Source organism: Thermobia domestica, chromosome 7 (assembly GCF_964235325.1).
Source record: "Thermobia domestica chromosome 7, izTheDome1.hap1.1, whole genome shotgun sequence".
Taxonomy (NCBI): Eukaryota; Metazoa; Arthropoda; class Insecta; order Zygentoma; family Lepismatidae; genus Thermobia; species Thermobia domestica.
In genome coordinates this window covers 30,300,948-30,371,029 of record NC_137460.1, presented here as the reverse complement: position 1 = coordinate 30,371,029, position 70,082 = coordinate 30,300,948, and the positions used below count along the sequence as shown (strand labels likewise).

Here is a 70,082-nt window from a genome sequence, read left to right as displayed (position 1 = left end):
CGAATTCAAATGTACACAGCTACACAGATAGAATGATATTCCTTTCCCAAGCCGAAAAAGAACAGTTTTGGTATGGTTAAAATCTCTGAAACAGAGCAAGTTTGAAGCGGAAAACCTCAGCAAGATTCCGCATACTTCACGTGGTGTACAAGTGGCTCTACTATTAGTTTGTAAATGTGTTCTACGATTGCCATCGGAAAAGGCAATATTTTGTGAGGTTTCCTTATAGCCATATTTCTTGGGTTCAAACTCAGACGTGAATTCATCTATTCCATTCCAGATTTAAAAGAAAAAAATCCGGGTTAACTTTAGTTTTAAAAATCTGATTCTCAAAACTGAGAATTTCTCATGCTAGTTGCAATCGAAATTGATAAGGAATAAGGCGATAAAAATATTTTATAATAATAATAATAATAATAATAATAATAATAATAATAATAATAATAATAATAATAATAATAATAATAATAATATATCTCGCTTTACCATGCACTACATCACTAGCTCTGTTGAAACAGTAAGATTTCTTCTCCGAACCGATGGGTTTCTGTCAGTACAGGGAGACTGTCTCCTAAAAGTATTTTTCAAGCAATGCTCTATTTGGCTTAGTCCATTATGGTTTTCATAATGTATGTTTACAAATTTATTTATTTATTTATTTTATTTATTTACGAACATAATAAAATAAAATGAAATAGCCAACATACATTATGAAAATTATAATGCAGTAGGCCAAACAGAACATTGCTTGAAAAATACTTTTAGGAGACAGTATTCTTTTTCTTTCTTCAATACCTGCCTGCCTTTTCTCCTGCTTAGCACTATTTCTTTTTCCATTTCTTACTACGGTCATATTAATACAATATTCTATAGAAGCATTGTAGAATCTAAAGGCCAAACTTTACTCGATTACTGATTTACAAAGGTTTTGAGTTTATCGGCCCTTTTCACCACCAGTGATATACCAGACCTACACCTACAGTTTAAGGTGGAATCTTAATTATCGTAATGCGTTTAAAACTTCGCCCATCAGGATTCGAACCCGGTACCACGTGGACCAAAGGTGCACCAGGATAATAACAAGTGTTATATTTTGTTTAAAAAGTTACTTGTACTCTGTTAACTATTCATATAGATTCCGGCCAGGAAGAAAAAAGAAAAGTGCGAAAATGTTATATTCATTGCTTCAGCTTTTTTTTTTCTAACTGTAATGCACATTCATACCTTCCTTCGATGTGGACAGCAGTAACAGGTGCAAAAATGCTATTGCTTTGTGACAACAGACAGCATTTCCAAGAATTATTTTATCCCTCTGTGCTGTGTCTTCAACCGTAAATACCGCGAATTCTTGGTAAATACAAAGCATCACATGATCTGTTCATCTTTAGGGTTTTGCCCTCATGAGGGCCGCCCTCACCCTCACCTCACCCTCATTTTAGTAGTTGAGGGTGAGGGCGTTGGAGGGTGAGGGCGATAAAGTAATTGAGGGTGAGTGTGAGGGAGGGTGAGTGTGAGGGCGTCAATGGAGGGTGAGTGTGAGGGAGGGTGAGTGTAAGGGCGTCAATGGATGGTGAGTGTGAGGGAGGGTGAGTGGAGGGCGTCAATGGAGGGTGAGTGTGAGGGCGTCAATGGAGGGTGAGTGTGAGGGAGGGTGAGTGGAGGGCGTTAATGGAGGGTGAGTGTGAGGGAGGGTGCGGGGAGGACATCAATGGAGGGTGAGTGTGATGGAGGGTGAGGGGCGTCAATTGAGGGTGAGGGTGAGGGAGGGTTAGGAAAAATGACCATCTCTGTTCTAGACACTCTGTTATAGCCTTACTACGTATTCACCAGCCATAAATGTGGAAACATTTCTGGTTTATCTGTTGCATTGTCTTTAGATAGTAAGTCCCATACCGAGCGTAATTTATGTGGCCTGGTGCAAAAATGTAAGTTGACGAGTAAATATTAACATTATGTAAAGATGCTTCACCACACAATCAATCCGGACATTCGAAATTTCACTGTTTTCTGACTTGATTTGCAGTATTTCTTCAAGATCACTCATAGAAGCATCATTTGGATGTAAAGTGATCATATCTCGCAATAGTTCTTGAACAGCAAGCCTAATACCTTTCACATTTTGCCGAAACTTGCGTCCTGAACGCATTTTTGACACACCATAAAATGCACTCTGTAGGACTTCTGCTAGGCCACTTCCACTCATTAGAGTCCCAACACAACCAACAAAGGACATGAGCATGTGCATACCTCCTAACCGTAGTAAGACACTGTTTAACAATGGCCATTACATTGACCATCTTGTATAATTTTTGATCAACTGTGAAGACTGCCCACTTTTGCCAACATGTTTCCGTTACTCGCTTTGCTTCGTCAAGCAGTTTTCATAGTATCGGGTTCGGATAGTATCATATTAAGTAAGACCGCAAACGCGAATCGCGGTTTTTCTTCGGGATTATTCTCTCTTTCACGACAGTGTCTCATATTCCATTCACGATCTTCAATACCATTATGGAAAACATTCTTCAACAATTCGTAATCCAAACCTTTTGCTCTCAAAAGTCTACTTGCGATGGCAACTGAAGCTGTTAATTCTTGCAGATTCTTGCAGTCGTGGAACGCTGCCTTCCATCAGATCGTTTGCAATTTCATCTGGCATTTGGACTACTTTAGGACCTTAGAAGCTATGCACTACAACATCTGATAGCTCTATGTGTGGTATGTCTTCCCAGTTGAGGCAAGGTATTTTCTCCCATATATCTTTTATTTGGCACCTACTTTAGCTATTCTTTAGTGTAACTACCATTGCAAGTCCATGTGTTGACAGAAGATCGATCGTTCTGGCTGTCAATATTTTTGTCGAAATTATGAGCTACAACCTGAATAAGTCCTTCTTCTGCTGTTCCCACAATTCCCTTTCTCTGATAATTGTTATAGTTGCGACAGCAGCTAGTGCTCGAAAATATATCAATTCAGAATGCATGCCGTTTGTTACGTTTCGGTTAGATTGGTTTCTCTTTTATTGCACCATTCACCGGAAAATAATATTGTGTTATATTAGGGTGACCAGATTCTGCAATGCGAAAAGTAGGACAAATATAGTATACGATAGTTTACTTTTCGGCAATACACATATACTTATTTCATTTAACGTTACCCTTAAGTTAATTGTTTTTTTTTCTAAAAAAAAGATGTGAACAAAAATATTGAAGGAATACAACACAACTCCAAATACTTTCATGAATGACAAATTTAAGATTGATGAAACAATTCAAAATAATTCAATAGAGTAACATAAAGAAGTCACTTTAGTGAAAAAAGGGAACTTAACTACGTAGCAACACACTTTGACGGAACATAAAAATGTGGTTCATCGCTACGGTTGTTTATCAATTATGTTTCAAACATTTTTCAAAAAACGTTAAAAAATTATTTTCATCAATATATGACATCTGTTTACCAATTAAACATCAGTGGAGTGCTTGGTGGAATTTTTTGTTTGAATGTATTACGCTCTGTAACTTCCTCTTTTGCAAAATCATGTCACGGAATTCACTACACGCAAAATTATAGTAACATTTGTTTATTATTAGCCGTTTAAGAGTTTCAGCTTTTAACGGAATTTTTCTCATCAGTCACAAATTATTCATTATAGAAAATACCTTCTCAGTCGGAGCGTTTGTTGCAGGGAAGTACATACTGAACTCCACACAATATGATATAGAATAGGATTTTCTTCAAAATGCTTGGATAATCCATTCTCCTTCAAGCAGTATTCTATGTAATTTCTTTCAGAAATAGCATACTTTTTACATTTGCGATGTCATCAAACAGCTAGGAATCCGTTGCTTCTTTCCTATTTATTAATATACTTCAAGCTGATATGAATATTATCCCATTCAATTACTGAGCTAAGTCTCGTACTTGCCTTACTGATAGCTCAACAATACCTCAGTGAAAACAGTGCATTGCAAAACAATTATTTGTTCATTGTTTTCCTTTCCTAACAATAATCTCTTGATGAGTATTGTAAAACGCAGAGGCTCATCATTCAGAAAAACAGTGGTGGTGGTTCAAAATGTTGTGAATAAAAAATGAAACATTAAAATATTGCAAGTAAGTTAACGCAGGACATTTTAGAAAAAGGATATTTCTCGATTTTCCAAGCGTCTTCGCAACATGCGGGACAGTCCTTTCAAAAACAGTACTATACTTCGAAAATAAATAAGAGTGGCCACCATAGTTATATCACAAACACTCGTTATCTGGGAACGTGGTGGACCAGTGGCGAAGCGCTCACCTCTCTATTAGGTCCTACATATTACAATAAATAATGCATGGTTCTGGCGGGATATTATTTTTTCCCCTTGTAGCAATGGGAGGTACGCGAAAATCAGTTACTTAATCGTTGCAACTGTCTTAATTGAACTTTTAATTCTCTGAATATTGATAAATTAGCAAAACACATTACGTTTCCTAAAGCAGTTTAAACAATACATAACAATTAGTGTAACAAGCAAGGAAAACTGCAAGATGGTCAATCCGAACGAAGTGGTCCAAACTAGAGATGGCCGGATCCGGATCTAACCGGATCCGAAAATCCGGATCTGAGTGGGTCCGGATCTCAGATCTTGATTCTTATCCAAACCCATATCCCACCCAAATTGTGATAAACTTGAATATCTAAAATTCGCCGAAAGTAATTTCACGAAGTCCTGATAGTGAAGAAGAAAACAGAAAATTAAGACGAATATTGACAAGTCTATTTGTCTCCTTCATTCTACACTAAAGATCAAATGCTTGCCTTACTAAAAAAATCTGATTTGATCCAGATAAGAATTCGAATGTCGAATGTACGTCCACCAGGTTGCAGGACCGAGATGAAATACACACACACACACACACACACACACACACACACACATATATATATATATATATATATATATATATATATATATATATATATATATATATATATATATATATATATATATATTAACAACCTCCAACCGTCGTGCCTAAATTGCATGGGGATAAATCAATGAGTGACGGTTAAAGATCGCTACTACTCACCATCTGTAATGAGTAGGTACGAAGTGGAACAGAAGAAAACCACATAAATTAACTTTCATGCAGATATTTGTATTTTCTGAAATATCATGGTTAATGTTGTTAACGTAGACTGTGTATAACGCGTCAGATCACATATCTTAAGCATCTAAGAAGTCAATCACGAATAACTCGAACATAGCTGAGATACACATACCTTTTAGTAGATGACGCCTGGACTGATGTTGAAGTTCTCGATGATGAATATCTCGTGCTGCCAATAGTCTATGTTCGCTGACTATTGTTCAACCATACTCCAAATTAATGGTTGTACTGGATACAGTTAGATCTCCCTAGATCTACGCCTTTACTGGAATCACAGTTGAATGACTCCTGTGATAAGAGTACAAGTGGTTCTCTTCGTTGATACTCAACTTCTGATGGTCCACTTCTGATCCAAATCCTTTCGGACTATAGGTTTTTATACTCATTTTCCAGACATCCTGGAATTCACGTTGTTGACTTTTTGTATATCTCAGCTATTGGTAAAACATTGGTTTCACCCGAATTACATCGTGATCAAATTCTCAGACCAACAAATTTCTGCAAACCTGACAGTTATGCCACAGTCAAAGTGTGTCAATGTTACAGCATTACATCTTGATGACATTTCACTTCTTCAACAAAACATTACAAATCACAATTCACAATAACATACAAACTGACGACTTAGCGTCTATCCGTAACCAAAACATAACATTCAACGCATATACAAATTATTGACGTAAACACATAAACACAAACACGTGTTTACACTATATGTCAACATTTCATTATTATCCTTTGACATAACATTTAATAATTAAGATGCTCTATTCCCAAAATAATATGTTCCTAAACCGTATATATCCACATGCCCCTCCTTCAAAATGAGGGAACTGCGTTCTCGAATAAATTTCTTTCCAGAAATTGACAAAAATCGTTGGTATAAAATACAAAAATAATTGATTATATTTCTCCAACATCCTGTATATATATATTAATTTAACTATTTATCATGTTTTAAAAAAAAATCTGTCAAACATCGTTTATTTATTTACATTCATTCTTGTTTAAAGAAAAAAATCTTGTCGATAATTTTTACAAAAGTATCGGCTCCTGCCATCTATTGGATTATACACATAAATTCATGTAACTGTCTAGCACTTCCTGTGCTCTGAAACACATATACATATACTTTTTGTTCTCTCGTTCTCGAAAACTTTCCGTTGCTGTTAGTAGCAAAGTCCAAAACAGTGTTTGTTATCTCTGCACTTGTTTCACTAGTATCAGTGTCTACATCACTGATGTTTTTAATGAACATAACACACTTTATTATACACTATTTATGTCGTCATAATACACTAATACATTCAAAAAACAACGTCTCTTCTCGTTGCATGATTTTTACAACACAGTTAAAATTCGAAAAATATCAATCACTTCACTATTAGTATCTTCCCTATCCGTAGAGTTAGCAACTCTGCGTCACTTCCTTCCGTAGATTGATGGCTGAGCAAAGTTTTTGGCAATGACATTGAGAAAGTTCCACGTATCGTTCTATTTGCCGCATCACTTCGATAGTTACAGTTGACTATGAAAACGTGTCCGCACTTTTCGTTAAAATTTTGGAAACTTGTTCACAAAATCAAAATATCACACAGTCTTACATAAAGTTTTTCACTTCTCGAGTTCGTGGATAAATGTCTATCCGTGTTTTCCGTCTCGAAATTAGATAATTCCGTGATTTTTAGTGCATCTCTCTGAGTTTTGGTGCTGTGGAACATCTCGTGTGTACCAACTGTGTCTGAGTTATTTTGTGATACCTCTCTGTGCTTTTGATAGTGATCTGAATTATTTTCTGTGTTACTAGTGTGTTTTCTAGTGTGATTCGGTCTTAACACCCTACTATAATATGCAATAGGGGTCCATTCTCCATTTACTTGCTTTTGCATGAGCACAGCTCCTATTGACTTCGTCGACGCATCGGTATACACTCTCGTCTCCAGATTTTCTCGGAATGGTGCTAATAAAGGTGCATTCATCAATGCATCTTTTAATTTTTCAAAGCTATTTTGATGTTCCTCGGTCCATACGAATTTGTGGTTTTTCCTCAACAACTGTTGAAAACTAGCTGACATTTCTGCATAGTTTTTACAAAACTTTCGTACGTAGTTCGTCAACCCAAGAAAAGACTTAAGTTCTTTTGCGCTTGTGGGTGGCTTACAAGCTTTTATTGCCTGAATCACTTTTGGGCTTATTCCATATCCGGCCTCGCTCACAATGTGACCTAATGCCATTACTTTTTCCTCCATAAAGTGACACTTTTCTACCGACAATTTTAAGCCATACTTTCTTAGTCTTTGAAAAACTGAATGTAATACCGACACCATCTTTTCTTGATTGTTCACATGAAGGAATACGTCATCCATGTAATATGACACCGCTTCCGGATGAACGTTAGCTAATGTCATAGCCATGATTTTCGTATATATGGCGGGCAGTTGGATGTATCCCATCGGTAATTTGGAATATTGGTAAGCACCGACGCCAGGAATGTTAAACGCCGTGTACTTTCTTGATTCCTTAGAAATCGATACAGTGTGGTAAGCACTTTTAATGTCAAGCACGCTAAAGAATTTATGACCCCCCATACATGTTAGAATCTGATGTATGGGCGGCAACGCCACAGAATGGAATTTTACGTGTTTATTGAGCATCCGACAGTCGAGACACGCACTGATCGCTCCATTAGGCTTTTTGACGAGTAGCATGGGTGAATTGTAAGAGCTATTACTCTCCTCGATGATGTTCTGTTCGAGCAGGATGTTTATTTGCTCTTTAACCTTGTCTCTCATCGCAATTGGTATTGGATACTGTTGCCTTCTAAAAGGAACTTCCGTTTCCAATCCTATTTTATGTTCTACGCCTTTAACTCTACCTAACTCATTTTCTCTCCACGCAAAAACATCTGCATAATCATAACATAGCTTTTCCAATTTCTTTTTAATTTCCGGTTGAGTTTTCTCGCCAAATTTTAACCTTGTTTTGTCATAATTTTTCCTTGCATCTAACACCTCTTCAATTTCATCATCTGTTAATCCTTCCTGTCTCAATTCCGACTCACTAACACATCCTTCTGCATCACCAACTTTCAAATTCCTTGTTAACATTATTGTCTTATTCGATGGATTAATTATTTCTAGACTCCGATTTTCTTTTGACAATATCGCTCTAGGTATGAATACATTGTACTGTGTTTCTAACAACTTATCAGGCTCTAATAGATATTCGTTGTTTGCCCAAGAGTTGACTAGGTTGACTTCAACAGTCGTCCTAGTTCTTGGTAACAATTTCACTCTATGTCCTAGGACCCATTTAGGTTTCAAACTTGTCTTTATACTTATCGCGATATTATCGGAAACTGCTCTTGTTTCCTGATTATTTCTACAATTTCTAGTCGGTCTCCCGAACCTTTGAACTATGATTTTACTATTTCCGTAGTCTATTTGACAATTCTGTGTTCGCAAGAAATCGTTCCCAATTAACATTTGGTATGGACTATCCTTTATTATTCTAAACTCTTGATGAAATGTTTGATTCGATATTTTAAATTTAATTACTGCTAATTTATTAATTACAAGTGTATTTTGCGTAATACCCTTAATCATTGTTTGTCGTGGAATAATTCGCGCACTTGGTGGCACTAATTTCTCATTAATAATAGAAATTTGTGACCCACTGTCAAGAAGTGCTTTAATTTGTCTATTTTCTATCTCTAATGGTAAATATACCATATTATTTTCCAAATTTACTGAGGCAATTACTTCTCGTGTTCTTACGTTTCTGTTCCCTGTAAATGCGCCTAGCCCATTTACAGATGTATTCAGTTTAAATGACTAGTACCTGCGGTTTGGTAGTATGTTGTACCATTTACATGTGCTGGTACAACTTGCACACATCTTTGCTGATTATGATTATCAGAATAATGGGATTGTTGACAACAAGAATTCTGACAACTGCCTTGACAGTTTCCCTGTTGACCACGTCCACGATTATTTCTCCAAAATCCACCTCGATTACCACGTTTGTTGTGAAAACCATTATTATCTCTATTACTGTTTTGACCTCTATTATTATTATTTGACCAATACTTGTTTCCATTTCCGCGATAATTATTCCGATTATTACCTCTATATTGCCGATTGTTTCTAAAATTTTGATTCTTTCCTTGTTTTCTACTATTATTATCGTGTTTCTCTTCTTCTTGCGTTTTCGCTGACAATGCGAGTTGCAATTTATCGATCTTTTTCTCTAATTCCGCGATCTGCGTTAGACTTTGCGGTTCTTGTTTAATTTTGTGTTCTTCCTCACTTTTCCTTACAACCACGTGATCCGAATCAGACTCACTTCCTTCATCTTCGACTTGTTCCCTAATCTTTTTGACTAGGTCTTTAATCGTAACTTTTCCAGTTTCTCTTTTCACGCGCTTCGCGATCTTACATTTATTCTTTTCGATCTTTTGTAGATCGTCAACGAACTTATCTAAACTAGAGTAGGCTATCGTCCCTACTTTCTCCATATAGTATGGATGTAATCCTCCAACTATTATTCCAATTTTCTTTACGTCCGTCATGTTTGAGTCTAACCGTTCACAAAGAACGAGCATGTCATAGACATAGTTTATGACAGCCTCGTCTTCGTGTTGCAAACGTTCCTTAATTCTGTCTTCGATATCGAGCGTCACATTCGATTTGGTAAATTCTTCAACGATTTCTGACTGTAACTCCTTGTATTGTATTTCCGCTATATTTTTACGTTTCAGGAACAATTTTATCCATTGTCTCCCTACTCCTTTAAAAATGTTAGGAATCAACTCCTTTCTTTTTGTTTTCGGCGATACCTGCCATCTGACAAGCATCGTCGAACTCATCAAAGAAAGAAACGATGTCATTATCGTTCTTCAAATCGAACTTTGGTAGCTTATTGATGTCCGCATAAAAAGTAATATTAGAAGCCATCTTAACGTCCTTATTGTTACTATTTATTAAATTTTGATCTAAATTTATAATTGATGGAAAATCTTCTGACCCGGATTTAGTTACCGGACTACTAGGGAAATTGAACACCGGTTCCTTACTTAAAATAATTTTGGGACTCGCGACTTTGTCCTGACTACTAGAATTATTTCGTCGTTCAGGTGTCCTTACACCAAATAAATTATGTACTTCAATACTAATTCCCTTATTTGCTTTCTGCGCCCTCGTCAACACAGTATTTTCATTCATTTATCAGTATATACTTAATACAACTTATATCTTTGACTACGAAGTGAGGGAGGGTGGTGAGGGTTAACCTGATTACTTAATCTACTAGAGTGAATGCCTAAGTCTTTCGAGATCCGAACCAAATCTCGTATTCAATTGGTGAACGTTAACACTACAAACTTTTACCATACTAAATTACTTAATCTATAAATATTTTAAACCGGTACTTGAACCATAACCATAGTGAGACGTACTCTTAAAACTATTCAGGACGTGAACCATAGCTATTTCCACCATAACACGGTTAGAGCTACACTAGAACCGTTACAAAACCAGCAAATCTCCACCATAACAACCTCCAACCGTCGTGCCTAAATTGCATGGGGATAAATCAATGAGTGACGGTTGAAGATCGCTACTACTCACCATCTGTAATGAGTAGGTACGAAGTGGAACAGAAGAAAACCACATAAATTAACTTTCATGCAGATATTTGTATTTTCTGAAATATCATGGTTAATGTTGTTAACGTAGACTGTGTATAACGCGTCCGATCACATATCTTAAGCATCTAAGAAGTCAATCACGAATAACTCGAACATAGCTGAGATACACATACCTTTTAGTAGATGACGCCTGGACTGATGTTGAAGTTCTCGATGATGAATATCTCGTGCTGCCAATAGTCTATGTTCGCTGACTATTGTTCAACCATACTCCAAATTAATGGTTGTACTGGATACAGTTAGATCTCCCTAGATCTACGCCTTTACTGGAATCACAGTTGAATGACTCCTCTGATAAGAGTACAAGTGGTTCTCTTCGTTGATACTCAACTTCTGATGGTCCACTTCTGATCCAAATCCTTTCGGATCATAGGTTTTTATACTCATTTTCCAGACATCCTGGAATTCACGTTGTTGACTTTTTGTATATCTCAGCTATTGGTAAAACATTGGTTTCACCCGAATTACATCGTGATCAAATTCTCAGACCAACAAATTTCTGCAAACCTGACAGTTATGCCACAGTCAAAGTGTGTCAATGTTACAGCATTACATCTTGATGACATTTCACTTCTTCAACAAAACATTACAAATCACAATTCACAATAACATACAAACTGACGACTTAGCGTCTATCCGTAACCAAAACATAACATTCAACGCATATACAAATTATTGACGTAAACACATAAACACAAACACGTGTTTACACTATATGTCAACATTTAATTACTATCCTTTGACATAACATTTAATAATTAAGATGCTCTATTCCCAAAATAATGTTCCTAAACCGTATATATCCACAATATATATATATATATATATATATATATATATATATATATATATATATATATATATATATATATATATATATTTGAAACCGGAATACAAAACTCGAATATTTAAAATTCCTCAATACAGGTATTTCATTGACAGTTAAGAAAACATAAACAGTGAAGACAAATATTGACTAGGTTTTACGTATATTTATCTTGCTCAATCTGCTCAAAATGTCAAATGTGTACCTTACAATTAGATTTAATAATTATTTAGTAAATCACAATATGAGCACCGAGAATAAACTATGAATTTTGGTGCCTCTTATCTAGATTTGAAATTTCGGATTCATACATAGAATCAGGATGAAAGATAAATATTTGAGATCTGAAAACCGAAACAAGTGCTAGTACCAAGATCGTAGCCGTTTGTACCTAGGTAATGCGAGCGGAAGGCACTTGCACTAATTCCGCATGTACTTTGGGGAACACGAGATACTAAAAACAGATAAATATTCTTTTTCAGGGGCAAGTCGCGCTTTAACATGACTTTTCATGAGTGTTGTGTTCAAATGCGAAAACTGTAATGGCGACTTGTTTGAAATAAACGCCTTTTCTTTTTTAGCAATAAAGTTAGGTACTTTCACATTGAGGAAAAATTAGCAAAGCACATTCCATTGATTAGAGTGCTGGTTCTTATGGAAGCTTTCACACTGAACCGAAGATTTCCTCATGTGGGTATCGGATTGCCAGAATTCACCTTGCTGAAAGACGTGGTTTATCAGGAGGTCGGCCGAGATTTAGCCTGTAGACTGCTTCTGGTCTCAATTATTCGCATATAACAAGACTAATCATATATAAAGTTGGTTCAAAATGATTTAAAATATCACTAATTGACCTTAAGGGGATAATCGTGATTTAAATATTCGTAAATCAGAAGAGATGTAAAAGTTAAGCGTTAAAATAAATCCGATAATTCCTAATGCAACCTAATGATAACAATACAACTCCTTATGTAACATTTTCAAAGCTAAGATTAACAGTTATGTTCTTGAAGAGGGTTTATGGCAACATAGAATATTATAAATCCAATTATCATAAGTAGGGCTAGTACCTCTGACATCCCCGCATTTCACATCACCATCGCCCTTCATCCTGACAAGTGGGCAATTCACTTACCCACAATGACTTTTCAGGCGTTCCAGTGAATTCAATATCTGAGTTTGGGTTTGGGATCATGCTTCGGTGAACCTTGACTATCACCATCAGCAGCTATTAGAGAATCAGAACTTATTTCTGTATTAGATAATGTGGGTAACTATAGCTTTTCGTCTATATAAGACGGAGAGTGTATGGTATTATCGCAAGAAATATTTGATACTTAAGACTAGATTGTCAGTATTTAGGAGCAACTTTTAAAATAATCAGTTACTTTAAATGCTACGGATTAGCCGAGAAAACCCGACAGCCATAGTCGAATGGACTGCGGCATTAGGCTGTGGATCGTTTGTTGTGAATGTCTTGGATTCAAATCCCGCTTCGAGCATAGGTGTTTTTAACTGTCCTCGTTTACTTCTATGTCTGTGTGCGGGGTATCATAATGGTTACAGTGTAATCCGTGCAAAGCGTTCAACAGGTTAAATAATCTGATAAAAAGCTGTTACCTTTTTATATATAGAAAACAGTAGTTAGCGAGTGCCTTCGGTGCCCGTCGTCATGGGTTCAATTTCCGGAGAGGCACTCAACAATTTCGATGTTGACCCACCATCGTGAGGACAATTGGGGAGTTATCTTAAGTAAGAGGTAGCGGACTCCAGTCTAGAAAGCCGGCATTAGGGACGTCGGGTGTCGATGCGTGGACTACACATCCCCACTTTGAACGTAAGCCCGCTGGTAGGAACCAAAGGACTGTCGTGCCAAGAATTTAGTTTCTTTTAATTATCATAAATGCCTTCTTTGTTATTAATTTTTTTTCCATATTTTCTTTTCAGCTAGTTTGCGAAACTCAGAGGTAGCTACTTGTTTTCTTTTTAATTCGTGTTCATAGTTAGCACAACTAATCACTAAGGAAAAGCAATCTTTTCAATAAAATTCGCCTCGCGTCTTTTGTAGCTCTAAGTTCAGTTATTTTTAGCTTTTTTTTAAAAAGTTGAAGGGCGGTTTATCATTTTCGCCTCGCTTTCCCTATTTTTTTTTGAGTTTTTCCTATGTTTCTTTACACGGAAATTGCGCCTATTCGCACATGTTTAGTGTATTCGTTTACAAAAGCATGTCATTTTCCTGCCATATAGAAAGTAAGAGTGCATTGTATCAGAGAAATAATAATTGGCGTATGTAAGTAAATTTATCTGTGATGAAGTCATAATTACTCAGTTTTTGCATCGTACATAGTTTCCTCATCCTCATTAATCTCTTCACCCCCGCTTCCTGAATTCCAGTTCTAGTATTCTTTCTTGATGGGGGACTGATGTCTCATGTAGGCTTATTAACTATAACATCAGCAATATAGAAAGTACTGTTTAACTTGAACTAATTTTAAAACATTACGTTAATTGAATAATAATAATAATAATACGGAGCAAGCTCAGGCTACTTGTTAGGATTCTTGCTTCGCAATTGGATAATACCGGGTTCGAATTCGGAGACCAGCCATCCTGACTGAGGATTTTCCAGGGTGGTTCCTCAGTTATACTGAGCAAATGCTAGGTTAGTACCTTGATCTAAGGCTCTGGAGACCTTCCTTCTATTCCTTTTCCAATGTTTTCATCTGTTGATTACTACAGTGTAAAGTGGCCTCTGAGGATGTATCTGGTAGCTTATAGTAAATAAACAATAACGACGTAATATATCTTCACGAAACATGTGGAATAATTTAACTACAGCCTTAGAGTCGCAATAGATAGCATTTCCTGACTTTTAAATACTATTTTATATTGTTTCAGCTTTCAATTTTCTCATGTATGTTCGCACCGAGAATTGAACCTGAGATCGCATGAACAAATGCGAATATGTTAAATATTTTTGAACACTTTAATATACAAAACACAAAACGCTTCAATGATATGATGGATATGTTTTGGTTACGTCCTGCAATGTATGATTAAAGAAACCTGGAGGGTGAAGAAAAAATAACAGAAATCTCTTTTATATTTACTCCTTCAACAAACTCCCGGCCTCAGAAGGGCAAGCCATAAGTTAGGTAATAAAGTCGTACAATTCGCGGCAAAAAACCTGCAACATGAGGATATAAGTTTATAGTGAAACTACACCTAACAGCACAGGGAATGAACATAACGTCTAAGTGGAACGAATCACGCCAAGATAAACCTCGGCCTCCTCGCGTGCAAACTTATTTTGGAGCAAAAGACTTCGTCATTTCACAATAAACTTATATGCTCATGTTGCAGGTTTTTTGCCGAGGATTGAACGAACACAACCATATCGCTCTCCTGAAATTTTCGTGTGTATATTTGAAAATCTACTGTTGTTCCACGCCAACCAGTCTATATTTTTTGTTGTATATACGTTCGAAGTGAAAGATATTCATTTTTTGTTGATGGTTCGACTCTAGTGAGTCAGAAACTACTATTCATAAAGAGTTTGTTTTGTCTAGTATTCCTGCGATTAGAAGGGCCTTATCTAAAAGATATTTCATTTGTATATTAGAAAAAAAGAAATTTTATTTATTTTCTAAGAATAAAATAAATATTTTCAATGTGAAGCTAACATTAAGTTTCGAAGAGGAGCTAAACAGAAAAATATGCTGCCATTAGATCAGTTTTCAGACAATTCAGTATACTCTAAAATGGGAAGAAGTCAAACTTGGAAACATTTTACTAAAGAGACTTCGACAAAAAGTGCAACATGTAAATATTGCAAGGTTAAAATAAAATAAAGAACAAAGGCAGCATGAACGTGTTGGGGAAACATTTAAAAGCACAGCAACCTACTATATTAGTGAATCAAAAAAATTTTTTGACGAATTTTAGATATTCAATTTTATCATCACAATTTCAGATGTAGGTTTGGATACGAATCAAGATCTGAGATTCAAATTTCGGATCCGAATCCAGATCCGAGATCCGGATCCGGATCCGGATCTGAGGTTCGGATCCGAGATTCGGATCTAGGTCCGGATCCGGCAAGATCCGGATACGGATCTCACTGGATCCGGGATATCCGGATCCGAAAATTTTTGGCCATCCCTAGTCCAAACATGGCGAAAATGGTTGCTTAACCATCTATGAAAATTATAAAACTGCGCGGCCTATGGACAGAAGACTGGATTCTGATTTTTTCGTAGGAAAAGAAGTTTAATACTGTTGGAAACAGTGTTTCTTCCATACATGTTTTTTTTTCGGGGGCACTGCTCCCCCGGAGTTCTGAAAGTGCCCCTCGGAGGAAACCAAAATAATAGGTCTATAATATAATAATAAGCAGAATAGTACCAGCAGTGCCCCCCAGAATATAAAGAGTGCCCCCCGGGAACAAACTTTTCTGAAAGAACGACTGTTGGAAACGATGCTGGAGTGAAACTTTGTATGCTCACGGGAGAAAAATTAAATGATATTTGTATATTTGAGACACAGAATTTCTCGGCTGTGTTATGTTGTGGGGTTGCTTCACCTCAAAAGAAATTGAAAGAAATGAAATTTGTACTGGCTTTATTGACAGCGAAAAGTGCATAGAAATTGTTGATCATAAATTAATTCTAACAGCTAGGAATTATTTTTCAGGGGCACATCTGAACAAATTCTACTTTCAGGAAGACAATGCCTCCTTCCCAGGTCCGGATTAAGGGGGATTAGGGGACATTAGCTCCTGGCCTCCAGGTGGACAGGGGCCTCCACTGTGCTCAAAATCTCAACTGGCTATCTAAAAAGAATCATGAAGATATAATCATCATCAAATAAAATATGAAATCTAATCCTTTAATTTTATTACTGTAATTTCACAGAAATGTATTAGATGAAATCAGCAGCGGCCAAAGATTTTTTCTAGCCTCGGGCCTCAAGGTGGGTGAGTCAAGCCCTGCTCCTACTAAGGATCTCGTTTTGTCAATGATTGGACGTGCCTGAAGTTTGCCCCCCCCCACATCTCCCAAATTAAACGAAACGTTGCACATCATTAGTGCATCGTTAGTGCACGTTAGTGCATTTAGAACAAACGTTAGTGCTGTCAGCGTTTACGAGATATTGAAGATTTTTGGTGGGGGAGGGCAACTTCATATGAAGTTAGCCCCCCACCCATCTTTATGCAGGCAGATTTTCACAAAACTTAGCGCATCATTAGTGCATCGTTAGTGCACTTAAACACACTAAGCACTACGGTTAGTGCTACCATATTTTGGGATTTATTCAAGATTTTCGGTGGGGGCCAACTTCAGAAATTTCAAATTCTATACAAATAGAGGTAGAAACATGGGGTAGCATCAACATATATTTCCATTTTTATTTTTATCTCCGCTCCTCGCAACGTCGTCTGCTTTCACGCAAAACAAGCTTTCGCTTTCACGTAGCGCTCAATTTCTCTGCAGACGACTCTCAATTCGCACGAATTCGGATGAACATTCCCAGCATGTTGGGATCGTTCGCATTCGCATCTTTTCGTCGGTTTTCGCAATTCGCAGGCCGGAACTAGTAGTGGCACTCCAAGTTATTTACACGTCTGGGAAATTCGCAATCGCATTCGGAAACAATGGAGGCGCGGCCTTATGAAGAGTCGTTTTCACGTGTGATTAGTGGTACACTAAACAGTTCGACCAACATATGTTTCCTGCAGTAATCCGTCCTCAGTGTTGGGTAAGTTACTTGTAAAAATGTAACGCGTTACAAGTTACTTTACTTTTTCTTAAAATGTAATGCGTTACTTGCCCCCAAAGAATAACTGTTACTTTACTTCGAACGAAACTTTAAAAATGTGAAAAAAAATGGCTTCAATTTTCCGTACTACTATTACTACCGCTATTATTATTATTATTATTATTATTATTATTATTATTATTATTATTATTATTATTATTATTATTATTATTATTATTATTATTATTATTATTCTGGCACTTTCTGAATCGCTTTATGTAAATGCAAGGACAAATTTTTACTTGATATATGAACGTTTTCATATAATGTAACATTGATAAAATGCCATACTGCGTTACTGTTCGTTGGGATGGACACGAGCGAGTTTTCTTTGACACTCGATTCGACTAGAAAGAGACATCTTTGAGCTGGACTCGAAAAATTTCCTCCAACTCGACTCGAATTGGAGCCGAGTTTCGAGTCGACTAGAGCCAAATCCGGTGTGTAGTTTCGAGGACATTCTTCAAGTATATTACATAAACAGTATAAATATTATCAATGACACTACTACAACTTATTATTATTATTATTATTATTATTATTATTATTATTATTATTATTATTATTATTATTATTATTATTATTATTATTATTATTATTAATTATAACAACACTGTATATAAAAAGAAAGATAGGCAGTTTGTATCTGAATACTAAAAAGCTAGTTGATTGCCAACCTCGGTAGTCGTGAAGTCTAGGAGTCAAGGACATTGTTCACGAGCTTCTGAATTTGGGTTGAGGGTGTAGGTTGAGTATTCGGGGTCGAGCCGAACACTGTTAAAAGTTATAGGGCACTGGCCAAATATCTTCAAAATTGCTCGGCCCGGGTTTAGAATTGTCAACGACTCGAGCAGCTCGGCTCACAGTTCATTCACTATCGACCAGAACCGAGAAGTGAGCCGAACCGAGCAAATGGCTCATCTCTACCAAGCCAGCTCGAGCCAATGGTTCACCCCAAGTAAGCCAGCTCGAGCCATCTTCTCAGTTGAGCCGAGCCGAGCTGAGCTTGTTATAAAAAATCTCTTGTGGTCTCGCTATCGAGACGAGACGAGATGAAAGCAATGTCCCATCTCGTGAGCAACACTAAAAGTATTCCATATTACTGTTTAGCTTACATTTCTCATGGTTTTCTTTTCCCAGTGTCATCAGGCCATGATTTCAAGACGACTTGAAACGTATGAGCCATTTATCAAACTTGACTGGACTCGAAACTCGACGCGAAAAACTGAGTCGGCTCGGAACTCGACTCGAGGATATTACCCTTGACTTGACACGAAACTCGACTTGAATTTGAGTCGCGTCGAATTTTAGCTTGACTCGTGCTCATCCCTATGCGTTAGAAAAATTGTTGCTTATAATTATTCTGCTAAACTAATTATATAATAATAACAATGTTGTTATGTGAAATTAAAAATAAAGAATATAGAGAAACATTACACTACTCTATAATCAACGGGACTCTAGTATAAGCAAACTGATCTGAAAGAACTCCAATATTACATACCATCAGCAAACTATTGTCTAGTAATAAAGTAGGCCTGCTCATCAAAACCAGTTTTTATTCATATTAACCCCTTACTGTAAATCGTTAATTATGGCACCCTAGTTGTTGATAAATATTTTCCGCCGGGCACTTCAGACACTTTACTTTTAAATACTGTCCACCATCATCCTCAGCTCTAAAGAAAAAAGTATTCTTTCAAATGTTCGAACAGTAAAATATTTTCGTTCTCTATCTTTATAAAAACAACACCAATCAAAGTAAAATAGACTACCGGTATCATTGCACTCCTAGTTCATTCACTGAATGTATTGATTTGGAGCTGTCAAAATCTACGACAAAATCTTCTAGGTGCTTGCAATCAGTACACATGATTTCCCCAAGGCTGTCCTCATCTTCAAAAAACAGCAAGTGGCACTACGAACTTATCTGTTTCTCTGTGTGTCTGTGAATGTCGGTCACTGACATACGTAATTCATGCGCTTGTTTCATTCTGAGAAATTCACTTATAGGAAAGAAACATTTGTTTCCGAAATATATATATATATATATATATATATATATATATATATATATATACATAAATTGTAGTTACTCATCCGAAATGTGACGCAAAAGAGTAACGCAAACTAGGTACGTTACTTAAAAATTTGAAACGCGTTACCGTTACAGTTACTTTGGAAAAAATGTAACGCGTTACTAGGAAGCGTTACTTAAAAAGTAACGCGTTACTTGCGTTACGTTACTTCCCAACACTGTCCGTCCTTTAGTATGATGCACTAACGGCAATCGTTAGCGCATATAAAAGCACTAACGTTAATGCTAGTGCTACCATATTTATTCAAGATTTTTGGTGGGGGGGCTAATCATACATCAAAAGACTATGTAAGTGGAGTGACCATAGAATTTTCAGCTGAAAACGAGACAGGTTCCAGCTTTTTAAAAATCATAAGAAATGAGATACAGGCAAGTACGTAAATTAGTTCCTGTTTACTAAAGCAATACCTAATAGCCTATATTTGATTTTTTTAAAATCGCGTTTAAATATCCTCAGCCTACATACAATTTACTTATAATGACTATATTTTTAGAGACGGAAGAATGAATATGAAAATTGGCTATACAATGGTTTGATGTGCAAAGAATTGATACGGAATAAAAGTCTAGGATTACTACAGGTGCCGAGTTAGCAATTCTGTTTTTAGGCCTACCTTTGTTCCAGTCCCGTAGCCAAGGAGGGTTAAGAGGTGGCACTGGCCCCCAAAATTAGTTTTGCTCTACTAAAAAAAATGCTAAAGAGAATTTTAAACTGACTCAAAACCAATGAAATTCTTCCAATTATAGTTAGCAAATTAAATTTAACTTTGTGAATTCGATTCATTTATGTATAAAATTCTTGCCAGATGTACCGAACATTTCCGTTGCCTTTGGTAACGAATTTCAAACCGTATCCTCTTATTGCAACCACGACAAGCATCCAAGGATACCAGGTGAACTTCCAAACAATAGTATCATAGTCCACAACGTTAGTTGTGAATATTAATAAACTGTAACGTCTCGCTTACTTTGGAAAGTAGAAAATTGAGTTTAAACGTTAATGAAGATATACTTCCATTTTGAATTGATATAATCTAATTGCTGTAATATAATTTTGTTCTAATGTTTAAGATATAGCTCTTCAATTTTAAATATTAATATCTTTGAAACAAAGTACCTCGCAAAGAAGCACACATTTTTTTTTTAAATACGATTTCTAAAATTCAAAAATAAAATACAGATACTGTAAATAATTAATAAATATAGTAGGGAGTCGAAAATCCGAACTAATTGGGATCATACGTAGCTCGGACTTTCGGATTTTCGAAAATGACAAAGAACATGCCATTTAGGATTAAACATACTGCACGGTATGCTCTTTTATCGATACAGTGGTTATACAAGTAGTAATTGCGTTACTTTACCGCACTCTTAATAATCCAATTTTGGGTCCCCATGGACCATAGTGAATGAATCAGGGATGCTTTGGCCCGGGATTGCGTCACCTATTGAAATTTTGCTTATGCTTATTCAGGGGCCACACGTTGGTGTAAATGAATCAGAGGTACTTTGGCCAGGCTATGACGTCATTGAATTGGGAGTATTGGATCAGAGGTCATGATGATTCTTTAAAATTACTAAAAATATGGTCTTGATGATTCATTACGTTATGAAATAGTACAGGTTTACGAATGCTTTCGTTCCCTTTTATGGCATAAAATTTGGAGATTGTTATATCTTTGATGAGATGGACTAACACGGGTGCAAATGAAATCTTTAGTTTTACGTCCCACGATTATGCAGTTTAGGCTAAAGGAGACGGTGACGATAAGAAAGGAATGAAAGTGTGGGAGAAAATTGGAGCATAATGTTGCCCACCACAAAACTATTTTCGAGGTGTTTTAAATCAGGGACCACATACAGCAGAGGTAAACGCTCTACCACTGAGCCACCGCACCTCTACTGGTATGAATGAATTAGAGGTAGTTGGTTCGAGCTAATATGTTCGTTTGACGTCACTGAACTGGGATTTTTAGCTTGGAATTTATGATGGCTTGTTTCGTTCCCTTTTATGGGTATAAAATTACCAAAACAAGGTTTCATCTCTTTCTTGATGACTTATTACATTATGAATTAGTAGACCCCAGTAATAGTATAAATTAGTATTAGTATTAATATGAAACTCGAAAACTTTGGAGTTCCTTTGTGGCTAACCGGTTAGCGTATGCGCCTTTAATGTGGGAGACCAGAGTTCGATTCCCGGAAGGAGCTCATGCGGTTCGGATTTCACGTTAATTAGTAGGTTCTATTTTTGCTGCTGAACTTTGGGAGGAATACTTGATTTTTGGTTGTTATCCCTTTGATGAGATGAACTAACACTGGTGCAAATGAAATCTTTAGTTTTACGTCCCACGATTAGGCTAAAGCAGACGGTGACGATGAAAAATGAATGAAAGTATGGGAGATAATTGGAGCATAATGTTGCCCACCACAAAATTACTTTGAACCAGGGACCCCATACAGCAGAGGTGAACGCTCTACCACTGAGCCACCACGTCCCTTATTGGTTCGAATGAAGTAGAGGTATTTGGTTTGAGCTAATGTGTTTGTTTGACGTCGGGCTGACCCTATTTCACTTTTGAGACCCCACATGGACCATAGTGAATGAGTTAGAGATGCTTTGGTTTGGGATTGCATTACCTATTGTAATTTTGCTTATGTTTACTCAGGGGCAGGGATCACTCAGGACACATAAGATCACCTTAATTTACATCAGGAGTTGGGGGGGAGGGGAGTATCGGACCTCGTTCCCTTTGATGATTATCGATTTTGGAGCCTTATTACGTTATATGGAGGCGTATTTAAAATTATTTCCTTAAATTTGATAAGTACTTTGTGATCCACTTTGTTCCGTTTCAGGGGTGAACATGGATACCTTGCAATCGTACCGAGTTCGATTCTTGGTGCTAGTTTAAAGAAATTTTGAATTTAACGTCCCCAGCGAAAACGATGGTGATGAGAAATGATAGGACGAAAACAGGAGAAAACATGTTCCCTTTTAGAGGTACAGAAATTGCCAAAATATAAACGTAAGCAATACGTTGTACCACGTGTTTGGTCTTTTGGCCCAATTTATCCTCTTGGATGAGGCCCTATTACCTTATATAGTTATATGGACGTATACAGGGGTTCATTACCTTTCATAAGATATGGGTATATTTGTGCACCCCTTTAAAATTTGGGTGGAGTACTTTGGTCCACCCCCTTCAATTTTGGAAATTGCCCAATTTAAACATTTGGTATAATAGTATAGGACCCTAATATATATTATTATATCCCTTTTAGGGGCACAAAATTACCAAATTTTACTACAACCACGTATTTGGTTCATTTTATCACCTTGGATGAGGTCCTATTACCTTATATAGTTATATGGACGTATACAGATGTCCATTTCCTATTATAAGACATAGGTACATTTGTGCACCCGGGAGGAGTACCATGGCCAATCTTTTAAATTTTGGAAATTTTCCAGTTTAAGCATATACTACTGGACTCTAATATGTATCATGATAAATTTGGGTGGTTCACTTCATTCCCTTTTAGGGTACAAAATTGCCAAAATATAAACATAAGCAATATGTTGTACCACGTGTTTGTTTTTTTTTATCCAATTTATCCTCTTGGATGAGGACCTATTACCTTATATGGTTATATGGTCATGTATAGGGGTCTATTCCCTATCATAAGACATAGGTACATTTGTGCACCCCTTGAAATTTTTGGGAATGGTACCTTGGCCCACCCCTTAAGTTTTAGAAATTGCCCACTTTAAACATTTGGTATAATAGTACTGGACCCTAATATATAAATTTGGGTGGTCCACCTCGTTCCCTTTTAGGGGTCATTTTGTTCCGCTTTAGGGGTGAACATGGATACCGTACATGCGTTGCAATCGTCCCGAGTTCGATTCTTGGTGCTAGTTTCAGGAAATGTTGAATTTAACGTCTCCGCAAAACGATGATGATGAGAAGTGATAGGACGAAACATGAGAAAAACATAAACTTACTTGATTGAGGATTGAAGCAGGGACCTCACACATTAGTGACAAACGCGGATGGGACAAACCTGTCGTAAGGTAGAAGTACTGTTGAGACAAAGGTATAGAATGTTTTATGCAGTTCAATAGTATTTTATAGTAGTTTCTTGCGGAGAGAATTAAAAAATCAGCATTAAACAAACAAACAAAAAAATCTTTATTGAAAGTACTTGTAATGAAACATTTTAAAATTTTATATTTGATACATATATCAACATTATTTGCAAACAAAATTTTGTTAAATCAGTTGTCAAGTGACATCATTGTAATTATTCTTACATTATAATTTAGAAGTTATTGTACGCAGTAACGAATAAAACATATGTACAAATGCACCGATTTCTCCGTAAATTTGGAGGGGCCCCTTCAGATAATAAGGTATATAAGAGGATGTTAAGACAAATTGTATTCTAATTATGCCAAATATTGTATATTTATAAATACAATGAGGGACCCACAAGAGATGGGGGGGTCCGGGCACTCTAGGATTAGCGCCCTTGAATATATATCCCTTTTCTTTCATTTCTTCTATTTTTAAAAGAAGGAAATGTTTTACAATTACAACTGATGTTACACAATGTTAATAAAGAACATTACAATAAAAAAATATAAGCATTGACCGTGACTTTTACTTCAATAATACTAATTCAATTAAGACTGAAATTCTTTTTTTAAATTATAAAATTTAGTGAAGCACAAAATCAGAGTTTTCCATTTAGAATTTAGGCCTATTATTAATTTGTGAAATATTTTGCAGTTTTGTTAACAGCATATATAATGTAGCGTAAAATAGCGGAATTTCAGGAATTTTGACAGCACAGTAGCGACTTTTCGAGTTGGGGACCTGGCAACGTTGCTTCAGATGTAACTAAATAATATGTGATATAGCCTATCTGATTTGGGTTCTATTATTGTCCGTTCACTGTAGCTTGGCGCTGTGTTTTGACACAAAACCTGGCCAGCGAATCTTAGCAGTCCTTCCCCTACTTTCCCCTTATAGCAGTTGTAACAGTGGAACTAACTCATCAATTTTAGCACTAGTAGGGTTTGGTATTTGCAAGTTGCGTAAATTTCGAAAGAGTTTACTTCTTCTCTAATCAGGACCGTAACTTGTGTGGGACAGGGGAGGGGCAACTTCCCCCCAGGGATGTTCCCCGCTGTTCGAAGGGGCCCATTTGGAGACGAAATTTTCTTAATCCATATACAATACGAACATGAAATTATAAATGAAGCATTAAACAGTTTCACTACATTACATAAAGCAGCGCACAAAAGGTAAATAAAACAAAAGTGAGCCTTGTGCCCACTTCAGTAAGAAACGTCTATTATTAGGGGCCCTAGAAATAACATTTATTCGTATGGCTTTGAGATTTGTCAATGTTGTCCCCTTAATTAATGTCATGTATGGAATGGGCCCAAGGGCGTAAGTAGCGGCCCCGCAGACCTTGCCGTGAGGGAGGGCCGACAGGCTCCGGGGGGCATAAATAGTAAGAAAAAGTTAGAAAGAGGGGGGGGGCAAGAATGAGAAAAACTTTTTCTAGGAGGCCCAAATACACATATTAATGCTTGCCCCCCAGAAAAAAAAATATAAGTTACGGCGCTGTCTCTAATGTGAATTTATTGGTACACTTCTGCTAATAGTTAACTATATCAGGTTGGTCTCTTTAAACCGGTTGGGCCGTGGAGAGAAACAATATTACAGGAGGATAGTATTCATATTTTAAGAAGGTGGGGAAAGGAGAGCAAGGATGAGAAAGATGAGAAGAAAGAAAGAAAGAGAATGAAAGAAACAATTCTACATTTACTTCATAATGAATTTAAACACACATAAACGAAAAAGGGATGTCGGAACCCACCACCATAATATTTGTGGAAGTGTTGACAACATAATATTCTGAAGTAATATATTTCCCGCCAATTCTGGGGCCTCGGTGTTTGGCCCAATTCTGGCCTTGCAGCAGTGGCGGATCCAGGGGGGCGATCATGGCGATTGCCCCCAGGAAAGGAACCTTTCTCATTTTATATACTTAAATAAAACCCAATCCCAGAGTTTGGAGCTCTTAAAAATAGCTCTAAGTAGCAGTATTAAAACTCACCGCCCTCAAGAAGTCTGTCCTGGATCCGCCCCTGCCTTACAGAAGCTACTATCTAGTCATTCACCTCGTGGGACTGAGGAAAACCTTAATAAGGAATACAGGCCAGAGCCGCGTTCATGCCCACGCTCGATCTACCTATTTTAATGCCTTTTTTCGTGTTGCACAGTGTCTGTTAAGGGCACCCAAACAGGGCAAATGTGTACAGCTTTAAAATGTTTAAATGTTAAAATTCGCTTTATATTGTACTTTGAACACTTAATTCAATGTGTATTATATTCTTCTTACTGCAGCATGGTTTATTTCCTAATACTTTAAGTCTATGGTTGTTAGTATTTATAATTATTGCATCATACTAATCCTTCTCAAAGCTCGTTTAATTAGTATGAAATTCTACACTTAGCAGTTTGCAACATTGCAAACCTTCACCAACAGGCAATATGTGGGAAGAATATTTCCACCTATACTCGCATCGAAATTCCCAGCCCTTGTTTACAATCAGTACAATATGTTTCTGTCGCCTTATCATGAAAACAACGCTGTCCAGCGAACCTAACGGTCTTCGCTACCTCTGTTTATTGTTTACAACACAAACTGCCATATTCCAATATTGCCAGGCGTACAAGGTTTTCGCACACTTTCGAACAAGAACACTTGTACAAAATTGAGTGTGCATTATATGTAAAATTGTATTACATAATAACTAACTCAATTTTTCATAACATTAATATCTCAGTCATCTCAAAAGCAGCAATTTATGTAGTAATAGCACTTGGTCCATGGCTGTGCAGAAGTAGGTACATTCGGTTCGGAGATTCATGTGCCTGGCAACCATGAATTAACCATGTAGGGGTGAGAAGCAAGGTTTTGACGCTCGCACTACAATAGTTGTTTGTAAACAATCTTCCATCCTAGAGTGAACAGACAATACTTCCGAGTGTTCATCAGAAGTAAAAAGTAAATACATACGACAATAATCGGGAAGGGAATATAGTAGTGGTTGTCACGCGACAATACCCAAGATATGTAGTTTAAAATAAAATATATCACTTGAAGTAATCGTCGAATAGTTGAAATATTTTTACCATCCATCTTTTTATCACTTTACAAAAGCGTGAAAGCTTACAACTACCGGTATTGTTTAAAAAATAAATAAATAATAAAGTTCCACTTTTCGTGTTTCAAATGATTGTTTAGAATTTTCTATTGTTGATTGCGTGACATGTACTTCAATAATTGTGCTGGTGGTTTACTTCTTGCGCACCACTAGAAATATGTTTAACAAAATCAAAATCTATCGCTAAATTTCTTCATGTTGTCTTCTTAAAAAGTTTCCGCTGGACAACAGTAAATATATCTCATTTCGGGTAGGTAAAATTCAAGGCTACTACCAGAAGTACTTTAACATCTACAAATCTTTTACGATTTACATATAAATACGGCTTCCGGATTGTATGCCATATTAGTTCCAAGAACAAATCGACCTGCACTAGGTGGCCACTATAAAGCACAAGTGCTATCTAACCGAGTCAGTGCAGTTCGTAGCTGGTGGGTTAAACCAGTGGTGTGGTCTAAGGAAGCTGGCGCCTTAGCGATGGTGAGTATGGGAATAAGTGAGGGTAGTTTAAAAAAGTGGGTGTTGACAGTGATACGAATTTCAATAGCACTTGTCATGATTGATAAAGTAACGCTCCAATTGTAAACATGTAATGCATTTTCTGTACACTGTGCAGAAATATACTGACGGTGGAAAATAAGATATCATAATAGAGTCGTCTTTGATATGCAGTTATTTATTTAATCATTTGCTAAGCACTTGTAATCATTTTAGATTAGTAACTCTACAAATGTAAACTTAAAATATAACGGTCACGCGAAGTGATGTACCATGGAAAAGTTTTAATAGATAACATACCAATGCCTTAAGGTTGCCAACTGTTCTGGTACTTAGAGAATTATCCAAGGTTTGAACATTTAGCCCTGGAAGATTTTTTTTTTTTTTTTTTTAACAGTGATGATTAAAATTGCGATATTGGCTGTATTTCGTTAATAGTAAATGTTTGGTATGTTGCTTACAAGATGAAGAAATAAAATCGTAGGAGTACAAGTTTGCGACAATCTCAATGTTTATCACTACCCCAGGATATTTTTCCCTTTAACTCCTGTCTAGTGATGGGTACATTCCCGGGAAGATATTTTTCGGGAAGTTTTCCAAAAATGGGAATTTCCCGAAAATTTATTTACAATCAAATAAAATTGCATTCTATTACTATATTATGATTTCAAAGTTAAATTCGTTTTTATATCACAATATATTATTACTGTTATCCCCAGAGGAGTCTTAAAATGTATATTCAATGTTATGTTATTTTATTAATATTTTGTTATATTTAGAGAGTACGCTTAAATGGTTATTTATTTACAATATGTTCTATGAAAGTAAATATATTTCAAAAATGGTACAGTAAGTCCACATACTTTTAAACCGCTAAAAAGTTTAACATGCAACTTTATCCATCACGACTTTGGAACTCACTAAAGAAGTAATAAACACTTCTGACCAGAGTATATACACTTGTATATTAAAAACTAAATTATAGTGTAGCGGTTTCGACAATTTAACGCTGTCTTCGTCATACACTAAATCAGACTCTAAAACTGATTTAGTGTCTGACGAAGACAACGTTAAATTGTCGAAACCGCTACACTGTAATTTAGTTTTTAATAAACAAGTGTACATACTTTGGTCAGAAGTGTTTATTATTTCTTTAAAATGTTTATATTTACATGTAAGCGAATTTTCTAAACTTCACTCTACTACTGATAAAAGCATATTAAATTTTGAAATGTTATATACAAATTAGGTTGGGTAACTCCCAGAAGGCACATGTCTCACCATTTTGTCAATATTCGCGCATAAATATGTATATTCACAATATTTGCAAGATACTTCCTTATCTTTATATTTTTACATGTAATATTGCCTCACACGACCTTTCCTGCCCATTTCTCGAAATTTCATGCTTTAATTCACATATAAGAGAAGTCCGAGTACCTCTTCAGGAATTCGAGTCAGAGACAGGAGACAGACCGACGTCTATCTCTAACGGTTGTTCAGGTTTTATTTATAGTACTTTTGTGTTTCTACGTAATTCTACATTACTTTACAAAATGGTTCCTTTTTATCATTTGTAAATTAGTACTTTGCTACTTTTGGCTATTGTTTAGCTTTGGTGGGCCAGCTTTTTCACCTACTTTTTCTGCGATATTCTGTTTCTATGCGGTTATTTTACGCTTTCATACGTTAAATTACGTAACCAACATTAAATTTAGACAGCATTGCCGAGCGAACCTGAGCGAGTGAAGGCGGGGAAGAGTCCCGCAGGGCACATTGTTTTCTATCTTTGTTACCAACAATTGACTTTCTTTTCTCACATAAATCATTTCCGCTTACCTTTACGGTTTGTACAAATCTCTAAAGAAATTGTGTTCAATACTTTCTTGACAACTTTGAATACCACTACAAACTCATTTGTTCCGTAAATCGTCCTACTTTTTGCTAGTTTTATGTCCCCAATACTAAACAATTAACTTATTTTTTAGTGCAAATGGAAATAAAACTTAAAAACTCATATTATTAGTTATATTAAGTACAGTCAAAGAATTTTAAATTTTTTAAGCTCCAAATTCTTTAAAACCTAGAAGTAAATCATAATATATTTAATAATGTAATTAGTCATATGGTTCTTATAATTTGGAAGATAAAAAAAATGTAAATTCCTTCCCGGGAATTTATAGGCCAGGGAAAAACCCGAGATTATTCCCATTTTTTTTTTTAAATTCGTTCCACCGAAAATATTTTCATTGCCCATCACTATTCCTATCACCTTTCGAACATGACAATAATGGTATGTGAATATGACTCGATTAGGTATTTATCGGGACCGAATTTTTATCATTTCATTTATTGGATCAAGTTCTATACTGAATTTTTTAAAGGTGGGATATGTTGTAACTAAAAGTCTTTTTCTTTTTTATGTTGCTATGAAGATAATGATAGTTCTGCGAAATACGAATGTCCTTGAAGTACTGGTATAATTCTCATACAATTGTATTCCGTGTAGCTTAAAATCACAAGCTCACGTATACACAATATATATCAATGGCTATGAAACTAATTATGTGGTGTTTACAAATCTACATTTAAGTCTTGTTTATTATTTATTTATTCTCTCTTGTGATATTTACGTTTTTATGTTGCATCCATATAAATTAAGACACATAGGTCGATCGTTAAATAAATCATAAAGGTAGCTTAACATAGCAGATTAGATTAGTAAGATAGGATAAATTAAGATAACTGACTGTACTACGTGATTCATTTATAGATACAATGTGGAAATAATAATATCTATTTTTGTTTATTTAGTACATTTAAACGTTGTTATGAGGAGCGTAATATTCTTCGTTTCGCATACATTTAAGGACGTCTTAATGGTTATGAGCATAAATACGGCGTGCGGATATACGCCACAAACACGACAGTGCAGAATACCCCAAAGAAATTCAGCTAAGTGGCCAGTAAAAGTAAGAATTGCATTTATCCCGAGTAAGAGCGAAGAGCATGATTTCTCAGTGGTAGAATGCTTATCTTTATTACGTCTTGACCCTGGTTCGATCCCGGATGTGGTGGACAACACAGCATCCGTGAGTTTTCGCGGAGTGTTCCCGTTTTCTCCTACTTCCTCATTCCACCAATTCTTTCATCATTCACTTGCCTTAATTATCGTCTCCCTACCCTAAAGTTCGCAAACATAGGTTGTTAGACTGAAGTATTTCATTTTCGTTTCCGTGAGAAGTTAAACTGAAAGACTTTCTGTGGAAATGAAAAGAATAAATTGATTATCGATGTGCGATCGTCATCTGTTCGGGAGTAGTTCAGAGGACAAATGCAGAGTTACGAGAGAGCCAAAATTTGTGATACTTCTTGTGTTCCATATAAAATTTTCTAGTAGTTTTCTTCCATTTCATTTCATTTTATTTATCCTCCATTCTGAAAAAACTTGGAAATAATTCTCCGATAGTACATGAGATTCGTCATGGTTAATTGAAGCAGTACATATATTAGAGGCATTTGTTAAACATAATTTATACATTATAGTAAATTGAAATATCATTATACTAGTACTACAGCATATCTTATACATAAATGGACCTATCTTGTTACTTTGTTATTACTATTTCATTGTGATTATTTAATTGTATTCATCTAATGTGTAGAAGCAATGTGACAATAGGTATTCTTTTAACTTTCTTTTGAATGCAATATTATACTTGATTACCTTTAATTGTTTGGTAGCTTATTGTACAGCATAATACCAGCATACTTTACTCCCTTTTCGTACATTGCTGTTCCATGGTTTGGTGGATGAAAATTAGTCTTTCTTCTTGTGTCATAACCATGCATGTCACCGTTTGTTGTGTATTCATTTATATTGGATCTTACAAATTCTACTAAGCAATATATATATGCACAAACATGATAAATGTAGTATAGCTAGTTTTTTAAAATATTTTCTACAGGACTCTCGGGATCCTACACCAGCTAGAATTCGTACAGTTCTTTTCTGAAGAACAAAAGTTTCTCTACTTTTTACAGTATTTTCCCAAAATATTATTCCATATCTTAATATAGATTCAAATGAGCAGTAATATAATATTTTTGCTGTATTTCGGTTTATATTGTTTTTAATAGTTTGTACTCCAAAACACATTTTTCTTAACTTATTCGCAATTTTTCCTGTATGATAATCCTATTTTAAATTTGCGATATATGTACACGTAAAACATTTACGGAACTAACTATTTTTCTCCTATTTTTATATTTCCTTTATCTGGATTGTTGTTTGGTTATTTAAAGATTATTGACAAGTTCTTTTTCTTAATTTACTATTAATTTATTATGATAAAAATCATTTCGTTAGTTGTTTTACAGTATTTTCTATGTTAGTATTTAATTGTTGATGGTTTTCGCCTGTTATTGCGACACTTGTGTGATCCGCGAATAATGTGGCTTTGCAAAGTTCAAATTATCCGGTAGATCGTTTATATACATCAAAAACAGTAGTGGCCCAAGAATTGATCCCTGTGGTACGCTGCATTTAATTTTATTCATTGTAGATGTGAATGTAATTACTTCTGAATTTCTCTCATCTACTTTGGTTATTTCCACCTCCTGCATTCTATCTGTCAAATATGAATGAAAATAGTTTCCTATTACTCCTCTTATTCCACATTTCTCTATTTTATATAAAAGTTCTCTCTGAGACACTAACGAGGAAGGTCCATAAACCGTGAGAGTTGAATTTTGATGAAAATTTGTGACAAGATTCAGTTCGAGTTGCTAAGTAACGTAGTAATAGTCACTCGATGCTCAAATGCTTCGTTGAGCTGCTACACCGACGCCATCTTGAAATCCAGTAGGTAATGTCCAAGAATACCATTTTGGCACAAAAATGAAAAAAGGATTTCATAGATCTGACTTCAGTATTGTAAACCAAGGTAGAGGATCCATATGTCGGGCTGCTTCCAGTGCATGAGCGTCATTTTGAAAGGCGCCATATTGAATCGCCGTCAAGTATGATAAATGACAAGGGGGTTATGTGGTGTATCAAATAGCACTGGAATTTACTCCTGAATCCATTTCCGTAATCCAAGTTTACATATCTGTTTTCACTTCAGAGTTAAAAGCTCTGTCGCTATAAATAACTATGGAGCATTACGTAAATCTGCCTCATTTCCACTTCCAATATGGCGAATCGATTCGATGTACTACGCGAGTTTAATGCCATTAAAGATCTCGCATTAAGGCACTTCTACGTCTTTATATTGCCTCGATGTTCGTCTTAAGTGGATATAAATAATTCCGTATATTTTACAAATTTATCGGCAAATAGTAAACTTGCAGCAGTTACGTTATTTGAGTTGCATAGTTTAGGCTAGTTATTGTATGTTGCATTCACCTGAAGCTCAATATGTTTTGTAGTGATACGAGTTCCTAATTAGGCACTGGTTTCACACTGGTAACTACGTAAACACAAAATATAACTACACCCTCCATTCCGAAAGAAACCGAACGTTTGAAAACAAATAGTACCACTAGTGCCAATTGTTGTAATATTTTACCGGTAGATGGCGTAGTCCCTCATTGACAACTGGTATAAATGTCATGACATTTGGATGCACGGCAACAAAGTTATCGCGTTTCAACTGTCAGTGTGTTGTGTACATCGGTCGGAAAATGAGTTTCAAACAACGAGCTGCAATTGAGTTTTGTGTTAAACTGGGTAAAACTTTTAGTGAAACGCACCAAATGCTACAAAATGCATATGGTGATGAGTGTCTATCCCGTACGCAAGTTTACGAGTGGTTCAGACGATTCAAATCAGGTAGAGAGACGCTGGATGATGACGAAAGATCAGGCCGTCCCAGAACCGGATTATCGGAAGAAAACATCGAAAAAGTGCGTGAATTCATCAAACATAACAAAAAATCGTCGGTGAAAGTTATTGGAATTATGCATTCCTCAAACAATCGCATACCGCATTTTGACCGAAATTTTGGGCCTTAAGAAGGTTAATTCGCGGTTTGTACCACACAAACTCACCGAAGACCAAAAAGTTGATCGAATTGCGCATTGCAAAGACATCGTTAAAAGTGCTCAGCAGGATCGAAACTTCTTGAAATCGATTGTAACTGGTTACGAGACGTGGTGTTTTGAATATGAGCCCGAAACAAAGCGGCAAAGTGCTGAATGGAGAGCGCCGGATGAAGAAACACCCAAAAAAAGTCGCTTGGTGAAGTCAAAAGTTAAGGTGATGCTGATTTGTTTTTACGATTGAAAAGGAATTATCCACAAAGAATTTGTTCCGCCCGGCCAGACAGTCACTGGAGAGTTTTACTTGGGCGTCATGAAGCGTTTGCTGGCAAGAATTCGTCGTATTCGGCCCGAATATCGGGAAATCGGCAGTTGGACTCTTTTGGATGATAATGCACCATCACATCGTTCGCGACTTGTAACAGAATTTTTGGTCAAAAATCACATTATTCGGTTGCATCATCCGCCCTATTCACCAGATCTCGCTCCGTGCGATTTCTATCTGTTCCCGAAACTGCATTTGGCGATGAAAGGAAAGTGGCACGCATCGATTGATGCCATTGAAAAGGCGACGACCGCCGTCCTAAAGACCATTCCAATAAAGGACATGGAGAAGTCGTTTGACAACTTGTTGGAGCGTGCAAACATGTGTATCGATGCAGAAGGGGAATACATTGATTAATAAAAATGATTTGTTCCAAAATGTACATTGCTTTTTTGTTTTTTTAAAACGTTCGGTTTCTTTTGGAATGGAGGGTGTATTACCGTAGTCCGGAAATATTTACCACATGCAAGTATCTTTTATATGCACTCTATCATTTTAGCCGTACTCACTACTGTAAACCAACACAAATAAAATACATGTATCAACAAGATATTACGCACATACCAGCGGAAATTTAGGGTGTTTCCTAGAAAACAACATGAACAAGGATAAAACTAATTTCGCTAATTTCTTATTAAATGTTTTACGGTATTAATAGTGTTGAACACAGTCTAGATATTCTATTTTGTTCACCATCGTTATAAACGTTTCGCTCCAATTTATGAGGACTTTATACTAACTTAGTGTCGATAATTACGAAGAATGAGGTTTAAATTTTATTTCTTATTACGACCATCTTTTCTGAGCAATCCTCACGAATAATTTCCGCTTGTTAGTATTATTATTAATAATAATAATTTTGTCGCTAAAATCAGATCAGAAACCTCATTTCATAATGTTCTGACTCAAGAAATTGCAAAATTTGTGTTTTTCTTTTACTCTAACCAGCATAACATTTATTATTAGTTATTGCACTGGTTGCGTTGCAGACTTTCAAATTTTGAAAAGTTCGTTAAAATATATAGTGTCATTAAGCTTCACTCATGTCGTTGCAGGATCTATCTAAGTGGAGAATGACCAAGGGACTTTCTTGATGTTACAATAAATCATAGAAGGAAGCATTAATGGAAATAGGAGATTTCAAGATTGAAGAACAGATTATTTCCAAGGTCAGTATGCAGAAAATATGGTTACTATAGCTGGAACTGAAGGACTACAGGAGATCGTAAACAGAGTAGTTGACAAGGAATGGAAATAAACGTCAAAAAATTCGAAGTCATGATAATATCCTGTTTAAACTTCCCGAAATACTTGGAGAAAGATGCTTACTGCACCAAAGAGAGCAAGCTTTACGTAGCCAAATAGGCATTCAAAAAACAATGTCACTTATGACTAGCAGACTTAATCTTGAACTAGGAAAAAAATGGCCAAGTGCTATATGTGGGTTACTACATTTCGTGATTCAGACACTTGGACATTAGGAACGTTAGAGCAGAAATATTTAGAATCTCCTCGAAATTTGATGTTGAGGAAGATGAAGTAAAATGGATGGAAAAAGTCACAAACGAAGGTGTTTTAGAACGAGTAGAAGAGAAGTAGTAGGGGGGTGCTTCAGCCATCATCATTTTTGTAAAGGCCTTTTGGATTTGTCACATTTAACGAATAAATTGTCTTTATCATTTTGCTATAGTGATAGATGAAGGAAAACTAGAGAAAAGAGAATTAAACTGATAGATAAAAGAAGAGGAAAAACTGGTTTAATCTTTATCCAAGGCAAGCACACTAAAATGAATATTTTGCAATTTGTCGTAGGAGGAGATCGCATACTTCAGAGTTGAGTGCACGCAGTCAGAATAAACTTAATGATTCGTGTATGTGTAGCAAATACTTAGGTTGTCCGTAGACTTATGTCTGTATTTTATGATTATGTTTTGTATTTACATGATGATCTCTTCCAGTAAACGTATTTATTTATGTTTATCGTCTTAATAACATTCAAATAATTGTTGATTGCGCGTAAACAAATTTGAAATTTTAATTTTTTTAACATTATGGTCAAAGCTATTTGCGTGTGTGAAATAACAAGGTTTTATATCAGATTCATATAGTAGATAATTGGAATAGAAGATGACATTTATTCAAATTGTAATATACTAATGAACACAAACTAGTCCTTCACCCAATTACTTCTCGAATTACTTGTACATGTACATATTATAATGATCAACATTAAACCGTTAGTACTGTTTAAACAATAATAATTATCTTTATCTTTTGCAGGTTTATAAATCTGACATATGAACGTCGCATCTGCAATCAAACTTGTCATAAACATGAACTGAATTAGTATATCCCTAGGAAGCATATATTCTGCAGAGAATATTTGTTAATGCAGTTTTCATATAAAGTACTTTTTTCTCATTAAGAACTCATTTTTAAGAAAAAAATACTATGTTTCTCACTAAAAAAGCTTTTGTTGTATGTGAGAGGCTTCCTCCTGAATTAAGTATTCCGGGAGCTAACGTAAAATTGAAAAGTTTTGATCACTGTGAGTTAAAATATGAATTGGAAAATACAGAGCGGACATTTTCTGTTCATGACCAAACTAAGAGCAATAACTTTCTATCGGGTGACAACGAATCAAAACTTAGAGAGAGGAAAACACAAACTTTCAAATGTTTATTTCCTAAGGTTGATGTTCCATTCTTAACTAATCCCAACGAGAAAAAGTGTGCTAATGATAGATCTTATTACTTCAGTGGAAAGCTGCGAATGGGACACCATATATCGTCAGATAAACATGCATCCCTGTTAAACAAATATCCTGGAACATTCAGTTGCAATAATTCCTCGATCGAGAGAGACTCGCTACACTTGCAACCTTCTCAAAATTCAGTGACTGAATATAAATCTATGGGTGTCGTGAGAACCGCTGAGCAGGAATTTAATACCAAGGATGATGATGGTGTAGATTTTACGGATTCTTCTGCACAAAGGTATGGATTTACAGCGTCAATATTTATTGTAAATAATTAGGTCCTCAGCTCAATTACCAATTTTAAAAAAGCATTATATATATATGTATATATATTGATCTCCAAATTTTAATTGCGTTCATAGAAAGGTGGAGGTTTCTCCGTTATTTTTTAAGGAGTAAAGGTAAACCATAATCTTCCTATCTCGAGCAATATCAGAAAGAGGAGATTAAATTTATTAAAAATGATAAGAAAGTGCTTGCAATCAAACTTTTTCGTGATTTTCGGTATAAAAGAATGTTTAATATATTAAAGTTTGAATTGGTGCCGCGTCTTGGCAGATGTCATCGAATAATTTAAAACATGATGTTTGCGTGCTAGGGAAAGAAAATTTAGAATATGTCTTAATTCTTTTGTATAACTTGTACAGATAAAATACATAATACTTTTCTTACATGCAAACATTTGAATAAAGACAAGAACAGAAACTTCATTTTTTTTTCACTTTTATTTGTATTGAGCATCTGGCACAAACGGGTATAACAGAATTTGTTTAAATGTTTTCTAGAAAAAAATGGTTTTGTGAATTTATTTAGGTATAAAAAAATACGGATATAAATTTTAAATATACTATGTGACTCTTGATTAATTGCTCCAGTAATGTCTAAGAAAAGAAGCATATTTTCACTTGTAATGAAAAAGAAAATAAAAAAAAAAACTAAATTTAGCAAAGTGGATGATAATGTTTTTCCTATTTTAGTTTAACTGTATGTTCAGTTAGCACTTTGATTGGATTGTTTTTAGGTGGCCTTATCTTTGATATAAATCCAGTTCGAATACTCCTATAAACAGGGAAATAAGAGAAGCAAATTTTTGGGACGTCTTCACGAATTTGTCCGTTTTATTATTTTCTTCGATTATGACTTGAATAATTTTTAATATGTGTTAGAAATCTAATAGTTGTGTGTAGAACAGTGTGAAAGTTACATTTTGATTGTTAATAAAAAAAAATACTTCCAGCAGCTAGTGTCTCTTTCCCGCGCAATTTTCATGCAAATAGGGCATGTTGTATTTTATTTTAGGCTAGCAGCACTGTATTTATAAGCTACCAACACTGAACTTATAGTGAATATCTTTTGCATAAATTATGTGCTCTTATAACTATTTCATGTGTTGGTGACGTGGCTGTCAAGTAATATACGAAGGAATTTTATAGTGGGATTTTAAGGAACTTTACAAAATATCCCTCTATTACCTCCTTCTAGTACGTAGTGTCCACGAATAACACTTATTAAATAAACATAATTAATAAAGGTGAAACATTTTATAGATTGTACTGAAAGTCAGTTGAAATCTGTATGAATAAACATTATCTTCCCATGCGCTTTTTCCAATTTTCTAATTTTCGTTAGAAATAAGAATACAGGAACGTTCTCCCAAGTACAATTGGAACAATGAACACAACATGCACACAGTTTCTTTGAGGTGTTACGACGTATACTTCTACTTTTTTTTTTTATTTCTTTCGGTGATAGTGTTCCGATGTTACAAGCGAAAAAAAATCAGATAACGCATTTTTGATGGAGAATTTTCCGAACTTTCCTCTATTATTTTCGTGCTTTTAAGTACTCATACAGAAGGATAGGCTGCTTAATTGCAATACAAATGTAGTACGACTAAATTTCTTAGTTGGAATTACATTAGTCTAAGTAAATGCTTACCAGTTTGCTAAAAAGAGTAAAGCCTTATAAATTGGAGCTGTTTCTTCTTGTCAAACAAGTTTTATTTGAGTTACGAAAATCGGGATGCGTATTTAATTTTATACTCTCAATAAAATCAAAGAAAGAGAGTTTTTTGCTTTCCTTCGAGCATGTGTTGTTACTTTATATCAACAAAAGTTTGCCGCTAACATAAAATAAAAATGTCGATATTTGTTCTAATTCTCTATCATATACTGGGTATAAAGAGGAAGAATTATTTTTCCTTTTATAACTAAATATGCGTCTGTCTAAATGCTAAGTCATTTTCACAGATATATCTACTTAAATATTTTCAAACTTTATAGCTAATGATAATCAGTTAATATTTCAAATTCTGAAGTTTACCATTAAGGAATATAAGTATATCGCTACAATAATGTGCAATACATTTCTGTTCACACTTAGTTGATTTGCTGGTGAAACTTATCAATTATAAAATATTATGAAAATATTTTCCCCAGAATCAGTAGCTAGCTAGCTACTTTTGTTTTTGATATTACATACAGTTTAATTGCATATATTGTAGTGTTTCTTTTTAACATAGGATATTAAGCATTGTAGTAATCCAGTTTTAAATTGCCACCAATGAAATACGTACTGTGTTCCGTCTCACACGGGATTGACATGCTTGTTTAATACATAAACGCAAAAATTTCCTCAATGTTGGGATTTCTATCAGTGATACAAAATGAAAATACTGGCATCAAATTACCTTGAGCTTATAAAAAAATTAGGTCATTAAACAATTATATGGAAGAATGTAGTACTAATTACTTAATATGCCACTTTTGGCAACACTTGATCAATAGGATGAACATACAAACTTGTCAACGATTTCAAGAACTGAAAGTATTGATATATAGTAATTTTCTTCCGTCTTTTAACTGTTAGAAATCGCATATTAGAGTGTGGACTTACTAAAGAAATTTTTGGTCAGGTTAATGATACATAATTGAGAAATTATAAATTCATCAGGAACCGTGAGCCAAGTTTGAAGTAGTTTTATTATGTTTCTATTAAAATACAAGGAACGAAATGCCATTTGTCAAAAAGAAAATACCTCCCATCTTAAAGTTGGTATCTTTTACACAAATTATGTTACAATAAGTTCTGATTGTTTTGATTTGCTTCTAGTTTCAAAGCAAGCTTTGCTGCTATATGAGGCCTATTGCTTAAAGTTTCTGATTTGGATACACTGTATTAATAAATTATCGGTATTAGTATGAAACATTGAATACTGTTCATGTAGCTACTTGCTTAAAAAGAAGTTATTTATCTGCGTAATACATCGAACTTAGATTAAATTAGCTACTGCCTCCCGCGATAAAAATTTTAAGTATTAATTTCTTTAAGTGTATTTCAAGCAATGTGTGATATAATGATGTAGATTGATAATTGTCCATTCACATAGATGTTTAATATTGCAAGAAGGATTATCCGGTTTTTTTTTTTTTTTTTTTTTTTACAGTAATTATACTTTTAGAGTAAAATAATATATTATGAAATACGGAAGGTTTTGTTGTAGATAAAACACTATTTCCGACCACAAAAATCGTTAATCAAACAAGCAAGGAATCAAGAAGTTTACTAGCTATCTGTACGATTCAAGAAAATCTTTGTTTCTGTAGCCATGTGTGTTGCTTCTTTCTTGTGGGTATTGAGTAATTCTGAATCTGGCTCAAATCTCTCTGGGTGATTTTAATTAATTATGTTTTGCAGCTTTCAGATATTCGTGTCATACATTTTTATAGTATCTGTATTACACGGAGTCATGGACAACATTCGAACCTTTCCACAAATAAGAAACCACACAGGCGTAAAACCTTTCCTATATACCACAATGTGAGTTCTTTGTGTAAATGACTTCTTATATCAGTCCGCAAGATTTTCGTAAACCTATAAATAAATCAGCGTTTTAATGTTCAAAAAATTACTGTCACACATAACAATGCTAACATCACTAATAAGATTTAATTCATTACTATTATTACGCTAACAAACAGAAGAAGGTTTTGACGGTACTAAATTTGGTAAGACAACGTTTCATTTTTTCACAGTTTGTTCTTACACCTCTGGAATTGTTGTTGTTTCTGTACATGAAGTCGATTTTAGACAGCTTTCAACAGCGAGCTCACATTTTATTGTTTTCCACTTATAATTATTGTAATTCTTAATGGTGTACTCCAGTTATATATCACCGATTGCTACAGAGTCAGATAATCAGATAAAAATGCGCTCAAAATTTAATTAAAAAAAAAAAAAAACTGCCCATGAACTTTACACTGAACACATGACCATTTTGGGAGTGGAGATGTGTTTTCTCGCACTTTCAAAGTGGTTTTGTCGTACATTAAATGTGATCGATGTAAATCGTTTCCTTAATTTAGAATTTAGTAAAACTGGCTTGTATCTTTTTATAAAGATAAATGATGTGCTCATTTCCTGTAGAAAAGTTTCTCCGGGGAGAAATCAAAATGAGTTAGAGTCACATTTGGACACTGCTTGATATATCTGAACTCGGCGCAACTAAGTTACAATTCCAAAGAAAAAGGGAAAGAAGTAATTCTGGAAAGAATACTGAACTAACTGATGATTGTGTTCCTGTGATTTAGGAACCTGTATCGCCGATATATTTGACATGCTCTGCCTTAGACTTGTCCGTCCAGCACATCATTAAAGGAACGAAATACCAGAAGTGTTCATTCAGCAATATCATATCATGGATAATATCAATGTTTTCTGGGTCACTGTTGTTGAAAGTTAAATGAAACTAAGTTCATCATAAATGAACGTATGGCACTTTTGAAAATGCACCACACAACTTCTTATAGGAGCAATAAAAGTTGTACGGTTCCTCAAGATTGACATATATCAAAATGAATTTTGTTTCGTCATACCTTTGTTGTTGATGTACTCAATAACAGCGCTATTTTTTTTGGCCCCTGTTCCCGTTTAGCCTTTTACAGGGCTACTCCCTTCATTTGTGGATCTTGTGGCAAAAGTAAATGATGTAGGTGAGAATTCATATCATTCATTCCATAATATTCCAATATAATACTTGGCATATGTTAAACAGCATTATATCTTTTTACATTGCAACAGATTAATCCGAATTGAAATGGATACATGGACTCAGTATCATAACTGGGGCCACGATGGCTCAGTGGTCAAGCGTTCACCTCTGGTGCATGGGGTCGCGGGTTCAAACTCTGCTCCTCCCAAATGAACGTTAAGGTTGACAAACACCGAGTGCGTGGGTTTCCTTGAGGTTCTTCCGTTTCCTCCCACTTTCTTCATTTCTCATTATCACCATCTCCTTTAGCCTAGCCGACGTAACCGTGGGACGTAAACCTTAAAAAATTCAATTCGTGTTTTTTAGTTTCATAGCAAAATGTTCCTTTTCCAACTTTATTTTTATTGAAAATACTAGTAGTTTTAGAACTCTATGTATACCTTCTGGTTTCAGTTCTGATTTCCCTGAATCAAAAGCTGTATAGATAAAAAAGTTCTTTCGTAGGAGTTCTTTGTGTGTGCGAACAATTTCCATCTTCTACCTTTTCCCCCTATTGGAAACGAAAACCAGTTATACCGTATAGTTTCGAAATTTGCCTCTATTTGACATTACACAACCGAACTCAATTGTTCATTTAGCTAGAAAAATTAATTTAACCATAATTTAAATGTCAGTTAAAAGTACTAATAGGACTCTAAAATATGTAATTTTAAATGTATAACAGCCTTCTAAAAAAAAAAAAAAAAAACGATTAATTCCTTTACCACTATTACTACCTTTATAGTTTCATTGTATTGTTTGTTTGATCCACGATAGCTTAATCTTAAAAGAAAAAACCTCTCATCGTAGGCAGCCTTTCCTTTTAAAGTAAATTCTGCATCAATTCATATTTGTGTATTTCTTTATTTTCCTTTGAATTTAAATCAGTCAGGCCATTCAACCATTGTTTTTTTTTATTTTTTTAGATTATTATTATTATTAGCCCAAAAGACTGAGTTCCCCAGCAGCACCTGTACAGCATAAATGGTGACCAAAATATGACAGGCCAATGTTATATTTTAATAGGATAGGAATTATAAAAGAGCAGTTACCAACGTTGTAGTATTGAGTGCTAAAAGGGTTGGACTGGTCGTTCCAGTGTTGATGTAACACAATAAGTTAGTGGAGAATTCAGTTATAGGAACTCTCTTAAACACAATGTTTCATTTTATTGAAAATAGATCAACTCCGATTTAAAGTTCAAAAATCCAAAAATTGTTTTCTACTACACAAGAAACTTTTAACTAACTTTCGCATTGTTAAAGTTTAAATTCAATATGTATCACAGTTGTCTTTGACGTTACTTATCTTAATTTTATGAGTATTTTTATTACATTTTTTACAGAATGAATTAGAAAGGTGTAAATTTTATCAGTTTTTAAGCAGTGTATCTCCATGTCGTCTGACTCATATAGCGCAGGATCTGATGCAAGTGCCCCTCTAGATCCACCCATGGGACGACGTTGTCTAGCCAAATTATAATCTTTCAGGACCTGCAAACTACTATCTATAGATGCGGCTAATTCAATATTTGATACCTGCTCTTCGAAAGATCACTCAAAGACCGCACACGATTTTGAAATTGAATCTTTCTGTAAGGTCCTTGTATTAAGAATAACGGCGTCCTTTTTAAATATGCCAAGATTTTACCACTGCCCGATAGTCGGAACAGGTTTACCTAGTCTGTGGTATGGGTTGGTATAATTTAAATTTTAAAAATAAGCGAGCAATAGTTAAAATAACGATTTTTTTCTTTAAGAAATATTAATTACAATTACATCATTAAGTAATTCTCAGTGTCAATTTAAACTTGTAAAGAAGCTCCAGGGAATACGATAATTTCACGAACCACTGACGCAAACTGAATTAGAGTACCAACAATAAACGTGTGACTGAAATGTGAGAAAAGAACGAGAAAGATGAGAACTCACTTGCATTTCAACTATTGAGCATAACGTCTTAGTAGTTAAAATTAAGGAAGAATCAGTGTAAGAATTAAACATTTTCCTCAGCGGGTATGAATTCATCGTATACGCCCAACCATCACATATTTTATATCTGCCATTATAAACAATTCTTTCCCTGATGTATACTTGTAACTATTACTTTATAATGTATGGTCATACTGAGTTTGATGGGAAACATGCACTTACTTCTTCGATCTGTATATAGCGACAACTGTACACCTGGCAAAGAAGTGGTTTCTGTGATGTAATAATTTCTTATTTAATATTGAAAGCAGAAGTTGTAGATTTTCATCACTGCCAGTTCCAGTAGAGAAATTAGAATACAGTGAAACTTGCTTAAACCGGAACGTGAATAAGACGGAAATCTGTCTATAGCGGACATTTTTCAAAGTCCCGACAGCTCTTATGTGAATTTCTTTACGAATAGTTTCTGTAAAACGGAATCTTCCGTAACGCGGAGACGGAAAGCAAAAATAGTCCCAGGGAACCTTTAAAGCTTGCATAAAACGAAATCTATTTTTCGCAGTGGAAGGCTGCAACAGGTTACCTTTCATCTATCTTGTGCGTGTCTTATTTGAAGGTGAAGAGATCAATATTGAATGCCACTTAATAGAACAAGTGAACCCTTCTCCATTAGTTCTTGCCTTTAAATAATGTATCACAAAATACCGCTAGAGATTTGACCTTGTTTTCCTATGACGATCTTTTGCTGTACGGAAGCACTGAAGCAGATGATTGACAGGTTATTGTTCATGAACCATTTTTTGTAACTGCATTTACTTTCAATCCTCCACCTGTGAACTTCACCTGGTCTTAAAATAATGCTGGAATCCACAAGTCTTTGTGTTGGCGGCTCTCGAAAATCTGAGAATCTTCATTTACAGCTGGTGCTTGTACACGGTTCACTAAATTTGCCCCAAGCAAATGCATTTTGAGCATAATGACAGAAAGTTGTCATCAAAAACAGAACTAGAGGGGGAGTGGAGCGAGAGAAAAGTACATTTCTACAGTGTTCTGAGTTTGTTTTCAGTATCGTGTTTTTCTTCTGTGGTTAAAACAAGCTGTTTTTTATAGTGTTTTATTTTAGCCGTACACATAATGGCTAAAAGATACGTGACTCTCACTTTGGATGATAAAAGTACATATCATTGAATCCAAGGAAAAGGACAATATTTCGTGGAAAGAAATCATGTGCCGTTTTAAGTGCGGAAAAACAAAAAATTATGATACACTTAAAAACAAGGACAAAATTCTGAAGTGCTGGATGGAAGTGGATGGCAACGCGTTTTTCTGCTTTTATTTTTCTCATGCTTAAGATTGAGTAAATACCCTAGGTTCGGGCATATGTCCTATTCCTTTGAGAATAGAATTATTCTGTATTCTTTATAACAAATTATTAAACAGTGAAATTTTTAATTCAAGCTTATTAATAAGACCTTTACTTCCTTCTAATGGCACTGCCAATAGTCACCAGATACATCTATTTTACAAAAAGCTTTGCCCTCAATAATGTTATTGAAGCTCGAGGTCTTTTCCCACCAAGGATCGAACCCAGAACTGCATGCACCAAAGTTATACGCACACACGCACGTGGCATTAGGAAAGCGGGAAGGGCATTTCATTTGCTTCTCTGTATGATTGCTAGCAATTTAGTTTATCTTCCTAATACTGTCCATAGCTATATCAGTCGTGATCTACAACTTAACGGCATGTCTACCGATCATTGAGGCTTCAGAATCTCCATCAGATAACATTTAAAATTTAATTCAGAAATATCTTCCAAAATACTGTACTTACGAACTTATAATTTTGTACATAAATGCCAAAAGGCAATACAATTCCGATGACTTACAGTTTTGGATCTATACACTTCAATTAATTGTAATGCTTTCTTCTGTATTGAGGTAATCGGATGTAGGCATTTTGCAAGCTCATGTAAAATAAAATGATTGCTATCAGAAGCAGGGAAATTGAAAAGCCTTGAACATGAAAGTATTTTAAACCGGAATCGGTGTGACGGTGATTATCAGTCTTTAAAATCAGGAGGATAGATGATAGGAGATTAATTTTAAGACTAAGTTCCGAATCATGATGGGAAAGTTAAAGAGCTCAGTATTCTTAGGGTAAGAATAATAAAAAATAATAGACTCTTAGGATTAGTGACGATTAGAAGGAGAAGAGTAAATTTTCACATGCGGGGTGTAAGCCCACTAGCTTACCTTAGCTTCTCTTTTTTCATCTACTTGCAAACCTCTTGAAATACTACGGGATACTCTTTGAAGAACAAATCCTTGGGAGAGATGCATTAAGGCAATTTGAGAAGCGAAACACGTCTCTACAAACTCCAGTTTCATAATCATTTACGCCTTGAGCAGCCTCCTTAACCTCTTTATGGGTTCCTGCAACTTCACGATGACAACTTTTTTTTTTTTCTTTTTTGGCTTGAGCTGGTCGGATTTGCGCGTTCGTAAAACAAAGATAATCATCTTTGAATTCTCAGTATTGAACGTATATATTCATTTTCTTTTCTACCTATATCTTTTGTTGCTTGAAATGCACGAATTCTCCTTCGAAGCAATAACTTTCACCTTCACCACTCTCAACTATTCAACCAAAAAAAAGTCTAAATATTTCTTATTTGCTTATTTGTTTTGTTCTCTGGAAGGATTCGTTTCTTTTCATTTTATAATATTTATCACAAAAACACACAGTACCATATTTCTGTATTAAGAACGGATTAATTGTGTGCATGAATGGCAGAAACCATTCTTTTTTCTTTTTAAATAACGAGTTTGGTTTACCGAAACTGCTTTGTATATTTACCGTATCCGAGTGTGACCGAAAATAAAATCTAACAAGATATTTCCTTTATCATAACCAAATGTGGTCAAAATATAAAGGGTCAATTGTTAGGAATTGAGTTTGTTAATAAAACCATCTTCTCAAACAGGAATTGGTTTAAATAAACCATTTCTTGTTTGATCATTGATCACCATAGATCGAAAACGATAATACGTATTGAGATCCGGGTTTCAATTTCGTAAGAACATATTTAATCTCTATTATTAACACACTACTAAAATCGGAAGTGGTTCATTTAACTATGAATTCTCGTTACAGTAAATATTGATGAGCATAGAGCAAAGATGGTAAAAGATAGATTAAAACGGTTTTCTCCAATCGAATAGCTCTCAACCGTTTTAAGGGTACCTATCATCTCTATTGATCTTCAATTAAAACCGCAAGTCGTCGAAATTAACCACTTCCAGTTTCAATAGTGATCTCCGTAGAATAGGAATGGTAAAGTGAGAAACTTTATTTGCATAGGAAACCAGCCACTTTCCGTTTTAACGTTGAAAGCTATAGAATAAAAACTGTAACAGGCAACAAGAAGTTCTTTTCTGCAATTAGACGTCCCAAGAATATATTTCGTCCTTATTCTAATCTCTGGTAGAAATGGTAGTGGTAGACTGGATGTGGTAGAAATCTACTACCTTCTGCAGTTGCAAAATCAATTATAAATATTGCACACCAGAAACCTACTTGGTTAATTTTCCTTTTTCTTTTCTTTCTTCTTTTTTTGCTTTGTGGGGTAGCTGTGACCTGTATTTTTTTTTGAAAAATGAAATAAGTGAAACTCGAGGTCATCCGCAAACTCATTTTACAAATAATTTACGAGGAGAAGAAATTATTTTCCAGTCTGCCCATTCAACACTGTTAAAGCTTGACTAAGCCAAACCATGTAGCATGTCTGAACAAGGGAATGAGTTTTCATGAAATTAATTGTATTTTAGATTTGTAATAAGGGAGGATAAACATCTGAGAGCTTATTTGGTTTATACAGTTACAGTTAAGAAATAGATAAGAGCCTAAGATAGAATAGGTTAGAGCCTAAATTAGGATAAAGCCGGAAGTATAAAATCTTCCGTCATGCTATTTTGTGACAATCAATTAGGTTACATAATCCCTAATAAAATTCGGAAACGCACACTTTTGTCTTGATTTCGAGCGAAAAGAGTTAGTTGACCTTTGACTTTGAGCTTGCCCGGTTTGCGTTCACTTCCTGAGATTGAAACCGAGCTCAGTCGAATTAGCACCCTCAAATTAGAGTTATTCATCAAAAAGAATAGGAGTCATTGCTACAACACTTCCACTTTATTTACATTACATATATGGATAGAAATAAGTTTTTAGGCCGTTTGTATGTAACAACGGATTTATGAAGAACGGAACCTACAGCCTAAAGTGGAATATGAACCACTACTTGGTTTGCAGCCGAGAGAAATTGTCCTCTAACTGGGCTCAAACCCGGGATACTTGATAGAAATATGTTGTGCTGATCTTACATATACTTACAAATATTTTAAGAGTCCACTGTATTACAAGTCATTTAGAAATTAAAATGCTATTCCTAAATCTAATTCTAAAGAAGGGTTTAATCGTAAGTTTGTACAAATTAACCATGAGTCATCTGCTAATAGTAATTTCAAACAGAATCAAAAGAAACGTAAGAATAACAAAAACGGTAATAAATCATCACATTCTTCACAAAAAAAACACCAAACAAAATAAAAAAGCAGACGTAAACGTGGATTTAAAAAGTAACAATAATAATAATAATAATAATAGTGACAAAATGTATTCTGATGCGCATTATTGTAGTTGTAGTCAGGAAGTACCACCTAGAGTAAATTCCCCAGTTGGTAATCAGTTTTATCAACCACCAAATGGAAATAACCAATCTGTAAATACCAACCGTAATGTTGAAATGCACTCTTCTAATAGTCAAATGTCTAAAAATTCACCTGGTTTTCCAAATTTTGTAAATCAAGGAAATTTTAGATCACCAAGACCTCCGTTTGTAAATCCTACTCCTTTTAATGCAAACGAACAAGTTCGTTTTCCGCACCCAAACTAAATTTTCCCTGTGTGAAGTGTGCTCATTACAGGGAAGTTAGTAAAACATCTGGTAATAACATAAGAGCACTCACTAATGGTTGTCATATTGTGTATGTTACTATTGAAAGAAAAACTTTTAAATGTTGTAAAATGGGACAGTGTAAGCTCGTCCTAGGAAGAAAGGGAAAATAATAAAAATTGTAATCAAGTTATTTCATCACAAGCTACTGCAAAAATAAGAGTAAAAGTATTCAATAAACAATTTTACGCTTTATGCGATTCTGAAGCGTCTGGTAGCTTACTTAATTTTAAATTATAAAAAAGATATTTCTGCCGTTGTTTCTAATGTTTAATTAAAAATCTCTTCCCGTATTGTGCTTGTTAATTTTTCTGGCAAGAAAATAAAAGCAGTAAAAGTTTTAAGGTATTCTCTGTTTAAAAATAAAACCACTAATGTGCAACGTAAAGTTTCTGGTTGTAAATGATTTAAATTGTTCTTGTTTGTTAAGCCAAGATTTTCTTACATTAACAAATGCAAAGTAAATTTTACTAAAAAAAAAAAAAAAAAAAAAAATTGGTTCTGTTAGGCCATGGCCAGAATGTCGTTAAGGCATCTGTAAGAAATAGTTAACAGAGTAGGTTTTAAGTTGCCTTCTTCTGGAAATAATAACCAAGTAAATATTTTAACAAGACAAGAAAAAAAAAGTCAGCAGTTTGAGTTAGTGAACAACGTAGAAGCCACAAATTTTGGTGATTCAGAATTTTTTTTACTGAAAGTGAGTGCAAGAACTTTACCAACCCTATAAAAAGTAAATGTCCCATAATAAAGAATTTCCTTGAGCAAATACAACAAATGGTTAAGCAAAATTAAAAAAGGTAAATGTGTGAGCATTTACAAAAAAAATATCAAAATCAAGTTGTAGATAATAAATCCTTAAAAGAGTTTAATTTTGATAGTAGAGGAATCAAAATTTTTATGTAAGTTGCTCAAAAAACAAATTAACTACATTAAAAATAAAATACAAGAATCTCATGGTATGTATAAAATTAACATTGTAAATCAAACTAGTGTAAAATGTGTAGTGTAAAACAATAGTCCAAAAACTAAACATTTTCTGTAGGTATTTAACATTAATAAGTAAATAAAATCGTGAATCTTAATGACTAACATAAACAACAGCTGTGTAATTTGTTAATTAAACATAAATGTTTGTTCAGTAACCTGCCAGGTAAATGTAATCAATTTAAACATACTATTAAAGTTAACACTGACAAACCTATTATAAAAAGACAGTATCCTTTTCTATTTGAATTTGAAGATAACATAGAAAAACAAATAATGGGTTAAACACGAAGTTGTAAAAAAATTGTGAGTCTATTCATACTCATCCGTTGTTTTGCGAAGGAGAAAACTAATTCAAAATTACGTACCGTAGTTAATCTGAATAAACATGTAAAACTTAAACAGTTAAAAGTAAGCAAAATTAATAACCTATGATTAAAATTTGAAATTGTTCAATTCGTTAGTTTTCTTGATTTATTCGGGTCTCATTTACAACTTAGTCTATCTGATAAGTGTAAACCTTACACAGGTTTTTATTAAAAATTTAAAATGTATCAGTTTACACGTGTTCCTTTTGGATATTTAAATGGGCCCGTAGCTTTTATAACTGGTTTATAAACAATATTTGGTTCTAAATTGTATAATCAGCTGGTTTGTTACGTCAGTGACGTTTAAATACCTACGATGTTTTTTAAAGAGCAACTCTGTTAATCAAAATATAGGGTGCGACAGAAATAGTTAGACGATGTTTTTTGCAAATTAAATATTTTAATAACTTTTTTATGAACAAATGTTCAGAATGTACATACGAAAGCATTACATATGGTGACTACGTCTTAAAAATTATGTCAGTAAGGTGTGCACCATAGTTATTCAAACAGATCTCTGCACGTCGCCTCACAGCACTCACAGCTCGTTGAACCTTGTCCAACGAGGTTTGGTGGATTGCATGTTGAATGGATTCACGCAAATCCTGTAACGTTGCAGGTTTTATTGCATACACTTGTTGCTTCAAGTAACCCCATAGGAAGAAGTCATATGTCGATTGGTCGGGCGAGCGTGCAGGCCAAGTAACATTGCCGCGACGAGAGACAACCCGTTCTGGAAACATCCTCCCAAGAATGTTGATCGATGCAATTGTTGTGTGTGACGTGGGCCCGTCTTGTTGGAACCACATGTGTCAAAGGCGACGCCGTCGCAGTTCTGGGAGTAAAAAGTTTCCGAGCATGTCCACATTTCGAGCACAGGTCACAGTTACAGTGTTTCCATCCTCGTCGTTCAAAAAGTATGGTCATATAATTCCATCAAAATAAACACCACACCATACTGTTACTTTACGGCTATGAAGGGGCAGTTCATGCAACAACCTTGGATTTCTGGGTGCCCAGTAACGGAAATTCTGCTTATTTACACAAACATCAATGTGAAAATGTACCTCGTCGGACATGATTAACCTCTGCAGAAAGTTTGGGTTCTCATTAATCATTTGCTTTAGCGTATTGCAGAATTGTACGCGAGCGGAGCAAATCGTAAATCATCTGAATTTTGAATAGGTGGAAGTGTAGGTCCTTGTGTAATATCCGTCGTACACTCCTATCTGACATGCCAAGTGACATAGCGTGTGACGACCTCAACGCCTTGGACTTCTAATTAATGCTTCTCGAACCCTCTCTATGTAGTGTGGTGTTCTCACTGAACGTCGACGACCTGGGGATTTCTTTGATTTTGCAGAAGCCGAAGCTCGGAACTTTTTAACTCAATTAAGAATAGTTTGTCGTGTCGGTACTTGTCCATTTCTGCCAATTATAAAATGACTCCAAAACTTATGCTGTGTAATTGTTGCACAGTCTTTGTTCTTGAAGAAACACTCTACTGCGAAAGCGCGATGTTCGTCCAAGCAACGCTCCATGGCTACTGACGGAAGGCTTACGTAATTCTTCCAATACTGGGAATGCGCACCGAACAGTCGAACAAACCTACATGCATACGCAATGTTTTGAACCACTTTACAAAACAAAACAACGTAGATAGCACGTTATCTATCGGGTTGCGTTTTCTATGTTCATTTTACATCGTCTAACTATTTCTGCCGCACCCTTTATTTACCAAAGTACATGAGGCAAAAGTGACATTAAATCTTCAAAAAATATTCACTCTGTAACAAAATATTTAGTTTTTGTGTAAATTAAATGCGAATTCTCAAGGGGCAACGAAAGATCCATCGTACGTACAATAAATAAAGGATCTTCTGCGACCTAAAGATTAAAAAAAAAAAAAAAAACTACAGTAAGGCATTGGTTCATTCTCATGCTGCCCAAAATTTGTTAGTAAATTTGCACAGAAATGTATATCCTTGTTTGCTTTTTTGAAAAAATAAATAAATATAAAACAATAAGTGTCAAATAAGTTTTCAACAATTAAAACGTAATTTAATTCAAATAACATTGTTAGCTCATCCTCGTTTAGATCATAGCTTTTGTGTTATCACAAACTGTAGCTTAGTAGCTTTCGAAAACTGAGAAAATTAATGGCAAACATCGTATTCTTCGGTTTCATAGTAAAACTTTAATACAAGCTAAAAAAATATACTACAACTGGAAGAGAAGCTTTATCAATTGTTATTGCTTTGAGGAAATGGGTTAAATTATTGTATAGTAAACATATAAAATTTACACTAATCACTGTTTTTTAGTGTACCTAAGCAACATAAAGAATTAAAATTCGCACTTGGCGAAGTGGAGCATTGATATTTAAGGTTTCAATGTAAAAGCAATTTATATTAACCCTCGCAGGACCAAGCGTCAACCCGTTTCGCTATGGACCAAGGGGGGGGGTTAAAAAATGTCCACCGTATTATTGCACTTAAATGACATTTTATTGTTGTGAAATTTAGTATAATTAACAAATACGCCTTTTCATATAACATTTATGATTGTTTACATGGGTATTTAGGCTTATTTGTATGTAACTCTATGCTGAGTATTATTTAATAAAATTAATCGGATGGGTGACACCATACGTAGCTTTCATATATTATTATGTGAAACTAATACTAAATTTATAATCTTGGCAATGTTTACATCACACTAATTTTGAGTTCTTGAACAATGTATGCCACTGTTCATATGTTATTGATGTAAGTAACTTTGTAGTACGGAACTTTTCACGGAGTATTCAATCGGAGCTTTTAGTGTCGAGCTGACAATTTTCGCAAATGTTTACTTTCTCTCTATGTTTCCCACAAACAAATCTGCTGCATTTGGTACACACGATTTTTGTTTTAGGAAGCTTGTTTTTTTTTTTTTTTCATGTTTCGTTCTCGCCTGGGAGTTGCATACATGACACCTACCTTTGACTGTTGTTGCAGACCGTGCAATGTCCTGACGATGTGTGGTGATTTTTCTCTTCAGTACGTTTTCCATTGAGGAAACAGTATTACGCTGCATACCCCTAACATTTTTGGTGCGTTCTTCAATGTTTGGCTTGATGAGTTTAATTCCCAGTTCTTGAAGAAACAAGCACTTTCTATTACTTTTTGTTTTATTCCAATCAGGAAAGTTCATTGTGTACAAGGTATATGGGTTCATACAAGCGATGTCAATAAGCGTAAAATAGACGGATAGTGGCCATCTAAGTGTACTTCTCTTGGTGCTGTATTTACGTGCCATTTAGTTGATTGTATCGACACCACCTTTTGTTGCGTTATAGAATAAATTTGTCTGATTTGTTCTTTCCCTCAGTATCTGATATCTTGTCATCATTATGTTGAGTTGACAGTAGTAATAGAAGTTTTTCGGTTTTAACTTAGCTACATAGGACACTATTGTTACCGGAGGCTTTCCACTGTTGGGATCTGTGAATGCAAACATATTAGAATGTAGTTCCCTATTGTTGATGAATTTCAGTTCCTCAGGAATATGTTTCCTATTGCCTGGTAATGTTCCTACTAATGTAAGATCATAGTCAGTGTACGAATCTTCAGCCAATTTTACAGACGTGTTGTACCTGTCTGTAGTGACATTCCTACCTGTATTCTTTATAGGAGTGACAAGTCGTTTCACTACTTCTTTTGGTCCTCTTAGGCAGTTGTTGTGCCCTCTTCCTTACCGGCATACACTTCCATATTATAAACGTATCGGTGATCACAGTCAGCTAACATCCTGATGAGTATACCGTATTTGCCAGGTTTCTTTTCATAAAAACTTTGAACTTACAATTTCCGCGGAAAAGGAAAAGCATTTCATCAATAACTGTATTAGTTCCAAGTTTACAATACTTCGGAAACGTGTCGTTCAGAAGGTTGAACACTTCGCGTAAAGGTGCAAATTTGTCCTTAGCTTTCCTTTGCTCTCTCGTAGCCTTGTCATCAAACCGAAGAATTTTGAGGAGAGAACGAAATCTGTTCCGACTCATGCTTGCAATGTATACAGATCGTCCTAAATCCTCAGACCACAAATCGTGATAGTCTAAGTTAGTGTCATCATTTGCTCCCATCAGAATAGGCACTCCTATAAGTGCAAGCGCTTCACTTTCATTGGTGAGATCAATATTTTCTCTAGATGCTTCTTCATTGGTATGTTGCATGATTTCTGATAGAATTTCGTCTGTGAAAAATTTCAGAAAAGATTCACGAATATTGTTTACAACACCGTCTGGCTTTAGTCCAGGTCGTTCACGTATAATATTTTGCTTTGTTCTTCGTAGACAAGGTGGTTGTTTATCAACGTACACTCTACCAGATTTGCTTATGTACTTTGTAGAAACATATGTTCCCTTGCTATCGTTGACATTCGGATTATCACTACATTTTGATGTTATCGATTCCGAGTCACTGGAATGGTAAACTTCATCGTCACAATCATAAAAGTTTTCGATGTCACTTACGTGGTTCTCGGTCTCACTTACATCTTCTTCTAAACCAGTTAACTCAGTTTCACTCACATCAGAAGAAAGTTCCTCCGCTATTTCTTTTTCCGACAAATATCTACTCATTATTATCTTGTAAAAGAAACACAACGCACTGATAACTATACAGACAGTTCACAGACTGTACAACAGTTCTCAAGGGAGTATCACCCTTGTATTGCTAATGGCGAAGATGTAGACAATCATTTGTCTACTATATGAACACACTAGGCAGCTAAAAGCAGAAATTAAAAGAAAAATATTCCAAAATTCAAGGTACTTAATTGGACCAAGGGGGGGTTATTTTGTGTCCACCGTCGAATTTTGCTTTTATTATTAACCAACGAAACAGAGGAGAAAGATTTATCCCATCTAAACAATTATTTTAGATACTTACTGACACAAAATAAAAACATGGAGAAGGGGCTCACAAATATTCAACATCAAAACAACGATATTCAAAAGTGTGGACATTTTATAGCCCCCCCTTGGTCCTTTGAGGGTTAAAGCTAAAAATAACCAAACAAATAATGCTCTCTCACGGGTAATATTACAAACAAAAGTTAAACAGCAAGAAATTAACAAATCATGCTTCAAAAATCTTACTGTAAAAACAATAAAAATCCAAACAACAAAACTATTGTTTGTTCAAGTACAAATGTACTATATTCAAGACAAAAATTATATTCAAGTACAAAAGTAATTGAATTTTTGCGTAGCCGCAATGACCCGTATGTAAAAGTAGAACACAAAAACATTGAAAAATTTTACAAGTTTAATAATGTTTTGTTAAATAAACTTTATGATTTTTCTAACTCTTAAAAAATTTGTATACCTCCTTCTATGGTCCCCAAGATTGTTAAATATTTTTATAAACAAGGTCATTTTGGCGCTGAAAAAACAATTGTCTCTATAAAAAAAGTATTATCAAAAGTAATTAAAGACTATTATTAATTCATAACTGATTGTACAAATTGTAAGTTAAAACAAACTAAAACGTCACCTCCTGCTAAAGTTTCGCAAACAGTAGCAATAGAAAACATACAAGATATATCTTTTAACATTTTAGGGCTTTATCCAAGTTTTCAAAACGGAAAGAAATTTGCTTTATCAGTATTAAATGTTCTCAATAAATACTATGTAATGTTTCCTGTAAAAATGCTACTGCAGGATATGTTTTAAAATTTTTAAAACAATATTTTTTTTTCACTTTTGGGAATTCCATTGTCTGTATTAGTAAATAATGGTAGCTGTTTCATCTCTAGTAAATTCAAAAAATAAATAAATAAAAAAATATGGAATTAAAATCCATTATCTTAGTCCTATCATCCATAAAGTTTTGTAGTGGAAAAATCCATAAAATAACCAGTCGTTTGTTTAAATTATTTTCCAATAATAACCATATAATGTGGAAAAAATACATTCCCCATATTGTCATTTCCGTAAACTATTCTTATGTCTAGTAGTTTAAAAGTAAATCCAGCAAGTCTTCATCTCAATGTGAAACCGCAGTGACGAATATGATGAACATAAACCTTTAAATTGAAAAGAATAAACTTATAATGGTATATTTTCATAAGAAAAATTTAAAAAAATAAAAAATACAATAAATCACAAAAAGTAAACATGTAATAAAAATCTTTTTCTTCAAAGTCATCTTAGTTCAGCTGTAAAAAAATTAGTAAGTTTTTTTGATTTGTACAAGGGGCTTTTGTAAACAAAAAGTTACAAATAAAGTGTTTAAATTAATAAACCCGCTCACCAATAAATCATTAAAAACTCATTGATTAAACCATATAAATTTTAAAAAATAGCTCAAGGAGTTAAGCAATTTTAGTTCAAACTTGTCAGAAAGCATGTACACACATGTCCAAAATGATTGTCTTATATCTATAACAGTCTTGTTGTGCAAATATAATTGGATAATGATATCACAGAATACTTCTAATACTGGTACTGTGTATAATCGGGAAATGTATATTTGTGGTGAATTTCATAGAAGAAATATAAATAATAAAATTAGAATGAGTACATCAAAATGTTGCTAAATAGACAAGATTTTTTTATATTGTTCATATTTACAGCTCTTTTGACATGAAATTTACCACGTACATGTCTCTGCGGATTAAACACAAATTAAGTGTGTTAAAAGTACCCTGTGATATCATTATCCAATTATATTCACACAACAAACCTGTTATAGTTATGCGACAATCATTTTGGACATGAGTGTACATTAAAAAATGCTAAATTATATAACTCCAAATTGCCTAAATACAAATTCGTGTAAACCTAAAAAAATTCATGTAAATTATAGCGATGTAATAAAGTAAATTTATCTATATTCAATTCTACTAAGAAAAACTACTAAAAAGTTAGTGAAAAGATTAATAAAGTGTAATAAATATTTAACAAAGAAACTTGATCGTTCCAATTATGCTTTGTTGTTTACACTAAGCCATCTTGTGAATCCTAAACTTAGTAAGTTAGGATAAAAAGAGTTGTGTATAAACACTTTAATATGTCCATACACCATGGTGGCATTAATAGGCGCCTGTAACCTACTATGTAAGTCCCAAACGGCCAAAACCTTTCATAAAAATAGAAAAGTATGCCAAATGGCTTGCTAAGGCATAAAAGAACTTTCCCTCCCACTCTTAAATAGCATTATATTTATTTAAAACCCAAAATAGGCAATTTTTATATTATTCTCTTCTTTATTCTTTTAATTTCAACCTTTCATTCTATTCTTCACCCTCATCTCGGGGTTAAGAAACAAGTAATTATAATAATGGAGGTGGTGCCTTCTAAATTTAAGAGTGTAAGCACTTTACAAATATAATGGTCATCCACTGCCTGGTCAATTTCTAACCGGAATGTAATAAACGTCAAGTATCATGATTAGTTAGTGTTATTGTAGATTTAAATAAATTTTTGATATTGCAACTAATATTTTCAAAATCTTTACATGTCTTTTTATTTAAATTTAAGTTTTTCCTTATACAAATAGTGCGTAAACGCAACCGCAAGCATTAACAGGTCTCAAATTAACTTAAATTCATAAAATTAATATAAAAACATTATTATTAATTTGTAGTATAAAATTTGTTTAATTTATGTAAATACCTAATTATGCATAATTTCTATCTAGATTCAATAGGCAAAAAAGCAAAATTTATCTAATATTCATGTAATCAAAAAGTCAACATACGCGTATAATTTAATATAAATTATCACAATCATTAATACAACTTAATATTATACCGTTATACAAAATAACGCAAACACGTTCTATCTCCCATACTCTGGGTTTAACAAATCAAAAATAATTATAACAAATAAAGTTTGTAAGTGCCTCTAAGTATATCTGTGCACGAGTCCAGTATGCATTGAAAACCGTATCATTGCACAGTGGACTCAAGCAGGGTAAAGCTAAAAATGCAAAATAAACAATAGTGCAAAGTATATCTATATATCCTCTTTTAGCTAATAAAAGAATATCTTTCCTAACCACTAAAACCAATATAAAATCAATACAAAAACACTATACAATCACTCACCCACCAGCCTATACATTGATGTTAAAAATAAGAAAATACGTCCAACAAAACAATAAACCACAGGCCGCTATAGTGGAATCTTTCATGAAAAATGTGTTGTGTATATGAGGGTTATTAATGACGTACCAATGTATGAAATATCAACAAAATAGCATGAACTGTATTTTACGAAATACCTAAAACAGAAAAGAAGGAAAGAAAGAAAAGTAAAAGCACATTAAGTGTGAACTACCCATTGGATATACTTTTAGAGTAAATGCGTTATGCCATTATGTCAAGTCATGAAAGAAGTAGTTTTTGAAAAAATCATCCGAATAAAACTTACCTTTAAGAATAAATAACCGTTGTGGAATTTTGAGGACAACTGATTTATGCCATATGTCAGGTTGTTAATAAAATATTTGTATCAGCTAAGTCATCTGGATATTTTAAATTATCAGTACAAACTTATTTACGAAAGTAAACTACTCCGTGGATTCTTTGTAGGAAAGATAAGTTACGCTATATTGTGGTTAGTTACTATACTATTTTTCCGCTAGGTTACTATTGGAACATTTGTTTCTTAATTAGGAATAGAATGGCCTGAGTCGTTTAAAGAAAACAATTGTTCGAAACTAACTCACGTAACACATACTTAAAGTTCTTATTTTGTTACAATGTACTTTTAGTACATTACCTACTTCAGTAATATACAGTATTTAAAGGCATAGTTATTGTAAATGTATTATGTATACATTTGTTGCATAAGTTGCACATGTAGTTTAAATATTCGTAGCATCATTAGTGAAAAACCATGCTTCAACTGTACCCGTCATTCAGAGATTTCTCTATGATAATAATAATAATAATAATAATAATAATAATAATAATAATAAAATTATAGCCAGGGCTTCACAGACCATATAGTTCTAAGACACATTATAATGGATACACAAGTTCAATTGCGTTATACGTGGCCAGTTCAGCTTCCCCCAGGTGCCATTATTTGTCACTCACGTAATCTTAATTACTCCACTGTAGTCTTAATTGAAGTAGCTTTCCAGTTGTCTCACGTTGCTGGGTCAGCACCGGAAAATGTTTTGGCTACTACTGAGAATTGAAGCCAGGATCACGCGAAACAAAAGTGCGCACTAAGCATTTATTTATTTATGTGACAATATTTTAAATACAACATCTAAGGCGAATTTGCAATAGAATTTTGTAAGAACAATCATGGGGAAAGAAAGCGGAAGGAAATGAGAAGGTATATATACTAATCAAGCCGATATTTGCCTTGCAAACATTTTGATTTGATTTTAGTATAGTGTCCCTTTCAGCAGCAAAACTATATGAGATATGCACCTACAGCTTAACGCGGCACCCGACCCAAATGAGCTCCCTCCGGAATCGAACCCGGATATCTCACGCCAGAGGTGCGTACGCTGGTTATCCACGAGAGAGCTCATTCTGGTAGATCTACGGGAAAAACCCTCTTGAAATCTCTCAGGATGGCAAGCCATATGTTTTGCAGCATGGATCGCCCTTTTTTCGAAGAAAAAACGCTAACCATTAACTTTTGTTCGCTAGCGCTAAGCAGAATAATCTTAATAATTATAATAGTAATATAATTTCACCCAGCATAGTAAGCCATTCGGCAACTACTTGAATAAATAAGCAGCGAACTCCAAGGAAATACGCCACAATTAATACTGAGTGGGAGCCAATGAGATGGCCACGCATCACGCAATTACCTAGCCCGCCATAGCTCTTCATGGGTTGTAGAGCCACAGAGTTTGTTCTGGTAATATAGATTTTAATGTTCCGACGTCCCAGAATCATATTCTCATTGTGGACAGCCGAAAGAACTATGACACAAGATAAAGAATGAAGACATTCCCTCCCCTTTTCTTCTTTTGTCTCGCTCTGTGCATCTCCCTGACCCATCTTCCGCCTGCCTTTTTCCTTGTATGTGACTGACTTTCTCCTATGACATTCACAGAAATCGATTATTTTTCCCCCTGTCTACTTTAGATTTGTAATAACAACATATCAAAGTGAAATTTCATTCTGATTCACTGCCTAAAGAACAAAGTTCAGTGTGACTCTCTCAAGAACAATACAATTACTACCATGTCCAAAGAGCTCTCCAAAGATGTGATAAGATCAGTAGGTAGTGAATACTATACCTTTACCGGACCTGCTTCTTTAACTATGTTAATCATGTAGCAAATAGAATTTGAAACAAAATAGCCACTTTCCCGCTCATTTTCTTTCTCTTATGTACCCGCAGAAGAAAGGATCTTATTGTGTAAGTACCGGTTTTTGATTTTCTGCCCACAAACGTGTTAAGAAATACCCGAAACAGATTCGTTCGTTCAATTAGTTACGATTCAGTAACGTTATGGAAGGAATAACGTTATACCCTCGTAATAAAAGTTGGCGTTATAACTTGTACTTACCAAAATCAAATAACCAATAATTTTGTTGGTGAGAGCTATTTTCGTTACGTGACAGTTATGGTAAGTTATCTACCACTGTCGTCCACAAAATAGAAGTTCTTCCTTGTTTCTTACCTCACGAAGATTCGAAAAAGTTCTAGAGTGGGGAACAGTCATCCTTGCCAGGAATTGAAATTTGCATTCACGTTTGTGGGGGGAAATCCCTAGCATATTTCTGTCAATACGGATACTTAGAAGAATGAACGCTTTAACCCATTTTAGCTACAATTTAGTAGAGTCGACGTACTCTCAATACAAGGAATTGTGCCCAGAAAATTCATTTCCCGCGTTCCCGAAGAAAGTAAGACGAAAATGATCATAAAATGGAAAAGTTTTCAAAGTTAAGTAAAATGCGATAACGGGAAAGCTCTTATATATATATATATAGCAGCACCCCCTCGAATTGAAACAAGGTTCAAGATTTTTCAATCCTGATGGAAAGAAAGAACTATATAGACGCAAAACTATCGAAGCAAAATGTAGAATTATCTTTCAGTTGTATTGACGACGAAGGAACTGCTTAAAATCGTACTTTTTCTGTCACAATTTTTTTTATTTAAAAGCGTTTGTATTTTCCTTAACTAAATTAAGCTTTCTGCATTTGCAAGGTACTATTTTGCTCAGAACCTAACATTGTGTTAAGGAATGGAGTATTATCTGAATATTTGGAACAGCAGACATCAAGGTGTGTTGGAAAGGCTTCACTACTCTTTGTTTTTCATGGTTTCACCTAATTCGTCCATGCACCGTTGTCAAAGTCACAATTTTAAAGGACATAGGGAAATTCAAGAGCAATTATATTTTGGACAAATATTCATAGACTTGTATCCAATAATTTTTCATTATATATTGTAAGGAAGAAAATACAACAAAGAAAGAGGAAGTAAATTTTTCGGTTAAATAAATTATTACAATGTGGAGTAAATCGCTAATGAGATATGAATTGCCATGTTAAAAAAAATTTTATAATGAACGGTAAGAGAATATGAGATTTTTTAAAATTTCCTTCATAAATTCGATCTGTTTGTACTATTTATAGCGTCGTTTGTTCATCTGTTATATGTATTTTGTTGTACCTTCTAACCTAAGAGCTTTCTCGATACAAATTTGTCTGATTTTCTTCTGATTGCATTTATTTTCCCTTTTCTATAGTTTTACCTTTCTGAATTTTTACCAGAGTTCTAGACTCGTATCCTAACCTACTGTTTTGAATTTTCGTGTCTAGAATAATAACATAATTTGTAAAGTTAGATAATAATATGTTCGATTCTCAATATTTCAGGTGGACATCTGTTGAAATGCAACGTTCACCATGCATTGAAGACAACTCAAACTCTAATTCCTCAGAGTCGGTAACTCGAAAGAGCAACACCGGTGTTCCTGACAAAGTGAATTTCCGAAAAGGTAATCTTGCCAAAAATAAGAATTCATACAAAGTCTGGAAATGTTCAGGTTGTGGAAAATCGTACACATCAAAACAGGGTTTACATCAACACAAGAAAATTACACACAACGTTTGTCAACCTGTGAAATGCTATGAATGTGGAAAATCTTATGCGTCAAAGTATTATCTACGTCAACACATGGAGATAGTGCATATTAATTTTCAGAAACACAGATGTGATATTTGTTACAAATCATTTTATTCTGATCATTATCTGAAATGGCATAGATATAGTCATACTGAAAAGCGACCTTTCAATTGTGAAAAATGTAGCAAAGGATACATGTCGAAAACGAACTTACATCAACATATGAAGAGTAAACATGGTGTTAAGGAATCTTTTGAATGTGAATACTGTTCAAAACGTTTTTCAGAAAAAAGTACTTTTAATAAACATCTTAACGGTCATACAAGACTGAAATTGTATCACTGTAATGATTGTGGAAAATCATTCTCTCAGAAAGCGTATTTGGAAAAACATTTCGTGGTACACACCAAGGAGAAAAGGTATCAGTGTGAAATATGTGAGGCAAAATTTACCGTGGCCGGAAGCTTACAAAAACACAAGATTCTTCACACCGGACAGAAGAAGTTTGCATGCAATATTTGTGAAAAAAGTTTCGCAGAATATAGCAATTGCTATACGCACATGAAAAGGCATGTAACAGACAAGAAGTATATTTGTAGTAAATGTGGTGGAGCGTTCAAACTGCAGAATGATCTTAATAAACATGCAAAATCACATATTATGAAAGAGTCTTTTAAATGTGATAAATGTGGAAAATATTTCAGTTCTAGAAGTAGTTTACTGAATCATGTGAGACGGCATGTAAGGGACTCTATTTACACGTGTAATGAATGTGAGAAAATTTTCTATGACAGAAATGACCTAAAAGTGCATATTAGGATTCATACTGGTTTACGTCCTTATAAGTGTTCATATTGTTCAAAGAATTTTATTCAATCTGCTAGCAGACAACAACACGAGAAAATCCACACAGGAGAAAGAAATTTCGAATGTGATACGTGTGGGAAGAAATTTACCACAAAAGGTAATCTTCAAAATCACATGTCTGTTCACAGAAAAGAGAAACCCTTCGAATGTGAGGAATGTGGAAAAAGGTTCACCAGACCTTATAGTGTTTCTCAACACATGAAGACTCATAGGGAAGAGTACAATTTTAATTGTTGACTGTGGGAAATTATTTTTGACCCTAAAGAACCTTAAAACTCATAACAAAACTTGTTGTAGAAATAAGTAGTTTCAATTTAAGCCAATAAAACTTGTATTCGTATAATGAAGAATTTTCCACGAATGATGAACACGTTGGAGTTTCATCGGTGCAATAGTTCTATATTGGAAATTTCTCACCGATTTCTTCTTCCGTGAAATGAAGTTGATTAGGAGTCTATAAACGGCCAACCTCGAGACAATAGGTTAGCACAAATTTCACTTCTATATAAATATAAAAATACTTTACAAATATGAATCCTCTGCTTTTGAAATAAGTGGTTACTTTTACTCGCTGTTGAAGCAGACATACTACAAGAAAAAGTGGATCAATTTTGTGTCAGTACCACTCCTTTAAAAGCGGGCATTAAAATTCAGAAAGTAACCACTCATATCAAAAGATAAATATGATGTCAGAGAAAGACGATTCTTAATAGTTACATGTTTAAAAGAATGTATAGAATATATTTTCAGCCTGAAAAGAATAGTAAAACAAAATTTGCACAACTTACGTTAAGACATGAGAAAGATAGTAATTTTCATTATTTCCATACTATAGAATAGAAACAGCATATAACCTGCTACGAAACATCAAATTGCTAACATCACTATATATTTCGACTTTTCAAAACTACGTTTGTTCGCTGTTAATATTCAGTAAATTTTATTTAAATATCAAGACATTACCAAAAATATTAGGACACAAGGGAAAGTATGAATACGTCTCAACGAATTGGAAACTTGAGACTAGTAAAGCGGGAACTATTCGAAGACATACAAATACGTAAGTATATCCCAAAAAGGGAAATTGGTAAATGATTAAAAAAAAAAAAAAAAAAAAAGGATTAGTTACAAAATATATAAGAATGAAAGTATATTACTGCTGCCCTTGCAGTGTAATCTCCAAATCCTTCACAATTGGTTAGAATATAAAAGAGTGAATGTCAGTTACCATTTTTCGAAATAAATCACAATACAAATACAGGATCATGCTTGAGTATGATGCACGTTAATGCAGCTAAACTACATTGCTCTCAGATTCTCAGAGAGTATTGTTGAGATTAAATATTTTGCTTCCAGGGGACTTCTCTTCCCTTTTGTTACTCTTTTGTGAGGATTCGTGGATTACTCTTTCATCTACTAAAATTATTTGGTGGAGAAAGGAAGACGGTATTGTTCAATGTACAAATATAAACTTATTCAGTGTTTCTATATTGTTGGTGAATTGGCATTTTAGTTGTCAACAAAATTTAGGGGACATGAAGTATTTGAAGGATAAGAGTTCTGAACCGTCCGGAGTAGTCTTTTCTTATTTTAACATTGTGACCGTTTGTGCAATCACTTAAAATTTTCGATATATAAATTAATCCCCGGATTTAATATAATTCCAAGAATTAACTACGGCGCTGAACATATTACAGGTAAAGAGAAGAGCACTGTTTTTCCTGCTTGTTCCTACAAACTCCTCGATTTTTTGTGTATAAGCAGTGAATAACATTGCTAGCTAATATTTCAATAAGTTATTCATCGGCATTTTTAGAAATGCGTCACCTAAAATGGGCTTCTCCAAAAACAGGCTCAAGGGAAAATTCGCCATAGTAAAAATTTATAATACTTGCAGTTTTAATGTCATTATGTGACGTGAAATTCAATGGCAATCTTTTCGCAAAGTTATAAAATTCCTATTTTAAAATTTGTTTTTATCTGATGGAAAAAGGCTGGAAAATGAAATAAAAAACCACAAAACTGCTATACAGAAAAATACATCTATTATAAAGCGTAAATTTGATACATGATTTGCGTTTTGAATATGAAAGGATTGAAAAGTAGAAACATATTAAGTAATGTTAATATCATCTTAGGAACAGACTGTGACGACTCCGTTTGGGCTACCTTTTGATTACGTGTTTTGTTGTTTTTCTGCGAATTTGAGTTCCTCACAATATGTTCCTCTCCGCTAAGCTTTCTTGGAAATAAGACGAAGGAGTAATTTATCAAAAGCCTATCGAAATCAATACAGTTAAAAAAAATAATAATCTAAGATATGCATCTTTTTCGTGGAAAGATGCGTCTCGTTCATCTGTTGCGTACGAGATACAGAAGAATGTCAGTCTTGTTTGAAAAGTAGTTTAAGATCTCAGAAAACCTAAATAAAATGACATTTACTTGTACTGCTGTACCATAAACTTCATTACATTACAAGGTTATACAGATGTGTGTTAGAAGATAATAGAACACAATGTAAATCAGAGTTTGAAGAACCGATATAGACCTACGTAAATAATTATTTTTTTTGCGCATGGTGTTTTTTTTTTTGTCAACACTTAAAGCAATCAGTCCTTCAGTTAAAGAGTTAAGGTCATTTGTGAGTTTCTTTTTTTATTGTTCTGTTTGTAAATAACGGAAAGTAATTCCTGAGAAGTTCTTCCTCAAGTTAACTCAGTAATTATTATTAATAATAAAAATATAAATACTAATCTTGTAAGGGCCTGGTTCGTATCTTAAGTTAATCTTCAAAATAATTCAACGCGTCTAACACTTTCTTCACTAGTTTTTAATATTTGACCATGAGAAGCGTACATAATTAACTTTTCTGCACATCCAACAAAATATCTAGACCTTTATACATACACTTATTTACTCGTCAAGATGTCTACGTATATGTACATTTATTTATATCGTTCTATAGTAACAACAACTCTTATTTTAGTTACCGATTACACAAATAATATCTCGAAATCTCTATATGTCTTTCTTTTTCTTTATACATTATACTGCTCACATAATTCGTCTCTGATCCCTTTCTGTAAGTAGGCACAGATTGCTAATGATACATACAACGTTATCGTTGTAATCTGAAGAAATGCTTAAACTGACTCGCCTTTTAAAATTATGTATTTGCTACATGTATTGTGAAATTAGTATTCAACCAACTATTCTCAATCTATTATACGGGTGAGTCTTAGCGTTGCCAGCACTGGTGTGAATCCCTGCTTCCAGCGATGATTTCAGGAGGTGGCCCGACTAATTTTACGCATGATGCTCAATATGTTGCCAGCATTTTTGCAGTAATACTGTAATCCTGCGCGTATTAAAATTATTCCTGAGAGAAATCGTATAAAATCCGAACTGATTGTTTCGATCCCAGTGTGAGCTTAGTAGTGAACCGACACCGTAAGCGTTTTTTTTTCTGTTTTGTCCTACCTTCGATACTCCACCGTTTCATTACTTACCATCACCGAATTACTTAACCTGGGAACATATTCCTAAGACGTTGAACAATAAGAAAGGTACATTTCGTAACAATACTACTTTCTATCAGGAAGAACAATGCAATTGTTTATAATGCAAGAATAATATGAAGTCGAATATTGAAATAAGTAAATAACCTTTATGCCTAGATTTATAGTATTCCCGAAACTGAAGGAAATGATTTAATAATTATGTTTCTGAAGCGTCTCCTTAAAAATAAAACGAAATTTTTCAGTTCCACGTCCAATGCTTATGGCTGTTAGACTAGGGGAGACAACTATGCCACGTGAATGATGGTAGATGAATTGGTGGAATGAGTAAGTGGGAGGAAGCGGGAGTATACCAAGGAAACCCACGAGCCTGATGTTCACCTCAAACTTAGTTGGCCAGGGATCGAACTAGGGACTACACATCAGAGGTAAGCGCTATACCAATAAGCAGCCATGCCCCCGACTCCCTTAAATAGTGACTCAGTTATCTTAAAATCTATTATTGATTTAAACGTATAGAAAGTATTGTACTGTCGTTCGAGTAAAACGTTTAACAAGCTATTACGTTCGGAGGGTGAGATAAAGAAATATCCCAATATGCGCCGTTTATATTACCATATTGTGTTCAACAATTCTATGTAGTACCGCAGATTTAAATTACTAAAATTACTACCGGAGGATGGGCAGTGGTTAGACGTTCACATATCGCGCACCGTGATTTTCATGCAATAAAGTTCTGTGAAAGAAATATTCCCTACAAACTACATTTCTGTACAGTATAGATGCAAAAGCTTTATTATCGTTTCGTATCTATTGAAGAATTTGTACAAATATTTTATTAATTTCCATTTGTTTTCTTCGTACGAAGACTTTACAGATAAATGGCTCTCTCTAAGACTAACATAGGATCTCAAGGAAACAGTGCGGTCGAAGCAGAGCAAAAGGACTTCGTACGGGAAATATGCAAACAGGTCAAGTCAGTGGTGCAAATTTCTGATGTTTCAAAACTAACTGTAGAATCAGTAATTGAATCAGTTACGAAAATAATGGAGGAGAGGCTGGAAGAAACTCTAAAGTTTAATTCTGAAGAAGTGCATGACCTTGGGAAAGAACCAAGGAACCGGGAGGCAGAAATTAGTAATATGCAGAAGATAGCGGAATTGAAGCAGCACCAGCCGAGGGAAAACCTTCGGATCTTTGTGATATCAGAAGGAAGAAATGAAGATATTAATATTATATCCATCAAATTATTTGAAAAGCGGGTAGGTGCTCCAATGGACATTAGTCGACGTCAAAGAATCTTCCCCAAATTAAAGGCCAAACCTCGTCCGAAAATGGACAAGTTTGTGAGCTATCGAACAAGGGCTACAGTCTTCAGCAATTAAAGAAAATTGAAGGGCTCCAACATCACCATCAAGTAAGACTTGTGCCATCTTCGATTGGAAGTGTTGCATTCTGCGGTCATAAGTATGGTTACAAGCAGGTGTATACCCAAGATGGAACAATAGTATTGCTTTGAAACGGTACTAGACATTTCATCTCTGCAAAGGATGAGCTTGTAAGAACACACTGAAATTGCGAATATCTCCAGCAGTTACTGGCATATTATCGAAGCACGGAATATTTACATACTGTACCGGTACCTATAAAATGTAATAGATTTATTTCTCTTTTACTATTTTCGTAATACATATGCGTTCTTTTCTTAAATGTATGTCCACGTACTATTATTTTCTGCATCTGAATTATTTGTATGTGTTTGCTTGTGTGTCAGCGTCCTTTGTCTCTTTGTGTATGCATATTTGTCAGTGTTTAGCTTTCTAAAATAAACGAAAATGATAACTGCAATATGTGTGTGATTTATAAGGTTTACATTTGCATGGTAATATTTTTAACATATGTGCTCGTGTTTCTGAGAAGAGAGTGTGAATGCATTATTATTTTTATTCTCGTCAATATTTTGTGTTAGATATGGTTGTCAATTATAGGTATACATGTACCTGAAAAGCGCAATGTGAGTAAAGCTTGTCTGGATTCTCATCTGAGAATGGATATAGAAGTTGAGTTGACTCTCAGTTTAACGTCCCGTTCTGCAGCAAAGCTATATGTGACGTGGACCTACTGATTAACGTGGAATCCGAACCACATCAGTTCCCACCGGACCGAACCCAGGTCTCGTATGCCATAGGCGCGTACGGTAACCGCTTAGCCACGAAGGAGCTCGTCCATCCTTCGTCTCCTCCCATTGTCAGATCGGAAATTCGTAAGGCCTCTGTATGCTTTTCTCCCTGTTGTTTCCAGTTTCGGCTCTCCTCTTACTCAAGGTCAGTACTAGGTTTTTCTTTTCTTCCTTGCCTCATACTCGAGGATACCAATAGCCACTTACTTTCTGGAGGAGCAAAAGCCTCGTTTGAGGGAAACTCTGTATGATCTGTAGCAATGGATTTTCTTCTAGTTTTGTTGTTAAATCCTCGTTTTATGTTTCCTCTAGATGTTCATGTTTTCTTTTTCGCAACATGTTTTATTGAAGTGTTCAATATAACATGAATAAAATGGCTGACTATATAAGCAAGAAACATAGCCTCTTTTCATTCTTCTTAACTGAATTAAATAAAATGTCCCTCTGTTTTAGAGGACAATAATTATCTACAGCTGTCCAGTTTGTTAGTGTTTCACGAGGGCCTTCAATATTCATTGCAGACAGAACTTAATAAACCGAAACGACCAACGCTCAAGGCTGTACACATTAGTGCTCAGAGCCTTGTCAGTCATTATAATTAGTTGAAATTCTTTTTCACTCTGTTGAGAATCTGAATGTAGTATTAGTTTTTGAAACTGGGTTGAAGATAACTCTTTTTAGTGAGCAGGTATTGTTAAGTAACTCGAAATTTATCCGAAATGATCGCATTAACAAAAGTGGTGGTGGGGTGTTTTTTCTGCAAAATGTTATTGAGGGAAAATTATTTATCTGAATGTAGTATTAGTTTTTGAAACTGGGTTGAAGATAACTCTTTCTAGTGAGCAGGTATTGTTAAGTAACTCCAAATTTATCCGAAATGATCGCATTAACAAAAGTGGTGGTGGGGTGTTCTTTCTGCGAAATGTTATTGAGGGAAAATTATTTGTCAGCTTATCATTATAGCTTCGAATCTGAGTACATCATTATGGAGAAATTTACAGAGGACAGAAGATTACTTTTGGCTTGTCTGTACCGCCCACCAGAAGCATCATTCAAAAAGTTAGAACAATGTATTTCTCAAATCTCATCATCTTATGTAGGTAGAATGCCATCTAAAAACATGAGCTTTGGTTTCTTAACCTCTAAGTGTGAAGTAGAAACATTTCGCGAAGTCGTTATATCATTAAGATGGATTTTCCTTGCCCCTTCTCCAAGTATTTCGTTTACCGCTACCAGACGCTCACTTTTCATCTAACAATCACTATAAGCACTTGCACTGAGAAGAACTGAAAGATCGTTGCGCTCAGACTGAATACTCCAGCAAATCCCCTATGACTGAAATATTCACCCTTGTAGTGAGCGGGGTTACAAGAATTCAACAGTTCTTTCTTTTCTTTTTTCTTTCTTTTTTTTGTGCACGCGCAGTCAGTCAGAGTCTACATTTGCAAGCCGTGTTTACCTGCGGGGCCAATCACTAATGGATAATATAAATCGTTTCTTTCTGCAGGCAACTATAGAGGTTTTCGAAGGAAACCGGAAATTAGGTAGCAGTAAAAGGCCATTCACATCAAATTTCATCTGCGGGATTCTCCATAACTCGCGTTGACAAGTT

The 70,082-nt window shown here is 34.7% G+C and overlaps 1 protein-coding gene across 4 annotated transcripts; it reads left to right on the top strand.

Annotated features, from left to right (window-relative positions):
• The first annotated feature begins 26,571 nt into the window (after positions 1 to 26,571).
• Positions 26,572 to 67,294, top strand: LOC145689968 (uncharacterized). Of its 4 annotated transcripts, none has more exons than XM_081764368.1 (5): positions 26,572 to 27,331; positions 34,772 to 34,885; positions 35,997 to 36,712; positions 61,657 to 63,255; positions 67,160 to 67,294. In XM_081764368.1, exons 3-4 carry the CDS (start codon positions 36,168 to 36,170, stop codon positions 63,008 to 63,010), a joined length of 1,899 nt encoding a protein of 632 aa, XP_081620494.1. In that variant the 5' UTR covers positions 26,572 to 27,331; positions 34,772 to 34,885; positions 35,997 to 36,167; the 3' UTR covers positions 63,011 to 63,255; positions 67,160 to 67,294. The 4 variants fall into 4 exon arrangements, with proteins under 4 accessions (XP_081620494.1, XP_081620493.1, XP_081620495.1 ...); XM_081764367.1 differs by having other exon boundaries at positions 61,657 to 63,833; positions 67,160 to 67,292; XM_081764370.1 differs by having other exon boundaries at positions 26,579 to 26,691; positions 61,657 to 63,833; positions 67,160 to 67,292.
• The last annotated feature ends 2,788 nt before the right edge of the window (positions 67,295 to 70,082 follow it).

Coding starts and splice junctions, on each gene's coding strand:
- LOC145689968 (XM_081764368.1), top strand. CDS start 36,168: ATGTTTCTCACTAAAAAAGCTTTTGTTGTATGTGAGAGGCTTCCTCCT. Junction 36,713..61,656: donor ACGGATTCTTCTGCACAAAG/GTATGGATTTAC, acceptor TCAATATTTCAG/GTGGACATCTGTTGAAATGC.